Source organism: Melozone crissalis, unplaced genomic scaffold, assembly GCF_028551555.1.
Source record: "Melozone crissalis strain CALT ecotype California unplaced genomic scaffold, PUWL_Pcris_2 ptg000023l_1, whole genome shotgun sequence".
In the NCBI taxonomy this organism is placed as follows: domain Eukaryota; kingdom Metazoa; phylum Chordata; class Aves; order Passeriformes; family Passerellidae; genus Melozone; species Melozone crissalis.
Window position 1 is genome coordinate 27,730,528 of NW_026535801.1, and position 72,089 is coordinate 27,802,616.

The window sequence follows — 72,089 nt, forward strand, 5'->3', positions numbered from 1 at the left end:
CTCCCTTTTCAATGTGTTCATTGGCCCTTGACAAATTTACATGAATGTTTTTTTGTTTTCTTGTTTTTGGTTCTGTTTGTGCTGTGTTTTTTTGAGTCAAAGTAGCTGAAGTGAATGGTATTGAAGTGAAGGGACCTGTGTTAATTTATACAAGCTGCTTGTGGGCTGAGGCAAACCTCTGGACACAAATAAGAAAACAAAGCTTTTACAAGGACATCTTGCCTGGACTTTGCTTGTCAGTGTGCAGGTGCAGAGAATTTCATGGAGAGGTTTTCTGCGCTCTATGGTGATAAAATATTTGTGAGAGCCACAGCTTGATCTTCACAGTGAGTGACTGCCATCAATTCCTGCTGCTTTCTGACTCAGCTGTCAGAAGAGATTTCTCTTAGATTTTGTTGTAGCTGAGTTTGAACAACCAGAGATAAAGGGGGCTGAGTTAATTCAGCCTGTCTTTGTGGCCATGCTGCTCTTGAATACAGGGATATAGCTGTGTTTACACAGTGAGGTGCTAGGCAGGCAGTATGAATTCACTTTTCACCATTCCCAAGGTACCAGGGAAAACTCATTGCTTTCCCAGGTCTATGTTTGTGTGTTCACTCACCAATACAGAATTTCAAGATCATAGGTTGCTCTGGTTTTACCACACCTGCTCCCATTGCTCCTACAAGTTATAGACTCTGCCCAGCATCTGTGGCCTCTTTCTGCTATTGCCAAAGTTAATGCAAAGTCCATTTTTGCTGTTTCAGCTGCAGGTAATAAGACCCTCTGGAAAGCATTTTGTCAGTAGCTGATGGCCCTCACAAGTTGGTGGCAGATGTTGGTGTGGGGGTTACTGATACCAGACACATGATATATCGGAGCTCCTTGTGATAGAGATGGGATGAAGCAGCTGCTCTGTTACAGAGCTTCTCGTTCTCAAATGATCCAAAATTAGGGCATACACACCTGGGGTTGTATTAATTCCCTGGTAATAAAAATTAAAATAAATGGTAAAAATAATGGTAAAAATAATTCTCTGATGTTGTTCAGAATGGTGTTACTGGGTAAAGTGCAGCAAAGCTTAATTTTCTCTATTTGGGTTTAGCATTAGACCTGAAGAATGGACATGTGTATATTCTGCATCCCAGCAGCTGGAGGAGAAGGCTCTGTGTCTTTGGAGGGACTATCTTATTTTAGCCCCATCAGGAATTTTGCCAACCAATTTTTCCATTCTGCTGTTAGGAAAAACCTCCAAAACTAACAAAGAAACAAGCCAAAAACCCCAATACCTCCCCCTCTTTACTGAAATCCAGGATAAACCAAGGCACATGCAGAGGCATTCCTCATGGGACTAATGGAGTTTCTCATTCCTGTTTTCCCAATTCATTGTAGACTCTGCTTCTTTTTGGCTGGGCATTACAACTTGAGAGAGATACATGCTAAATATACAATTTTGGGAAACTGTATAGAATTTTCTCAGCAGCTTAATTTGCCATAACAATATCAATAAAATGAAAAAGAGCACTTAGAAGGTGGGAACTTTTGCCTGGACTTGGAGCCACACAGTGAATGATTACATATATTTTCCCATCTCCACCTTAAATACAATTCATAGAGAGAGAAAGGGCAAGACCCTGGAAGACACTGCACAAAAAAAAATGTTTATTAGCTAAAATGACACAAGCACATTTCATGAATGTTCCTGCAGAGGGAAGATGAAACCAAATATTAGTTTCTTTGTGCAGTCTTAACAAATTTTACTGTACAACACAGAACTGCTGGAAAAGAAATTGTTTTAGTGAATAATGACCTCTATTCATCTGGTTGATTAAAAATGCTTTTTCTTCAGACTGATTATTTATTTACTCTTTATTTCAGAGAAAAGACAATTATGAGGAGTTCTGAGATTTTATTTTTTTTTTCAGAAACAATTCAACTTTGGCCAAGAACTTAGTTTATAGGAAAGATATTGTTCGATCCATGTCAGAAAAATATTCTGGTACTGTTTTCTTTTAAATCTTCAATGCCCCTATGCCTAGGGGAGGCAGTTGATCTTTGGGAATATGACCTTCACTCACAACTATTCCATTATGTTCCTTACCAAAAAGCCTGATGAACTAGAGTTTAACAAAACAATATTTTCAAGTTTTAAGTTTTTTTGTATGGGAAAAACCCCCACCACAGCCAATACAACAACACTGTCTTCTCTCCCCTGAAGATTGCATCCATGAAAAGTTCAGCCAGAGTCTAATAAGAAAAATCCTAATCCTACAGCAGGAGAGGATGAAAACAGGACTTGAGGGCTGGAACAAAATGAAAAAACGAGGACAGGTTTTCAAAGCTCATGTGACTTATACCTGTGAGTAAGGCTAGGAGTGAGCTGACTTGGTGGGTCTGATAAGGTTTGAAGTAATCTGATCCTGAACTATTTGCTCTTATCCTTGTGCCTGTAATCCATTTTTCATTGCAGTCAGAGAAGCTGCAGAGATCTGGTTAAAGTTAAGCACAGCTGCCAGATGTTTCTTTGCAGGGAAGGAGGTGAGAGAAGTATTCAACGAGAAGAAAAAGAGAAATAATTCTGTGGGGGCTTTTGGCAAGTGTTCAGCTTCTTGCTGTTCGGGGGAATGTACTTACTCCTGATTCTGTGCTGTGCCTTCCATTTTTCATTTTGCTTTCTTGCATCCTGGTGTCAGAAGCATCACTCATGTCATGCATGAAGAAAGACTGAGAGAGTCCTGAGCTCCCTTCACAGAACAAGGGTCTTTATCTCTTTAGCAGAAAACTGAGAGATGTAATAATCTCTGATTCTTAAACTTTTGTTCTGCTAGGTAAGTTGTGCTGCTGCTGAACAGAGGGAATAGAGATATTTCTGCTCTATGGAAGAAATTCTGAGCACAAGGCTCTATTTATGCAGAACATAACAGGAATATAAGAAAAGGTATGGAGAGCCCTGAGGGTCTCACATGCATTTGTGAAACAAAAAACCTATGAATGGAGCAGAAAGCAAAAAATTGACAGTAAAGAATGTCAGAAAGTGTAATTTAATTGAAATACAATATAAAATCTTATTTATGTTAAATATGAATAACAGGGGGCTTTATTAAAATCCTATTGATCATTCCATTAGGTGTTAGAATGAATAAAGGTGATTGTTTCCAGTAACTAAGAATGTGATGCTGAGTTGCATTTCATCAACATACTCATATGTCACACTGAGAAATCCTTCCAAGTGAATTTGGTAGCAATCCCTCAGGGAGATTAAACACTTTCTTTACAAGGTACTGGTAAGTGAGTGACCATTCAGGTGTTCCTGGTCATTAAGCAAACATCAGAAATTAAGAAACATCTCTGTGTAGAGTCCTAGCAAGATTAGTTGCTAAGGTGGGAAACCTTTCTTTTGAAGCTGAAATAGAAATGTTAATCAAAATATTTGCTGGGAGACAGATTTATTACTTCGAGGTCTTTCTTGATGTAGTCAAAATATCTTGTGCTGAAGCTTTAGGTTGATAGAATAGGTATGAAGCAAATCATATGTATGTGTAAGGTGATGCTATGTGATGGCACTTCATTCTGAAAGCTCTTATTTTCATGTACTGCCCTTTATCTGCTAATCTTTTCTTTATTCATCTCTGTTTCTGCTGTAAGCTTGTCAATAACTGGCCATCCATTAAAGATTCATTTGGTGTGAGCACACTTTGATAATTCCTTGGCAGTTAGCCTGTGGCCAGTGTCCATGGAATTGCCATGCAGGGCCACTGGTAACAGTAAGAGACATCACAGATTTGGGCTGCCAAATTGGAAGCACCTCCAATAACACTGGATCCTGCTGTCTGATGTGGTACCAAGCCAAGGTCCAATTTCCACAGTGTGCTGGCTGATAATGAAGGATCTGGTTTATAGTCTTCAGTAGCATTTCCTCTCTGCTTATCTTTGCTTCAGGATTAGAACATTGCTGATGAACCATTTGGCTGGTGCTGGCCTCCAGTCTACACATCAAATCCTATGGCACATTAGAGGCCCATTGGAATAGTTTCTGTACAGATATCAAAACTGAGGTGATCCACTGTCCTTCTGGACCCTCCAGGTTTGACCACTTTGAGATACCATCTTGACCCAATAACAAATTACCTAAGGAGCTTTTCTCACTGACAGGAGTGATCTTTGAAAAAGGGCTTGGCAGTGGCAAGATTGTTAATGGTTGGAAGTGATGATCCAGCAGGATCATCAGCCTTATCAATTCTATGATTCTATTCCAATACTTGTTGTACCCATCACATCCTCTCAATACTCTTAAACTGGGGATGTATTAAGATAAAAGATAAGTTGCATGGAAAGCAATGAAGAACAAAGCTGAAGTATTCACATTTGGTACCAGCTGGGTGGAAGGCAGGTCAGCCAACAGCAAATAGCCATCAGATGTTTATAATCTGCCCAGAATTTTAAAAGTGCCATGCTTTAGATCACAGAGCAGTGCACAGGTCCACACCAACATCCACAGGGTAATGTTTCTTCAAAGAGAACAATTGTTTGATTTCTCATTTGAAGGTTGACTCCTTCTTAGATCCATCAAAAGCTTCTCTGGCTTTTTAATGCAAACACCAGCAGTATATCTTTTAGGGTTTGTATGCTCTATTAAGAAAAATTCTAGCTGACTATTCCTTTTTGATCTATATTCACATGAAAGTAATGTAATTGGCAATTCTAAGTTTATGATGTTTTGAAAAAGAAGAAAAATATGAGAAGAGCCTTTTAAATGCTAAAAATTAGAACTTTAATTATAAAGTTATTAATTTCTTTTATTTTCCATTCAAAATATAGATTTACACCATCAGTGTATTAATAGCTTTGGTAAATACAAACATTATAGTCAGCTTTAACATAAAATCAGCAGTAAGCTTTGGATGCTCTTTTTTTCCATTCTTTTCATAGCAATGCTGCAATCCAAATAGACTTAGTATAACATATCAGCTATTTTCCATTACACATACAGTTTGAAACAACAGAAAAGGTGTAAAGGCAAGAAGTTGTGCTGAAAGATCAGCACTTATAAAGATTGCATTTTAATTTAATGTGTTTCTTTCTGACCTGTGTGGAAATACAATTTTTTTGCAGGGAGGATAAATGTCATGAATAAAATGCTTGTCCCACTGAATGCAGTGGGATTCTGTCCCAAGGGAATGGGCATGTAGCATAAAGATTCCTTATTATAAGTCGCTTACAATACTACTGTCCTTAATTAGAGAAGAACCTCTATTACAACAAATATCTAACTTCTTTATAATATGGTTGGAATTTTTTCTCACCATCTATGTTTTATTTTGATATTGTTATCTTCCTTTATATACCCAAATTTCCAGACATCAGATGTGAGTCCATTGCTTGTTCAAGTATTTAGTACTCTGTCCTGAATGACCTGCTGCTGTGAGGCTTCTGCACTTTCTAAACATACAAAGCTTTCTTATGAGAAGAACGAGAGATTTTAGAAAATGCAATAAACAGCTTATAATACATTTAATGTGAGTGTCCTGTTGGTGTGTATGTACCATCATTTTTGATTGGATTTGCACACACAAGGAATCCAAACATCTCATTTAATTCAAAGAAAGCATCTCATAAAATTCAAAGAAATTTGTTGTAAGCAGTTACAGTCAGCAAATACACTGATTTATCCAAACAGCAATATCTATTTTATTTGAAGAAAACTTCTCTCCATCCCTATTGACATCAGATTACCTTCTCTTGCTCTGCACCTCTTTACTGATTTCCTCAGCATCTTGTCTCATTGTTTCCTCTGTTCTGTAAGGAATTTGTGCAGGCTTTAAGTAGTGCAGTCGTTTTCTGCTTATCCTGGGACTATAAATGTTTCAGCACTTAGTCTGCATTCCTTGTTGAAAGAAAATAGTCATTTTTATTTCCATGTACTGGTGTACCCCCGTGATCCCCAGACTTGATTTAAGAGAAAACTTGATGTTCTGAGAAATCCCATAGTCCTATTTTTAATAGTAACCCAAAGTGATTTGGTCATGGTATTCTAAAAAGAAAAAAAATTACACATCTGTATATCTCTGTATGTCTTGTTTCCTTGACAAGCGTCTGACTAAATTCTCCTCAGGTCTGTATTAATGTGCAGTGGCATATGGGAACTGGGGAAAACCTGGAACAGCAGAGGCCAAGCCCCAGAAAAATGCACATCAGGTCCATGGTCTGGCTGGCCAGACACACAACTGGGACTGAATTCTTTTGGACAGAATTACTCTGCTGAGCTGTAATGATGCTTCAGAGGCTGAGATGGGCAAGCATTTATGTTTGTGCAGGGGGGGACTGTCAGTTATGCTCATAAAGTCATTGAAGAAATTGAGCTCAAGATGTTGAGATGGAATGTCAGAATATTGAATCTGTGAAAACTTTTTTCAAACACTGACAAAAAGTAATGGTTTAAAGGAGATAAATTTCCCTTTGCAAGGGATTATTTTTATCAGTGAAAGAATTTGAAAGCTTCATGAACCCGCTCTTAAAGCTCACTAATGTCACCAGAAATACTATGTTTAATTTTTGTAATTTCCATGTATCTTAAAAAAAATATCATGTGTTCCTACAGGATCATATTTATTTTCTGCCTGCCAACTTCAGCAAATATTGGTCATTTTGGTGCACTGCTTTCCCATACATCATTGAAAAATGATTTACTTATACTTGCAAATGTGGACCTGTGACTTCCCATGCAAAGTGGGATTCAACAAGTTTTCACAGGGCATTAAGGCATGAGGACAAAATCAACTGGCTTGAGGGATCATCATAATGATGCCTTGTTTGGGGAGAAACATTGGAGATGATCACTGCAGATTAATAGCACTATATTTAACAACTACAGAACTTACAATGCTATTTTTAGACCTGTTGTCTGTCAAAATGTGGCATCTGTGATCACTCTGTAAATCTGTCTCAGGTCAGATTAGTCATGTTTGCTCAAATTTGATGTAGAATTGGCAATCCAAACCTAAAACCTTTCTGAAAATTTTTATTGGGTAGCACAGAGGGGCAGAGCAACTTCATAGATAAAAACAGGTAAATAACTACATAAGTAAATAGCTAATCCTTTGCCATAGAGAAGGCAGTAGAGATCCAGATGGGAGCTGAGGGAGCGCAAGCAAGAACAGCAGCCACAGCTGAGAAAATGAGACACCAAAGAGCTGCAGGACAACAGGCCACAGCATTAGAGAGACCCCACATGTGGCGGAAGGAGAATCTGTTTCATTAATTATTCTATTCAGGAAGCAAACTGTAAAAATCATTTAACCATCAGTGATGAAAAGCTACGGCTGCCAACTGAGATGTGTCAGCGCTGTACACAACGTTTGTTTTAGCACAGCATGCTGCTTGCAGAGGGATGTTTTGCTAATTAGTTGTTAAAGTTATAGGAAGTTTGTAATGCACTCTTTTTACAACTAAATTGAATGACTCAAGACAGTAGAGTTATTATATGAGTAAAAAACAGCAGGATGAGGCCATTAGAATGTGCCAGTCGCCTGATATCATGAGGTTTCTTCATTACAAAGCTAAGTTTTTCCTGCAGAAAACAAAGAAACAGAAAATCTCCACAAACTATTTCTTCTCTCTGTTGAGTGTGCTTGAGTAATTTCTAAATACACAAGGCCCTGAAACCCAGAAGGACACAGTAAAGAAATAAATTCACTAAAACCACAGCTCATGACAGAAGTGCTGCTGCACAGCTATTCAAAGTGGCTTGTTACCAACAGGGAATATGTTCCTGAATGCTTGGACTGTTTGTCAGCCTAGATAAATAGGGAAAATGGGATAAAGATTGTTAACTAAGCTACAAAGGAGGGATATAGTCAGAGACCAGAAGCTGCATTCAGTTGAGATTTAAGGGAAGCAATGACACCAAGTCTGAAGTTGACTGAACTGGTAAGAATTGCCTGAGCTCCACTGAGCTCATGCTATACCAACAGAAAATCTGGCTTCTACAATTCCAGTGTGGCATTTTGTCTAAATCATAATTTAAAAGCTCACACCCACACCAAAAGAAACACCAAGTCAGGTTCCCATGTGCAACAGGTACTACACGTGTCTAATTAAAATCTGCAAACTCAACTTGCAAAAGCCAGAATTTCATGACTGAGGAGAGAGGCAGGAATTTATTCCTTATGTCCATCATACCTTTATGTAAAGTCAATTTTCTTTAACAGTTATGATAATGTTACATGTTCTGAATGTATGAAAGGGGACAAAAGGCTGGTCGTCCTCTACAGGTCCTTCTCGGGCTGGAGGAAAATTCTTTGGTGATCCCACACTTTTTGTGGGAGATGCAGCAGAGCTCAAGTCACCCCAGTTATGGTTTTCCCAAAGGAAATATTTACATTTTATTGAACTGGAGGATCAGAGGTCTTCAGTTTTAGAAACTCAGTCTTACAGTTAAGATCAGTGATTTTTTTCTAACATTTGTCCTAGAGAAATAAAATAGTTCCTATTTCAGAAGTAAAACGATTTAAAAATTATTAAAATTTTAAAATTATTAAAATATTAAGGGTCTAAGAAGGAGACAGGTACATAATATAAAATATTTCAGCTCTGTGTTTTCTGCATTTTATACTGCACTAGCCACAGAATACAATGTGGTTCTGCAATGGTATGTTACAGAAAGTATCTTAAGCATTTAATAAATTTGGCACAAGTTTCACATTCTTTGGTTAAAATGCTAACATGTGGATTAAACATTCAAAATTAAAGGTATTGGGATTTCTAAAAATAATTCAGAGTCCATCTTCTTCAAGTACTGACCAAAAACTGAGACTGTGATTGAAAGACAAAAATATCTTGTTTCTTCAGTTTGGTCCTCAGAGTCTTACCTTGCTCAGATCTCTTACAGCATTTTTGAGGGCAATGTCAGTAATGAACACCACAGTCCAGAATCTTTCCAGAGCTCTGGTGCCAAGAATGAGCACAAGTGATCAGCAACAGTGTCTTGAAAGCACAGCTGTAGATGACTTTATATATAATGTACACACATATATAGATCAAAGCATAGGAAAAAATATATCAGCTTGAGCAGAGCTCATCAGTATCTTGTTTGTTATCTTGCATTTCTCCACCTCTATTTTCAGTAGTCCAGGGCACCACGACAGCTGTGGATGAGCAGGTGCAGAGAACAATTATCCTATTTCTGGAGGTAATTGTGGGCTTCAATTAGGAAGCCAACTTACTGGGGTAAATAAACGCATCACCATTGATTCTTAGGTGAGCAATAAGATCTTTTCATGGGACCCACCATGAATAATCTATTTATTTATTTATTTATTTATAATAAAGCACTGGTGTCAGTGCAATTCTCTGGTCTAGCACACTGCAAAGGATACACAGAAGCCACAGAGTGAGAAATAAAGCCAGTGGGAGGCAGATGAACAAACTTCTTTATAGTGACAGTCATAAAGTTGCATTTGTGAAAGATGTACTCATATCTGCCCCAGAACTGCATTCCTCTCCCTGCAAAAATCTACAATCCTGCTGGTGGGCACTCAGAGAATTTTCTAATGCAAAATAAATAAATAAATAAATATTCAGGCAAAAATATCTTACATGGAAAAAATATAGCTGAGCTCCATTGTTTCAAAGGGCCTGCTCAAACCAGGATGCTTTACCTTTTAATATCTATCTATTTATGCATGTGTGCAGAAAACCTACAGACTAATTGGAATCATATTTGTACATCTACTGACTATTGTATACTATAGTGTAAATTCCAACATCTCGCAGTTCTCAAGCTGCCATGCAGAGAAAGTCAGTAATAAATCCTTCACTCTTACCTTTACCACGTTTTCCAAGGTTTTATTTCTTTGAAGTGTCTTTGATTTTTATATATGTATAAAATTCAAATATTAAAAAAAGAAATCCCAGTGTAAATCCTCCCAAAAACCAACATAAACTCCCCTGTGCCAATAAAAATGCACATTTAAGGGGATGGGAGGGGCTATCTGGGCTATAGATTTATTTTTTTCAAGCTAGATCACCATTATCTAGTTTAATGTTTGTTCTGTTACCATTTGAAATTCAATTTCAGGTAGTTCTTCATCATATCAGAATAGGATGCATCATTAACTCTAAGAGGATGTTTTCATTTGGCATCTGCTATTTTCACCAAATGTCAAGGCTTGACATTTGCTATTTTTATTTGGTTTTGGTGTATCACTCATACTGAGATTTTGTTTCTTCTTATCTGATATTGATTTCAACTGTGACCAGCTGTGTTGCTAATAAAATCAACAGGCAAGTATCTGGCATTTAGTTCTTCACTGCTAGAGGAAAAGAAACAACCCAGTGACAAAAAAAAAAGTAGAGAGATACTTTTCAATTAGGATGCTCGCCTGTATCCTCGTATTATCCACCTCTTAGTACTTCTATTGACGTTACATTTCTGATTGATTCCCCCAGGGAAGTCTCCATGGAAATCCTTGCCTCTCAGATGAAATATTCCTTCTTGCTCTCATCCACTGCCTCCTGGAGAGCGGGGTCGTTCTTCAGAGCGGCGTCGGCGCTCTCGGCGAACTCGGTTCCCTTGGCCTCGTTGGTGTGGTAGGTGCCTTTGTGCCTGTACAAGTAGCGCACCATCACCACCAGCAGGCAGATGAGGACGAACACCACGGCAGCAATCACACCTAGGGCAAAGAAACCACTTAAATCTATCACCAGTGGTAAAATATGAGAAGTGTCTCGCAGCCAGACATCATGACCTGAGTTGCTGGGTAGGGAAAAGCCCATGTGTCGTAAGGGGTTTGCTTGTTGCAGAGTCAGAACATGCTACAAAAACCAAGGTGGGATATAGATACTACAGGAATACCACAAAAATTCTCACTAGCTTTATTTTAAACCAATGGCTTGATTTGATTGAACATATTGGAGCTAAAAGTTCATTTCAAAATGAGGAGAAATCAAAGAACATAAAGGGAAAACAATGGGGTTTTTTCATCCTTCTGGTAACATACACCCGGGGTGGGGGGGTGCTGCAGACAACCCAACACTGCCTTCTCAAGTGTTCTCAATTTCAGGAAATGATCAGGACACTGAGCATTTCATAGGGAACATTAAACAAATAGCAAGAGCTGTGGAACTGCTCTGTATTTGCAAGCTGCCATTTCATTCTGTGCTCTAATTAAGAAAGTTTGATTGTAATGAATGTGAAAGTGCCACCTGGCAGAAGAAAGAGTTCTAGGTAGATCTTTCTTGTCTCTTGAACTAATTTCCAACTATGTGTTGACTGGAGAAAAATTTCTATAGATGACCTAAATGTGTGTAGGACTAAATGTTGAATGGAAACAATCCTAGTGAAAAAAAGTAAATTAATGATCCTTTTCCACTGTGAAAGGTAGAAGTCCCTTAAAAGAGACAAGTTCATGACAAGTCCATTCTTAAAAGACCTACAAACTCTATCCCCTTCCTCCCAGATCAAATTATGGACTTAAAAATTCTGAAAAAAATTAAGTATTTTGAAGTTTATTAAACTTGTGTGTCTTTTCTAATTTTTTAAACATTATTTTTTTCATGGATCCAGAATGTGCTTATAAACATTTTTGCTGTGATTCTGTATGAGTACATGATACTGAGCTGATTCTATATTCATATGAATCCAGGGATAAGCCAAATATTAAAGAAATACACAGTAAAAAGAACTTGAACAGAACATTCCTAGGGCTTCCCCTGCTGTCAGTGTGTGTGTGGGGTCATTTCTTCTAGAAGTGAATTTTATGTTTTGTAAGAAGAATTGCTCCCTGGAAATGCCTATTTTCTGCAGAGACAACGACAGGAAGGTGGGGTACCATTTTTCTGCATCTTATATTCAAGATAAGTGGCAAGAGTGGGTATCTCCAAAGCTTTAGGTTTATCAGCACCAGTAAACTGAGTGTTGATACCCTACTGGCATAAAACCATAGGAATAGACAGAATATTAGCAGGGCAAATAAAGATTATAACTCTGTCTTTAAAGATATAATATATATAATGCCTTAACATTATCCCCCAGATTTCATGGTGCTTGGTTCTGGAGGGTAAAGTTACTGCTAGCAGAAATGAAATCACTTATACAAAGAACTTCGAGTTGAAAATAATATCATGGTTGCAGCGTGGGCTTCATCAATTTTTAGGACCTCAGTGGTATCCCTTGACACAAGAGGCTCTAATAGGCTTTAGATGTAGCACAATATTAATAAGCCTAGGGGACTAAGTACAAATCAATTTACCTGCTTCTTGTTCATAGAAAGCTGAAATTAAAGTTACAGGAGATGGGACCTGAGGGAAATATAGCAGAACCTCACCAATTTGCACTAATGATTGGTATAGCCCCTTGTGAATGACTGAAATTAGTGTGTTAGCATGGAAATGAACAAACACAATAAAAATAAAAAGACAGGTTCACTCCGTGAACGTAGCTCTGCTCATTTATTCTGACAACTGTATTTAGTTTAAATGCATGAGAGAGCTTTAATGGAACACCAGGAAATAGAGTGTGGTGAATTCTGCAACAGTAAAGGGTCAGCTGGTATGAGCTAACATCGCTCAAATCAAAGGTGCTGCACCAGTTCTGTGCTAAAGGACAAGCTTGATCCAGTGAATACTGAGGGAAATCAGAGACTGACTTTTCTGCTGGACTGCTTGGTATTTTGTCCTAAAATGGGGAATGGATGAGGGTGGTACTGCTCAGTGCATGATTTGTGCTCATTATCTCATCTTGTTATCTTGCCAATAGCCCCTCTGGGAGCAGATTTCCCACTGGCCTAATTAACTCTAATTGTGCCACTCCTGTTGTCTTGTCAGCGAAGCAGGGGTTTTGCAAAATGCAAGAAATCAACGAACCTGCTGGTTTAGTTCTCATGGCGCTGCTTAGTATGGTCTGCTACTCACCTCCAATAACAGCCACATCTGCTCCAGCTGTGGGGCTCTCCACTTCTCCATCTATAAATAGATTAGAACATAAAAAAGTTAATTGTAAAAAAGAAATTGAAGGAGCAGCAACTATACTGGCAGTTTTGTATTATTTTAACCTGTGAAACTTGGAACTTAATCAATAGATCTTGTTAGCAAAAGACATTTATGAAAATTCACATTAGAGTTAGCCTTACTGTAACAGGTTTCTGCCATCACAGCACTGGAAAAGAAATAGCTAGCACATTATGCAAACTATCATGGCCCCCAGGGAAACACCTACTGTGTATTATGAGCACTTACCTGTAACATCCTCCAGTGAATGCTTAAATTAAGAGCATTTAGGTACTGTGATTACTCTCAGAAAGGTAGTTTTGGGAAAAAAAAGGTTGATGTCTATTTATTTTCCCATTTATGGCTCTTCAGAGCATGGTCTGGATCTTGATTTGGGGCAAATTAATCTATGTGTATTGATTTCAGTTAGTATTTATTTATCTGCAATGTCCTCTTTTTAATCTTTGCATTTGTTTTCTTTTCAGCTTACATTTGAAATCACAGCAAGCCTCTCATGTGTGTGGTATAAAACACAGTCTCCACGCAGAGTAAGTCTGAATTCAGTGCTGATAAATCAAACAACATAATTGCATTATAGTTTATTTAAAATTTTATTTAAAATTTCCCTTTGGTAAATGGAGTACATACAAAATATCTCTGGAAAAGGTGAAAATGTAACTCCAAATCCTTCCCTAAAATGACACTATAGTTGACACCTGAGCTGCCTTTTGCTATATCTGTATATATGATTCAAGGACAAAACACTATCAGCAGAACTCTCCTTGCTCATGTCCAGTCTCTTAGCATCAGTTTGCAGCAAACTGAGAAGAGCTGAGATTCAAAGCATCCCCCTCTTCTCAAACATGGAAGGTGCGATTTTTTTTTAGAAAGTAAGAGCGCTTTTCTCTCCCCCAGAGATCCTTCCCACATTTTCTTCCATCTATATACCGATGGAAAGATTGAGCACATTTTCTGTAATTTAAAAACTCTTATTATGTCTATGTCTGTTCAAAACCCACGTGCTCAGAAGAGATTAATTGCCTCAAGGTCAAAATGCTCTGTATTTCTTCACACACCAAATACATGCTGCACGCCAAAAAAGCAGCAAACACTTGAAGGTGTGAATTCCAAAGTGCTTCCCAAGCCAGCTTGCTGCCAAACATTAATTCCAGATCAAATTATTATCCCCTTAATTAAAAAAAGGTTCAGGAGTAACTCTCTGCTCATACCTGGCATTCTTAGGCGCCTCTCAGATTCAGATAACAAGCCTTATCTCTAGGACTTGCCATCACAGTGCTTTTTGATAATGGATCATCACTTGGCAGAAAAGTCTTCATTTCCATCTTTCTAAGTTTGCAGCAGAATGCAGGGCTCACCTTGAGCTATGGTACAGTTGGCACAGATCTGCTAATCTGGCAGAGCTGTGCCCTTCAGCTGACACCGTGAGGAGCCTTCTCCCACCACAGCTCCCATTTTACTGCAATAACCAGGGCCTGACTACTCCTTTGTGTGTTTCCTTTTGGCCACAGAACAGGCTTGCTGTCCTCCCAGACCTCCTTTGGCTGCATCAGTTGGAATGACAGAACATTGCAGATAACACCAATGACCAGACAGTCAAGGTCTGCTCCCCAGATCAGTTTTGGAGCAATGTTGATGTAGAGCACAGAGACACCTCTTAATCCCTGTTTCACTGTCTCTGAAATATCACTTTGTCCAAAAATAGCTATGTGATTCATGGCAGTGTTACAGTACTGCTAGGCAGGTGTGAAAGTATCGGCGTTGTTCGAGGTTCAAGCAGTGTCGTCCTTCCTGAAATATGGCTGAGGAGCACGCAAGGCATGTGGGATGGAATGGGACCATCTTCCCTGAGCAGGAGTGACACAGTGGCTGCTGTCCAGAAGGGAATCCTCGCTTGGCCAGGAACTTCAGCATGGCCTCTCCAAACTCCGACTGTGTGAGAAATACAGTGCATCACTGCACTACTGAAGACTGAACCTTCACTTTCTGAGGCAAAAAAGACATGCAGCTTCCTGAAGGAACTTTTAGCTCAGCAATGGCTTTGGCCTTCTTGTACCTTCTTTATTCTGCTCCTCTTCACATGCAGAGTGCTCAGAGGTCTGTGCTTCAAAGCTGCTGTTGAACCTGTTTTGTTTCAAGGACACCTTTTGTGTTATCTGTTGCTATATTGTCATGGCAAAACTTCCTCTCCCTTTTATATTGGCTCTTGTCCAGCTACAATCTGGTTCAGAAAGTGCTTGAACATTTTTGTTATTTACTGCCACTGGTTACCATAACACACAGAAATCAAAAGAGTGTGGGGAAACATGTTTTTCATAAAATTTCTGGCCATCAGAATGAGTTGACCAAATCAAGAACAGAACACACAAATCAAATTGTCTGTTGCTAGAGAGTATGTTTCTAAAAGCCAGAATGATAAGAAAGAAATGCTTTTGTGTCATGACCTGACATTCATCAAATTCCAGTTTTGCTCATAAACTTACAGATAAGGAATTTTTGCAATAGAATGACAATTGCTACCTGTCTCATTCTCATCAATCACATCCTGCTGAGAAGGCAGTAGCTTGTGAAAGTCCCAGAAATATTCCTAACTTAAATACCGCAGGCAGATCTCTGGCTTTGTGCTTCAAGGTGGCACAGCAGTTCAACTGACTTGTATGTTCACATAGCCAGTGGTGACTAATTCCTGCTAAATTTGTTGGTAAATTTGTTAAACTACCTCCTTCAGGTGCAATTTTCCAATAAAAATTGATTTTTATGAATTTTAGTAGTTCTCCCCCTCCCCCTAGCTTTAATCTATACCCTTCCATTTTGGCTAAGGAACACTTGTTTGAAGCGGGCACGTCCAGCAGTGAAAATCTTTGCTTGAGGTTCAGCACTCACCTATTCTCATGATGCACTTTTCTGACAGTTGTAATGATTTCTTTTGTTCTATAAATTGCAAATCTGAACCACTAAAAGCCATAAATCACTTCCTGCCCCAAAATTATGACACTGACTTTAAAACAAATTTTTTGTTAAAATTTACACTTTGTTTATATCTGAACTTCATTCAACTAAATCTTTCCAGTTCTTTACAATGCCAAGGACTAAATGTGCATTGTAGATGGAAAGTGAGGTTTTGGCATGATTTTGTGACACCAGAGAACAGGTCTTTAAGGAAAATACAAAGTATAATGGCAGTCCTGATAAAGATGCAAGACTTATCAGTGAGCTTCTACTTTAGAAGCCTGACCATGTTAAGACATTCCAACTGACAAGCTGTTCAACTTATATGGTAGTGGGAAAGGGCATATTCATCTCCCAAATACTTTCTTCCATTTAGCATAGAAAGCTCAGAGTTTAGATCTTGCTCCTTGCAGGAAACAAAACTTTTAAGTGATTCTGTGGTTATTATTTGTGACACATAGAATAAACTTGTAGAAAGCTTCAAGCTTTCTATTTTTCAGGCATCATTTTTGCCTGCTAAATTAGTTTCCAGAAAAAAAAAAATCCAGTATGGATGGTTCTGCATTCAGGACCTTAATCAACAATTTCAGCACCTACATGTTTGATTGCTATGGATTTACACATGGGAAAAGCATGGAAGGAAAACCATACCTGCAAGGGGATCCCCATTTGGCACATTTGACAGGGATGCACGGGAATGACCCTACAGGATAGCTCCAATCTACTGGTGTGAACTGCCAAATCTCTACTGTGCAATCCACAAGGGCAATTTGATGGTGTAACTGTAGACCTTATCCCAGACTTCTCGAGGCCTCTCCAATTTCCTAAAATAAAGTTCCAGGCTGAAGCTGGCAGTGTTGAGTAGAGAATGAAAAGCCCGAGATTACAACTCACATTGTCATGGTTCCCATGCAGCTGTGGGTGATCCTGCATCTGGGAGTTTGTCAGGCTGAGTGAATATACAGATATCTGTGTGTGATAAGCAGCTCTGACAACACAGGTTTCAAAGCCACTCGACAGCAGTCAGGCAGCACTGCCCCTGCTCCTGCTCCTGTCTTTCAGGATCTTCCTACCCACAAGCTTGTGCTTTTGATTCTTAACAATCCTGGCATCTCTTATCACGATGCTCCATTCGGTTACAATCTCAGACAAAGCCTTGGCTGCTAAATTACACTCAAGTAGGTCTTTAAGTGCTTTCTTTCGAAGCCCATTCTCTCTCTTGATGTTCCTGTTCACTGCATGAGAAGTGGTTGAAATTTATTCAATCCATGTGAATGATGGGTTGAAATCCTTAAGGCAGTCATTTCCTTCTCAGGGCTTTCCTAGGCATGCAGGCTAGGAAACACACAGGAAGATTTCATCTTGAACCAGCTCACCTAATCACTTTATGAAAATCTGCTGCTAATGGGACTTTCCAGATGAGGAACAAGCCACCCTTACCTCAGTGTACCCAGGGATCTGCTTTGCAGAACCACCCCAAATACTGACTGAGTTGTTGCAGGCAGTGGTGTGTAAGCAGTCTCTGTCTGTAGGCTGAAATGTGTCTTTATAATTTGGCTATTAAATATTTAATGGTTTTGTCTTAAACATTCTTACTATCTATCCATGCATGTCCAGTAAACAAGGGAGATGTTCAAATTGAATGATAGTTCATGAATCCAGTTAATGGTTCATGCCAGATAGAGATGGAATTCAGAGGAGGGTTTTACCTCAGTATTGACTGTTCTTTGCTTCTTCCATACATTTGAAAAATAACTTTGGTTACAACAAGACAAATGAAATACAGTTTACTCAGTAGTACAGAGTCTAGTAAATTTTTGTCTATTTTCTTGGCTTGTATCAATTGACCTAGCACAACACACCATAATAACCTTGCCTCATTTTTAAAAAGTTGTAATTTAAAAAGAGAACTGCCTTTTTATGTAAAGAATTTAGGTGAGGTTCTAATTGCCTCCACTCAAGATGATACTCAGGTATTTGATTGGGTTCAGTAAACATTATGAACTTCTGAAAGCACTGAGGAGTATATGCAGTCCACCAGGCAGCTTTTGTAGTTGTTAAAAACCTTTTCTGTAACTACTGCAATTTAATTTTTTTAAATATTCTTTATATAGAAATGTATTTATCATAACTGTTCCTTTCCAAGGGGCTCCTTTTGTTCTTTGTATGCTCTTCTGCAGCCATGGTTCCTCTTGACTGGAAAAGCAGGTCCTAATGTGTCCCTGTTTCCTTATCACACACTTAGTATAGAAAAACTAATGAAGTCTTAACACCTCCATTGTTTATGCAACTATGGTATGTCCTCCTTGCCCTTTGGTTTATATTTGTGCCTTGCCAACACACTGCATTCATGAGAAAATCATTAATCTATTAACCTCAGCACACCAATTTAATTTACAAGCTATAGTTAGAACTGGTTCACTGCAGCTGCGTCTGTAAAAATGAGTCAAACCAACTTCTGAAAACTTCATGTTAGAAATATGTTAATTGCTCAAGCTGCTCTCTGGCCTGTTACAATATCAGATGCATCACACTGAGGCCATTCTGAGTGAAAAAAAGGTCATTACCTATTTTAATATTTGCCAGTAAGTGTGCAGTGCCCTGCCAGAGCTGGCATCTCTTGTCCCTAAGGGTCATCAGCCTGAACCCATCAATTTGACATATTCGGCTGAAAAAGTCATCACCATCTCCCACTAGACTATGAAACACATTAAGGCTGCTCTTTCAAAATTAAGGAACAGTTTCTCATCTGTCAATCTGGAAAAGAGACAGAATAATTTGGCTGCCACTTGTATACTAAATTATTATAAGGAAAATAATGGTGTCATATAACAACAACAATCACATGATCTTTTGGACAAGTAAATGGATTGTGTTGAAAATGAAAGTTACATCATGCAGATTAAAAATACCTACGAAATTAAGGGGTTTTTTTGTACTGGATCCAATTCTTTGTTACCCCAGCTAACAAGTATTTTGTCATTAATTCTAAACAGACTAAGTATAGTTTCATTCAAATAAAGGTCTGTTCAAGATTTTTGACACTTCATAACACACAAAGGATAAAAAGCAATTATCAAATCAGTTTAATAAGATTGTCACATAATTTTAATCTCATTTGATTCTAGTATACATTGTTAGCAAAATAGTTTTTCACCATTCTAGAATGGTATGAAGTAAATAAGAGAAAATCTGTTTTACAATGTTTGTGGAAGTAATGGTTTCATTCACACAGTTTCTCCTTATTTTGTGAGGCTGAGTTGCCATTGGGTCTTGGGCAAAAGCAGAGATGGAAAGATACACTAAAAGTCATCTTGTCAAAAAAATACTCATATCCCTTAGTGATAAGAGGGAAAAGGAGACAATATTAATGAAATTTGGGAAACTATTTTAGGTTAAAAATAATAAGGATATTTTAAAAGGTTCAGATATTCTATATTTTGAAATAAAAAAAACACATATCAAATTTAAAAAGAGGAAAATTATATTAACTTAGTTTATATAATCCTTATAAATTAAGGATTATATAAACTAAAAAAATACAGATTTTTTTAAACTAAGTTTTCCATTTATCCCCCAAAAGAACTGAAAAAGAACTGACAGTGCCCTCAAATTCCACTTTCACAGTTTGAACCATGTACTGGTTTCTTTTTTTTTTTTTGGTTTGAAGTTACTGGAGACTAACTTCATTGCTCAGGGTCACTGAACCCTGAGAATTGCCACCAATTCTGATGGCAATTAAATCCATCTGGCAAGTGTATTTAAATGGTCAATGCCTCCTTAGAAGTAATATAAATGTTGCAGTGACAAGTGCTTGCTGTGCTCCTATGGGAAAGCTGCTCAGTGTCTGAAGACCAAATGTTGCCTTTTTATCATACAAAGGTGCATGAAGTGTGAGAACCTGGAAGAAGGTCCAATCTATTGAAAAAAATGCTTCATGTGGCTATCTGGAAGTTGTGTCCTGTTTTGTCTGTTTCATATGTATAGTTACATCACCGCAAAATTTCCTTACTCTTCCATGAAAATAAGTTGATGTAACCAGGCCATCATTTACATTTTTCCTCTAGAGCTGTCACAGCCAGCTCATATACAACATCTTCCTGGGGAAGATAAATTGATCTGGAATTGCTTCATTGAGGAAGGAGTGACAAATGGAGTATGAATCAATCTGTCACATACAGTCCATGATCAGGACATTTTCCTGCCTTTGCCTCTCCTCCTCCCACCTTTTCCCTATTCATTAGGGCAGAGGCTTTATAATTCAGAGGGTTTTGAAAGAAACACTAAATATCCAGTAAATTGGATGATTCTTGCTAATTTCTGCCTGACTTTTCCCCAAAGTCAACAATTTTAAGTTCTACTCATTTTTGTTGAACCAAAATGGGAACAAACCAGCCATGTGCTCCTTCACTGAGGTCAAAGCTGAAAAGACAGGAGTTGCTGGCTTAACTGATTAATCATTGCAAATTTGCAGATGACCATAGGTAATCCAAGCAGCTGACCACAGACATAGTGAAAGCCCATCTCATGACCAGCAGCTGATAATTATCTTATAATTCTCAATAAACAGTTCATGAAAACAGCATACCTAACTGATCTAAACTTTTCAAGTTAAAAACATAAGCATAAAAATTTGAGTCAGAACCTTTTAGTGAACAGTCAGAGGCCAAGAGATCTTGGAGTAGGTGATTATTCCTTCCTAGTCCCTTGTGTAAGTGGTTACATGAAGCAGTAAGACAACTTAACTGCTAAACTGCTTGTAATTATTTACCAAGACAAGCTTTTAATTTGTACCTAACAGGTCTAGCAGCCTCAGACCAGACTCTCAAGCCTTTTGATTGTTTTTTAAGAGGATAAGGTGATCTCTGTTTCTTAATGTTGTTGTGCTTGATTTTATGATCAAAATAACTTCTAAAGATTAGGTTTTGGTTTACATTTGAAACATATCCTCTTTTATGGACATGGCACTAAGCATTTATGGATTTGGCATGAACACAAACATTAGTTAAAATTAGTCCCCATAACTAAGACAGTCAGAACTACTTGCTAGAATTAGAAACATTTTCATCAAATACATTCAACAGCATTTTTGCACTGATTTTCTCTGTTTCTGCTATCTGCCTGTCCTTTTATCCTTCACAAATTTTGACTCCATTATTCAACTCCAACTGTTTTTAAAGGAAAAGCAGGCAAAGATAAGGACTGCTTCAATTTTCACGAAAACTGCAGACTGGAGAGAAAAGGGAGACCAGAGTGGCCCGGCACTAAAGGAAAGGCAGCGAGGACTCAGCATTTTTAAGCTCTGTTTAGCAGCAGTCAGTAGTGCAGTAACCCATGGGGAGCTGCTGAGGGAGGGAGCCTCTGTATGCTGGGGGTGGGATTTAGGGGGCATAGATCCAAAAGCAAGAGAGCTCCACTGACTCTGTTGCTGGCAGAAAACTGATTTTAATAAACACAGACATGCTGAGATAGAAACACGGCCATTATTGCATTGAGGCTGATAAATGCCTATTTCTCATTGAGATGAAAAAGCTTGACCTTGTGCTTAAACTAGAGGTGATATGATCAAACTACACATAATGTCACCTGGAAACTGGTGAAAGCCTGATAATACTGTGAGAGTTCAAAGAATGTAGTACCAGGCTCCTATCCTTAGAAAAGTATAATAATTTTCCCAACATGGGCAGGTTTCTTCATTTATGCTCATTCCCACTGTCAATATTTTGTAGCAAAGCAGTCCAACAGGTGATAATGCTTGGAAATGGGAGTTCTCTGTGCTCTGTCCCCTGGCTTATTTGATATGAATTGTATTCAGCTCCATCCAGCTCATACACCAGTGCTTGCCTAAGGCTGTCTAGTATGCATTGCAAGTGGAAATGTCAGGTTGTTTAGCATATGTTCTTCAGGGACACAGAGATCTTTCCTGGAGCACAGATGAGATTAATATTATTAATGGAGATATCTGTAGTGGAAACAATCTTCCAATTGCTTTGAATATTGAGCATATTAAACAAAGAAAATAAAACATATTGAAACACCTTAGAAACTTGCAAGGCAAATAGTAGCTCACGGCAACAATATTTCTTATTGCCCAAGGTTTCTTCAATGAATATGGAGATTTCTTCTGCGTATTTGCTCTAAAGACAAAGGCCACATTATTATCTGAAAAGCATTTACGTTATCAGTTCAAGCTGTCTGAACAGAGTTGAGGAATTTTAGCAAAACTTCTTTACCATCCATCATTCATCTGAGCTATTCTAGACAAATTGTGCAATAATTGTTGGGGAAAAAAGAAAATAGGATAATTTGTGTATTATTTTTGGACAACTGTCTGGAATTATTTGGAAAATAGGAAAATAGCATATTGAACAGATTAACAGAGCTAAGCATGAAAAGACCTGCACTGAAGCCATACACTGAGTGTTGCTCAGCACAGATTTACATTGTGAAGTTCATTAACAGTTTATTGCTAACGTCAAGGACCATGTAGGTGGGAGGCTAACAACCATCCTGATGAGATGTTTGACTGCTGGAAGGAGTCTGTGTGAGCTCAGCTGTCTCCACAGGTGCTGCAGAAGGACACTGATAGGCAGCTGGTCGAGATGATAGCTGTGTGTCTCTTCCAGCTGGAGCTATTCTGTCCCGTCCTGTTCTGACATGCCTTCTTGCAAGATCTATTCAGCCTCCACACTGTGTGGTGAATCCTGGAGTGTGGTGTGGGAATTTCCTTCCCATCAACCAATAAGCAAACTTAGAATAGCTTAAAGAAGGCTGGATTTCTAGAGTCTGTAATTAGGGAAAATAAATCCCAAACATTATTGTTAACACCTCTTAACCATCCCTCTCCAAAGCTTGTGCTGAGGGCTTAACCTTGCTATGAGGTAGTGAGGCCCATGTTTTTTGCAGAGCTTTCAAGATGCCCTGGTGAGAAGGGCCTGATATCTCCTGTAGGTGCTTAAATGGGGTCTCACCCTCTGTGTTTTGCCTGTTAAGTCAGAGTCATGTTTATGGAAGGAAACTAATCATGCCAAAACCTGATGCTGCTACATTCTTAAGTAGAAAAGAACTTCATTTAGTTTAATCCCCCAATAAGGAGTGCTTTTTACTGTTCACTTGAATGGCTCTCTGTAGACAGTGTTGACTTTCATGCAACATGGAAAATTACATTAATTTCCAAGGCTCTTGTTTCTCTCTCAAATCTGGTTGAGACTGGTCAGTGGACCCAAAAGTTCCTGATGAGAACTGGCAGATGGATGAGCAGATGATTAGGCAGACAGATAGACAGCAGGAACAGATAAGACTCATTTCATTAGGAAACTGGACTGAAAACAGAAGTAGCAGTGGGTACTTGGATAATATTCATATTCTGGTCACCAATTTAACAAATGCCATGTTTTTGAAATCATTTCAAAGCTTGTAGATGGCATCCTTAGTAGTTTAAACAGCAAAGGGAAAAACAAAGGAACATTGCTGAGACTTTCTTCCAGCTCCTTTTTTTTTTTTTTTGGTCAGAATGCTACATTTTTTATAGTTTGGACTGCATTTTAAGCCTTTAAAGCCAAATTCAGCTTTGGACAGCCCTGGAAATTTCAATAGAGGATTAATGTGTGTCATTAAGCAAAGAAATATGGTCTAGTAGTTTTCAATAGCAACAAATGCTTGCTATGGTACTTCTGTGATCAACATATTTTTCATTTACTGTAAAGCCTTTGGGCTGCTCCAAGTGTATGAAATATCCATGGAGGAAAGCTGACAGTGGATTGTGATTTGAGCTGGCCACTACATTTCTGCAGCAAAGGTCATTCTTGTTCCTAAACGTTTTCCTTCCAAGCAGAAAACCAGCTCATCAAAAGGAAAGCCCCTTCCCCATTTAATATTATTTATTCATATTTATTGTTTATTTAGAAGGTTATTGGCTTATTGGCAAATTGACCCAAGTCAATCTGTAGTCTGACTGTCGTTAACAGGGAGAGGTTTGCTAGGTGCAGACAGAGAGGGCAAAAAGCAGGAACGCTCTTTTGAGTGCTTGAAGTACATCATAAATCTACCTGCAGGAAAAACAAGTTCCCCAGAAGAAAAGCATAAAGAGAAAAGCAGCTGGTTAAAGCTGGAGACTTCTTTTCTAGAGTGCTCTGAGCAGAGCAGAGAACTCTGGACATTCAGAGTCCAGCGACTCCTTTGAGCTGCAGCAGCTCTAGAAGGCCATGGAAAGAGTTTGGCTTGGTATTTCCTGTGTAAGATGATATTGGAATGCACTAAGAAGGCAGGACCCTCTCTCAGGTGTCAGATGGGGACCCCAGGGCAGAGCTGTCACCCTGTGCCACCCTCCCTGCAGAGTTGCAGAGGTGCTGCTCCTCCTCAGCTGCACCAGCAGCCGTGGGGCTCCGTGGCCACGCAGCAGCAGCAGCAGCACCCACTGCTGGCCCAAAGCAGGGCACGTTCCCAGCACACCAAGGGAAACACCGAGTGGTTCACACCCACGGTGGGATTTGCAAGAGCTCTCGCTGCTAAACTGCTTCTGCTTCCTCTGAAATCCGTTCTCTCACACATTCCACCTGCTCAGTTGGGCCGACGGTGAAAGTTTTGAAAACTCCATTTTACAAGTGTGAGAAACATGTTAGAATCAAGCCAGAAACATAATATATAGCCTCTGTACACCTTCTCTGCTTTCCAACTTCCTAGTTTAATTCACCAGTTGATGCTGCCTAACAGGTTGCAGAAGTCTGCCTTCTCAAGCAGTCATGAGACAGCCTGAAAATTTCTCAAAGCTCTTTTATAATATATCAAAACTATTTACCACTGCCTCCAGAGAAGTATGCTTTGGAACAGTCTCATAAGGTCAAGTTATCCCACTGAAACACCTATTACTATAAAGAGAATGAAAAGAAAAAAATAAAGAAAAATGAACAAGCCAACAGCAGCAGCACAGCCCTGGAAAATATGAAGTCATAAGTAGAGTTCAGCCAGAGCAGACTCCCATTAAATTTTGTTTAAGAGCCAAGTTCCACCCTGAGATATGTGTGAGCTGCAATTTATTTCAGGGGGAGCTGTGCTGTACTTCATGCCATGGCAGGGCTTGGACACAAGTATGTATCTGTTACAACAGAGGAGTAAAGCCCACTTCCTTTTTGCATTTTTTTGGTTCTGTCTGCATAGATCAAATAGAAAATTTAAAGGAGTGGATAAAACAGGCCTCAGGCCCCAGCTTTACAGGGCCTCTCTGTTAATTTTGATTCCTTCTTCCACAAGACCCGAATGTCTGCCTCTCTAAAGCACTCAGCTCCTTTCGTGGGATGTGGTAGTCTTTCCCTCTTCCCCTGCTACACCCACAAGTGTTAAACACACAAGCAGGAGCTCTAAGGATTGTCCTTCCAGCTTCTTTGCTCTTGAGAGTCCCTTTAGGAGACAGCCAGCAGGAAGGGCTCCCTAGGAGATGCACATGCTTTATAAAGAAGGGTCATACACAGCAGCCTGGCTTTAACTCTTTAAGACCTCACACTGGATATTTTTGCCTGAGAAGGAGGAGGCCTGATTAATGAGGAGGGAAGAAGGGGTGGCAGAGATGTTCCCTACCCTGGCTGCATTCCAAGACAGGGTCTCGGCTTACCACCAACCTCTCTGTGCTGTGCTGGGTGCACAGCTGGCTTCAGACAAAAGCCTTTATCATTGCTGGGGCGGGCAGCTGCTGCACAGATGGAGGGGACAAAATGATAAAGTCATGGTCACACAGCCCTGCAGGCACTGGAGTTGCCTGGGAGAACTGGACAGAGGAGTTCCCTGCTCCCTGCCACCAGCTGTGCATTCAGTAATGCTGAGCTTCAAAGGTTGAACTCTTTCAAGTCCAAGTTGAAAGATCTCGTTCAAGAAGAGCGGCAGACAAGGCTCAGTCCCGCCAAGCGCCAAGCCTGGATGTGAGCAGGAGGTTAAAGTACTTCATATGAGAAACTCTGGTAAATGCAAAAGCTTTTATACCCCAAGGCACTCATTTAAACACTGAATTACTAATTCTGGCTCAAAACTTTCCCATTCCTCAGATCCCTTGATGGTTGGCCTGTGCTTTAACTCTCCATTAAACATCTGCTACTGGCTCTAGTGGGTAAGACAGCCCATCAGCTCCATGCAACACTTCCATGGGCAGAGATTAAAAGGATTTTAAGTCCTGGTTAGTCAAGAAAACCCAGCACCACCAGGATCAAACTCACATTTGCCATCACTTGTCATGGACTCTGTAGCAGATGGGAAGAGTTGTTCCCATTGTCCCTGGGAAAGGAAGTCTCATTTCCTTAATGCTGGTGTAACCTAGCAGCTGGTGAGGGCTAAGGGAGACACAGGCAGCAGCTCTGGTAATGCCACAGCATCACTTCATTGTGCAGTGGCAGTGAAACAAAGGACAGGGGAAATTGGTACCAAATCCCATTAGCTAGAAGATGGATTGGGAATATCCCAGCAAGGATGGGGAATGGAAAAGACAGATGTGTGTGGCCCTGGGAGTCTGGAGAGACATATAACCCTCGGCCACAGCTGACATGCCATGGCTTTGTGCCTGTTAAGGGACAGAGTTTGCATTTCTTGCTACATCTCCTCTCACCAAGGATGTTTTCAGTGGAGGGAAGAGTGGGAGGAAATTATCCTCTAAGGGATATGGATGCTCATGTCCACAGACATCAAGCTGGTGCCCTGAAGTGCCAAGTAGTGGAAAACAAAATCAATTGCAAACCTGAACACGCACATTTATCCCTATTTCCCTGGCAAACTTCCCTTGGCCATCCACAAGTGCTGGGCCTTGCTCTGTGCTGCAGCTTCTTCTCAGGTGTGAGCTGTGAGGGAAATCACTTGGTTAAAAAAGGGCATGTACTACTTGTTACGGTTTCCAAGTCTCTTTTTCTTGTTCAATGAGGAAAATCTACCCTTCTCTCCTGGAATAAATCACAGACACAATCTTCAATTACAGAACACGTGCTTTTCCCCCTCCCACATCTCCCCCCAATGACTGCTGCAGTTTCATATCTGACAAAAACAGCCATCCAGACCTCCAAAGGGAGGAGCTTCTATTTCTCCCTGTGGCCATCTTCAGCAGCTGGCAGCTCTGCAAGGCCCTGGGGCTGCACCACGACTGAGGTGGGGGAAGATTCAGCCAGAGATTTGGTACTCAGGTCACTTAAAAACAGCACAGTAACACAGCAGCAGCATGGAAGTCACACTGCTGTCTGTTCTGCGACTGGGCTCTGGGGAAAACAGGACACGGGATGTGCTTCCTGTCTGGGGAAGGCTTGTGGCAGCCTGGGAAAGAAGGCATGACCTTTTCCTTAAAGGAAATGCAATTTGTGGAGAGGGAGGAAAAGTCCAGGCTGCATTTTTTTCATAAAAACAGTGTCATGCAGCTGTACCTCATCTCACTTTCTCCCCTGTGTTTAAAGCTGATCTTTATTTCTTAAGCAGTGCCACATTTTAAAGAGTTTCACACCTCTCTGCCAGCCCATTGTTGCTCCAGTCAGTCATGAACCTTCTGACAGAAATCAGAGGCTGTCACAATGAAAGGTTTCATTCACTGCAAGCAAAGGAAGCCAGAGGAGGTACCTCGAGAGCAGAAGGGCTCAGCTCATGCTCTGCCTCCAGCTCACAAATGGTTATGTCCCCAGGATGCTGAGATTAAGCATCTCACACAGAACGTGGGAGGAGGAAGAAGAGTCTTTGTCTGAGATTCACAGATTTTAATGGATTCCAGAAGGGAAATCCTTTACCCAGGAGCAACAGCAAAGTTCAGAGAAATGTAAAAGCATTTATCTCCCCAGTTGTGTTCCTGCCTGCCAAAAGCAGGAGGGGTGATTTACTCCTCCTTGGTACAAAGAATCCCTTATGGATCATTAATCCACAGGGGGAATGAGCTCAGGAGTTGCAGACATCTTTTCTTAATGTGCAAGAACCTTGAATCAGCGGGAAGTTTTCTTTGGGAGCATACAGGATCAGTTTATCTTTATTTGTTCCCCACTACCCCCAGTCTTCAATAGTGTTTCCTACAAGAGCTCTAGTTACCATTCATAAATCACTTTGCCTTCAATAAAATCTGTGGTGATAGTAGACGAGGCTGCTGTGAGCTAAACCAAGGCATTTGAAGCAGAGTAGTATTAAAAAATTAGGATCTGAAATCAGCAAATTCTGATAAAAAGTCCAATAAAATTAATATAAGCAATCTCAAATTCCAGGGTATCTCAGCAACAGATTTCAGCACTGCAATGGCAGCTTGCAGTAAGTAAGGCATTCCCGAGAAACTGCAGAAACTGGAAGGACACAGAAATAGTTGGGTATTTGTTTACAGGCCAGGACATCAGGTGATCTCAGGTGATGAAGTTTTCAAGTTACAGCTAGAGCTGTACAGAAAACATGCACAAAAACCTATGGTAGGAAAGGGGTTAGATCCAGTGGACACCACTTGTTAATATTTTCTCATTTCTTTAGGGGTAATGAAAAGAAAAATAGTCTCTTTTTGTCTCAATTTGTGAAAGCACCTGAAAATATTTATATAATGTCTCAGTTGCTAACATTATAGACTGTGTTTCTCTCTATACATTCACAATATGAAGACATTTACAATATGCCACTGTTCTATGGTGGATGGCACTTTATATTTTTTACCTCAGCAAAAAAGAAGTGCAGCAGGGGATTACATTTCTGTATTCAAATCCCTCAAGAAGCACTCCATACTTAGATTTGCCAGGTTCCACATAAGTCTGGTAAATGCACATCCTTGTTACTTTAAATTACTTACAAGATCAGAAATGTGGCTGAAAGGGAAAACCCAAAGCTGGCTGGTGTCCTTGGGTTTTATGCTCTCGTGTGTGTCTGCATGTGCACACAGCATCCTTTATTTTGGCTCTATGTCACACAGTTAGGCTTTGACAAATTGAAAAGTATTAAGATTAGAACAATCATGTTTACAGGTATTACCACCTGCTACTTCATTTCTTCCATGGTGCTTAAATGTTCAGGCATGTGGCTTTGAAACACGGTACTTTTAATGCACTTAAAAACCCTGCTGGATTTCTGCTCTCTTTGATCTCCACAGTCTAGAGACTATCTCAGAGAATACAAATAAATGTGTTTAGGGGAAAAATATTTTCAAGGAGAAACCCCTAAATCCTTCCAGCTTGATATGCATTACCAGTTGATGTCATACCTAAGGTTGTTTTTTGCATTTTATCTTCATGCTTCAGGAGGCTGAAATCTCTACCCAGAATCAGCAACTTGATGAGGTAACTTGGGAAGACAGATGTGGTCAGCACCACACGAGCACCAAAACGTCAAATAATTATTTGGTGATTCTTGTTTAGAAAGGAGATGGAGGGAGAGATCATTCTGCCCTGAGAAATTTACAAGCTGCACAAAGTGAAAAGAATACACTTTTGCAATGAAGAATATTGTATTTTATCAAGAGGAAATGGGAAGGATGTGAGTGGAAAGCTTGCTATTAATCATGAGTAGGAAGAAGACATTAATTGGAGAGCTGGAGACAGAGGAAAGACTCAGATAACCAATGGTATGAAAAAACCAGCTTATTTTGGGGGCTGCACAATACCAGCTTTTTCATCTCTCACCATGCCAAGTCACCATGTGGTAATAGCTGGGATTTGTAGTAATTTCAAATTGTCCCCTGTACAGCAAGTACAAATCAGATCTGGGTTCTTGGGTCAGGATGTGGGATGGTTGACTTGGGAAGAGGTATTGTGAGGAACCAGATCCATTCAATTATAGAAAAGGTAAGATAGAAGGGTATTTTTCCCTTTTAAAAGGGTATTCATGGGTCCAGTCACTACCTATTGCCTGAGCTGTACGTGTGATGAGTAGACAGCTCATAGTGGGAGACGGTAAAGTGTCAAAGCAATCAACAATGTGTCAAAAGAATTAATTTCTTCACATTAGGTGGAAACAACCTCCACTAGAAGGAGCCAAGCAGCCTTTGAATCATAACATAATGGAATGGGTTGGGTTGGAAGGGCCCTTAAAGAGCATCTGTTTCTAACCACACCCCCATGGTCAGCTTCATCTTGCTCAGAATCCCAGCCAGCCTGGCCCTCTTCTCCCTGACCTGGCTTTGGTGATGTTAGCAGAAGCTGTCCACTTCATGACTGGAGCGGGGATAGGTTGAGTAACAGGAAAAGTGACAGTGTTCACAGCACACTGAGTGGTTTTGCAAAAGAGTGAAAAACCCTTTTTTTCCCAGCAATTCAAAGCAAAGAGGAAGCTGGGACTTGGTTCCCAACTGCAGATTTGTTTCCTGGTGTACTGAACACGTCATGCAGGGTTTTCTGTAGAGAGAGATACAGCCCAATTTTGTGTAAAGCCCCTCTTTCCACCAAGGGCTTAATTGCCATTAGTAACTGGTAGCATAGCTTCTTTAAACCAAAAAAAAAGGTCCCTACGAGTTCAGTGTGGGGAAAACTGGATTTTTATACACTAGAGTCCAAACATCAAAGGCCATTGACGTAATTATGGAAATTCAAGAGAGACAGACAATAATAATCTCTCCCAATCGTGCGATTCAGAATGTAAAAAGCATGTCCTAGTTGTAAATAAAAATTGCTATGTGATGACAGGAAAGATCTGGAGAGGGGAAGTGTTGTTTCATAGCAAGCTGTGAAGATGAGAGAGCAAAGAGAAATCAACAGAGAAGAGAGTGGAAGAAAAGGCAACTCCCAAAGGAAACAAAGCCTCAGCCCAGATGGTGACAGGGGAAGATCTATGTTTTCCTGACCTGTTCTTTTCTTCCTTCCCACTGGCAGCACTGTGGAAGGTCCTTGAGAGAAGGGAGGAAATGGCATTGAACAGCTGGGACCTGTGTCTCTGGTATGTTCAGAGATGGCCATTTACTTGTGGGCTAAGAAAGGGACAGACAGGTAGGATTAGGAGGTGCAGAGGGTATGTGAACTAGACAACATGAGAGAGTAGGTGTGAGAGAGCCACACATACATCAAGGATTTAATTTCCTGCCTGCTTTGTTGGATGGGACTGGGAATGTGCTCATTACACTGGCATGAACCATTGACAGAAGAGCAACCTCAGCTAGCTCATGAGTGCTGGTTTTAAAGTTTCAGGAAATAAAAGACTAGACTATTTAATAATAAATTGGTAAATTTCTAGCCCTAATACATGCTGGGAAAATCCTGACAGCAGAATTCAACAATTTATTCTAGAAGACAGAAATAAAATTTAAAAATCCAGCATGTCATTTTAAACATCAGAATTTTCAAAAATGTATACAAGTTTCCTGAACTCTAGGATGACTACACCATCCACTAGAAATATTCATCTTCACCATCCACTAGAAATATTTTTTTCCTTTACTCATTCAGACAGATAACTCTTTAATCACTTGTGTTTAAGTGATTTGCGGTCTATTTGTCTCACCTAAGTATTATTTGGTTAATCCAAAGTCAGCCATGAAGACCTGCTTTTTCATCCCTTCTTAAGTGACTGAAATTTTTGAAACATCCAATTAGCAGACAAGAAGCATCTTACTTTTGTCTTGGTAAGAACACTTTTCAAAGAAAATGAGATGAACCACAGAGAAGTTTGCCTACAAAAAAAAAGTTAAACTGGAATAACAATTCTGTAAAATCTCTTCCAGCATAAATTAATCTTCTCAAATGTTTGAGAAGAATTTCATAGAATTATGAAATTCTATATGTTTAATAGAATTATGTAATAGGATTGAATTGATTCTTGAATAAGTATTTTGTTTCTGAAGGAGGGTAGTTTTTAAAAGGAATAACTTTAATTTTGGTATGAATATACTAATATGATCACCATTTCTAGAAAACTGTCCCAAGGATGCAACTACCAAATTCTCCCAGCACAGATGAGCTAGAAGAGGAATATAAACCTGAACAAAAAAAGCCATATAAGTAGTGGAAAGGATGGTGGGTATAAATACATGCTTTTGTATATGTATGCATACAGATATAAGGTATATTGTATATACACACACTCTGTGTGAACAGAATTCAAACTGGTTTTCTAGGTCTGGTGTTACTGAAAGAGTCTCTGCTCACAACTTTAAACACCTGCACATATGTAGGGATTTGATGTCTGATCTTGTATGGCTGTGAACTAGTCACACATGTCCTGTATGATGTGGACTGTCTCATAAAACTAGGTATTTTAAACGTTCAGTCCCCAATAAAATAGGCATTTATCACTCACAATAACAAAGAACTGTCTCAGGGTGTGTTCAAATGCCCCCCTGCAACTTACTGATAAAAAGCCTAACTCAGTTCCAGGGCTTATCTGGAGAAAAAAGAGGTAGAGACCCTCATGAAATAACTGAATTCTTTTTTCCCTCTTAAGATGAAAAAGAGAGGCAGAGGAAAGGAAAGAAAAAATCACTTTAAAACTCTAATGCAGCAGAACAAGTTTAACCCATTGAGATTTTTAGTGAAGTTTTCTGCTTCATCAGGAAGAACCCTGTGGTGAAACATATGTCAGAAGAGAAGAAGATATGAGAAACTGGCATCCTTTGCATATGAGATGATTAATTAAGAGGAAAATCACTCAGCCAGCTGTCTCATTGGTGAAGCTACACGTACAAGGTACATCTGCAATAAGGGATCAGTTTAGCACAGGCAGTGCATTTGATTTCCATGCAACATAGCAGAGATAGGAATCTGGTGTGAATTAGATTGTGCTGACTCTTCAAGAAACAGAGGAGTCCAGATCTTATTTCAGCATGAAATTATGAGCTGCATGTCTGTTGTTGTAGCATTGCAGTGTTGGTACTTGATGCAGTTATCAGTTACAAATAAATTACCCAGAGAAGAGAGGTTTTTCCTCCATTTGTGTTCACAAATTATTGGCAAACAAGGCCTGATTTCTCCAAGTGACACTTTTCTCCATTCTCCAAGTAGTTTATCAGAATGCTTAGCAACTGGTGAATTTTTCATCTACTCATTATTGGGGTAATGCTGTCAAATTCATCTGACTTAGAAAATTAAGGAAGTAAAACACAATTGTCCGCTGCCCGAATACTTGCCCTCCTATGGTGTTTCTATATTCTTGTCACATTTGGGTTTTTCATGCATTTTCTACCACAACTTGTATGTGAAGCAAAAAATTGTAAACAAACTTCCTACTCATGTCAAATGCTGTTTTGGAAGTTTTTTGATCTTTCTGTGGGAAACAAGCAGGCCAATTGCTAAATAACTTGTGAGCTATGTTTTTTTTTCCTGAGCATGCATTACAGAATTAAGCAGTGGGAAGCAAAGAGCTGTTGCACCAGTGATTCTGCTGGACCCAAACCAACTCCTTCCTCCCCAGCTCTTCCCAGCTAAAAGCTGCCTCACCAGCAGGGTCCATGGAGAGCAGTCATTTCTCTCCCACCTGTAATCTCTCCTCTTCACCAGCCTTTTGAAGAAGAGGTGCCTGTACAGCACCTAGCACAACCAGATCCCTCTGCTGGCTTGGATTTCTCTACGCTATAGGAATACTGATCCCTCCCCAACAATAGAGGCAGGCACTGCACAGAGCACACACACAAACAGACTTTCATTAGACAATGCAGTTCTGAAAGCCTGTTTTACAAAAGACTTTGCTGATTGGACTCAGTCATTTGAACAGCTATGCATACAGGGTATATTACACAAGAGCCCAGAAAGAAAGGTGCAGCAGTAGCAGCAATGAGATGCAGACACTGCATAATTCTATAATATTAACAGGCTTAAGCACACAACTAGCCACAACCTGAATCTTTAACATCTACTTTAACATCTACTGTGGTTTTTTTTTTTTTAATTATGCCCAGCAATGCTGAAGTTGTGTATTTTAAACCAGCAGACTCCTATTTGGGTCAACATCTTCCCTATTCTCTCCAGCTCAGCGGTTTGCCAACATTTCTGCTGTTAAGTACTGAAATTTTAGGTGCATTCTGAGCCTTTCAATTCCCAGACTTTCACATAAATATGTCACACAATGAGGGTGTCAGGAGAGCCCTAGGGTATAAAGCCAAATTTTACAATTCATATGCACAGTGGTGGGAAACAAACATACAAGCAGAGGCATTCAATTTACATCAGTGCTGGTCGGATATGTTTTGAGATTTCTGTGCTAAAAATGAGAGGTTACTATAATCTGTAGGTTTCCTTGTGTATAAATGCTCAGAGGTTTACCAGTGAAGACCAGATTTTCATAATCAATAGCCTCTGTTTTTGTTTATCACTTACTGTCACAGGCAAGCACTTCTGTTGATTAAGGGCAATGAAATCACATATATTGCCAAGGTGTGAATAACACAATTAAAAACCTGAAGGGTTCATTCAAGGCTTTTCACAAGCCCTGTGTGAAAGGCAAGAGGTATTGCTCCAGGAACATACAAAAGAACCAGTTTGCAGCCCCAAAATAGATCTCATTATAGGCTGAAGATGTGGCAAGGCTGTTCTCAGAACCACACTCCCCATTCACATCATGAAGTCTCTCTGCCTTTATCTGAGGCCACCTTTGCAAGGTCTCAGCCTCTCTGAGGGGACAGATACATACACGACTCACTTTGCCAGAAGCTCTGACTGTCATTGGGGCAGGTGGAGAAGCTTGGGCTGATGGAGCCAAGACCTCCTGCTTGTGGAACAGAGGCAGCACCAGACTCTGCTCCCCTGAGCAGGGCAGTGCCTGGGTTACTGCTGGAGGACAGCTGGCAATGCAGAGGGAGTGCATACAGCTCAAGGAGACTTTGCTTCACGCTCTTCCTCACCTTCTTCCTCCCTCTGCTGCTGGGGCATGGCCTGAAGACCAGCCTTGCTTCTTGGTTTCCTTTTGGGCCAATTCTTCTGCAGTGCACGCATCACACTGCTTCCTATCCCCCCAGGAAGAGGAACTTATCTGTTGATGGGTGATGAGGAAGAAAAGCCTCCACAAACTGTTCTCCTAAACCACTATCTCCTTTGACAGCTGGCATTTGGAATATAAGAGAGCCCAGACAAACATTCCCAGCCTGCTGGGTACAGACGAAATCCTGTAAATTGCAGAACACCTTCTCCAAAGGGGTGAACACCTCTGACCCATAAAGATGGCTTTGCACAGATCACTGCCTGCCCAGGTTGAACCTTTGACTTGGTGACGTTTATTGTCCTAATCCTTCACCTCATCTGAGCTGTCCCACTGCCTCAAAATAGGGTCACTGCAGTCTAACAGGAAAAGGGCAAAAGCTGCCAGCTGAACTGAAACTGCCAAACCTGTGGAGTTCCTCAGGTTTCATAGTTTAGTCAGGCAGCTACTGCCTGTACATATGAGCAGGAAGCAAATGCATCACAGAGTTACTGTCTCCCTCACCTCTGGTATGGGTACAGAGCCCACTCAGATATCTGGGGGATATTTGAGCTGGGCATGGGAAGTGCCCAAGGTGAGATGTGGGGCATCCCCATATAGGGGCAGAATACATTTACAGACCCCACAGAGCTGAATATTTAAAATCTGAAACAGTGCATGCTCCCCCCTGGATTGACAGGATCATATGCATTTATAGCATGAATAAAATTCCTTATCAGCCATGGGTGAACACAAGGAGATGAGCAAAGAACATGAGCAATTAGGTAACTTAACACTGTTCAGTTTTCGTCACTTGGCAGCTGCTCTGTGGTCTCACCTGCAGGTATTCAGCGAAGAATTCATATGTTCAGAATATGTATCAAAAAGTTTTTGATTATTATTTTATGCATTTTCACACCCATCTCAAAGATTTTCACTGTGGCTATGAAGCAGATTTGTTTTCCCAATTATTCTGCTTCTCTGGCAAACATCTGCTGTCCATGCTGCGCAGTGCCTGTCAATACACTGAACTTTCAATTGTTTGTCTTGTTTCTTGCAAAATTAGCAGGAATTTCACTAGGAAATAAGACCCTTTTCCAAAAGACCTTCCCCCAAAACTTCAACTGTTATCAATGCACCAAACATGCATTATACAGAAATATGGTACTATCAGACTTCCCTTTAACTTTTGTTCCTAATCTATAAATTTTATCCATATAATTAAAGAAAACAAAACCAAAACAACAAAACAAAACCAAAACACCCAATCAAAGACAATACATTATGACTATTTTTCAGCCAGAATACTCCTAGCTGGATTGCAAGCAATTTATTTTCATGGAGAGGGAATCGTATGATCTTAAAATAGTTCAAGTTGAGAATTCCTGTCCACATTTTGGAAAAAACCCAGGAGAACCTGATGCATCTGTGTTTTTTCATTATGAGCAGACAAAAGGCCCCAGGGGGCAGGGACTCCTCATCCGGTGTCCCCCAGGGCCTTCTGTGGGGTCTGAACCTGGGTCTGCCAGAGAGGCTGTTTGTAATGTATTCAGAACTGTGGAGCAGGTCCTGGATGTGTCACTTGGCCAAGCCTGTCACTAAAATACAACATTGCATCTGGACCCTTGCTGATATTTCACAATACACAAGAAGAACCTCGGTGAGTCATGACCACCCTCCTGGACATGCTTGGAGAGCACCAATAGCAGTAATTTACACGAGCTGTGCCAAACCCCAGCTCTCAGAATGCTGAATTAGCCTGCCTGTATCTTTCCTAGCTATAACAGAAAACAAACTGCAATAGAAAACAAGCTGTAATATTCTAAACTGCAGAATGAAGTAGAATAAAATATAAAGGTAACATCTAATATTTCTTGTTGGTTAGAATCTGCAAAAAGGACTAAAGGGTAACTAGAAATTGCTGGTTGGGATTCCAGAGATTCTGCTTGCTGTGTCTTTTCTGCTGGATCAGCCTGCCTCATTCAAAGCTTGGGAAACACTGTCAGTGTCTACAGCCATACAGAACAAATATCCTTACAGCAGTATCTGGATCAAACCCTGAATTGCAGGCTGATCCCAGCAGAGCTGTCTGTGCTTTCTGCCTTCGTTATTGATGCCATGGTATGATAAACAATTCTGCTATCGGCAGTTTATTTATTAAAAATAAAACAAACGTACTTTCTTGAATTAAAACAAGAAAGATCATACTACAACCATAAGGGAAAAAAAATTGCAGCACCAAAAACTCAAGAGTTTTTCACAGCTTATCAAATCATAGTCCATCCCTTCCTTCACCTTTCTTTTTGATACTGTCCCAAAATGAACACTACCATAGTGCAGCAGAGCCTCTGTGCTGCCTTGACTGTTCGGGCCAAATCCTCTCTTTTAAAATTTACTAAAATATGCAGAGTTACACAAACACAGGACTTGCCGTCCTGTACCCTCTCTTGCTGAAAAACCAATTTGCTTGTCCCTAAGCCCATGTTTCTAAATTTCCAGAAGCAGAAACACATTGTGGCTTTAAATATAGACTGTCAGTTTGTGGCTTGGGTCTCATGTTACACACAGACAGCTTGAGACTCCAAACGCAGGCTGGGCAGCACCATTACTATCTTAGAAAAGCGTCAGCACGCTTTCAAAATGCTCTATAACTTCATTCCTGAAGGCGGGGGGAGGGAAAAACATTCAAATGAAACTTTTCTAAGCTGGGGTTTAGGCGGAAACGTTGCTAACTTTGCTGGGTCCTGTTCAGGAGCCAGAGTTTGCAGAGCCTGTTCCAGTCCTTCCCTCACACACGCGCGCACACAAACACAAAGAATTAAGAAAGAAAACAGCTTCTTCACAACTTTTTCCTTCAGGATTAGTCTCAGGCATTCCTTATTTTTTTTTTTTTTACCCCATATGAAATGCATTAGGCAATCTGTTCTTTAAGCAGCAGGCTGATAAATCCACTCTTATAGTAAGGGGGGAGGGGGGTAAGGGTACTCACGTGGTTGAGATGTCGCATTGTTTGGGGAACTCATAATTTACGCCTTTGAAAAATGCCTTATTTGTGTTGACAGCCTCTCTTCCCTGCTCAGAACTGACGGCGGGATTGAACAGAACAGCTGGAAGAACCCAGGAAAATGCTCCTCTTGTTCGGGCTCTCCTTGCCTGGCTCCTGACCCCTTTGCAACTGGAAAAGGAAACAGCACATGTGTCATTCTCTTTTGCCTGTGTAGCTCACATGAGCGGGGAGGGGCACCCATTTGCAGATAGCAGTAACTGTATTCAAGTTTTGCAAGTTGGATGTATTCCACCCCTCTGCTTTTATTAGCCAGCAACCAGTGGAAAGAAAATGCTCTTTTCATTCTTAGCCAAATCTAGACATACCTATTAAATCCACTTCCCAAACCCCTATCCAGTGCTGTTGATGTTATTTCTTTTAAGTGCAAAACTTGCTGCTGACTCCTTTTCCTAAAATGTCTACCATTAGTGGATAAGATTGAAAGTAGGACTTTAAATTTTTGTTGCTCATCATCCCTCTTAACCCTCACAGTCTGACTGATTCTGCCCTTTTAACAGGTGAAAATTGAGGATGGCATTTACTGGGTCCAAGTAGCTATATGAGCATGTACCATGAATTTATACTGTGCTCAAAACAAGCAGGAACCTGTGGCTACAGCACAGGCTGAAGCACAAGTGACTCCAGTCATGGCTCTGACACAGGCTTCCTATAGCACCTTTGGCAAAATATTTAATTTCTGCTCCAGTTTGCCATTGGTAGAATAAAGATGAGACACCTGGTTTCTCCCTAGTCTTGGTATTTTTATTTTAATGTACAGGCAGGTGTTATTTGTAAATAAGATGCATTTATTGGGCTGCGGAGGTTAATTTGCATACTCCACTGTGAGTTTTTCAGCCTGGACTAGGGTGCCAGCTGCCTTGTTTATATAGCTGCCATTTAAAGCTATCTGTTTGGCTGGCTGCAAGCTGTGCTGCAGTCAGTGGCATGTAGTCAGTGTAAGTGTGCATACACAGCCTGTCTGTAGCTGACATGGACTAGGACTTCTAGGTTATACCAGAATGCAAGCAATTTTTCATGCATATGCCTTAAACACTAAGGAGAGGGGGCAAAGTTTCCATTTTCCTGGTGTCTTTTATGGAGTCAGGATGAATTAACAGCCTGCCTGTGACAGCAGAAACACAGTCACCACCAGGATGGAAGTGGAAAAAAACAGAGTAATGAAATTCAGGCTGGGACCATTCTGTTTTGCAAAATTGTCACAGGATATTTCTGCAAAATCATCTCAGTGACCTCCTAAAAGAAACCAGTCGTGAACTTGGCTCAAAGTGTTTATATAACAGCTATAGGATGGAAAGAACAGTGACTTATTTACATGCCAACAGCAACTAACAGCTTGTTTGTGCACACGGATGCAGTAAATGACTTGAGTCAGCATTTCCACTCTCTGGGCTTGTGGTAGAGATTTCTGGAACATTTAGTGATAGAGCAAAGCAAGGCACAAAACAAAGACAGGGAAATAATAGGAAAAACTCCTGACGTTGCTGCACTGGCTTCAGCTCCACAGCGTGACATTCATTTACACTTGATAGATTCTCCATGAAAATACTGATGGGTATGTTTTTGATTACTGCTTCTTCTGTGTAAGAAATACAAAATGCACAGGTAAAATAGGGGCTTTCTGATCTGAGGCATGAGAATTTTGTCATGTGAAGTTTTTACATTTAAATCTTTCATCATGATCAAGGACAAGTTGAGTGGCCTTGGAGCAACCTGGTCTAGTGTAAGATATCAGGAGGGTTGTAACTAGGTGATCTAATCCAAACCATTGTATGATTCTGTGATTGTGTGATCCCTAAGGAATTTCAGATCTTCTATTGAGAAAAGATTCCCTAACTGCTGATGATGATGTGAAGGATGATGGTCATGATGGCTTTATGTTACAGCCAGTGGTCTGGACTGTCTCAGGAATTTTGTGGCAAACTACTCAAAATGGCATGCACTGTTAGATCCTGGTGCTCAACCCCTCTGCATCTGTGCAACACTTCTGCATCTGTCTGTGTTCTCATTAATGCTGCTCTCCTCCCACCAAAATCACTGGAAGAGTTATACCCAAGTCATGTAGGAGGATTCTGGCAGATCCAAACTCACATGGGAAAGTCCCCTTTAAGATGTTGTTATCGTCACTTTTCTTGGGACTTCTGTCTTTGCTTATTGAATAGACTGGAGTTCCCAGAAATCAGAGAGCCATTTCCCAAGGCTGTTTGCTCTCAAAAAGGCCATTACAGAGACCTGCCTGACCTTTTCCACTCGTCATTAATGGGAAATATGTGATGTTGTCAAGGGAAGCACCGTGCAGCCCAGCATGCTTCCAGGGGAGCCTTGAGACTGGGCACTGAACAAAAAGCATCTCAGTGCTCTCAGCCAGCTGATCACGTGGGACAGGAGGAACAAAGGAACCCAGAGCAAAAGATAGGAGTAGAGTGCTGGTGGGAAAAATGTGTGATTAATTTTCAATTTGACTGAATTCTCTCCTAATCTTTAAATAGCAGTTGCTTCTGGCAAAAAAAATGAAAGCTCCCCTAAAGGGTTAAAAGGAGAAGATAACAGAAGAGTATCTGAAAGTAATTTTTATCTAAGGATTGTGGCATTCATACAGGATTCACCAGGTCTGTGGGATAACACAGGTATGTTAGGAGATCTGTGTCAGCTCTGTGGTTTTCATCAGCCAATTACTTGATCTTGAGGCCGTAGTGTTCCCATTAACCTACAGAAGAAGTATTGCTTTCCTGCCCTGGTGAATACTTTTGCATCTCCAGCCTTTGAAAGAGTCTTTTTCTGAATAAGGAAATGAAAATTCCCTTTTTTTCTCAGTGGTGCTTTCAGATTTGACAGCACTTTCAGGTCCAAGAGTGTTAGCTCAGAAGTGGGACCTCTTTTGCCTCCAATACTGCAATTTATCCTGCTCCTCCTAAGCACAGCTATGTAGTGAATGCATGGTCAGGCCCACACAGTTGTTCTCTTTGATGCTATCTTGCTCCAAGATAAATGACATTTCACAGTCATCCAGGCTTGGCAAGCTGATGCTGCATGCTGCAGCTGTTGTTCCCAACAGGAAGGGAGGGTTTAGGCTGCACTCGGAGGAAAATTAATAAATAAAACAAAGGAAGGAGGCTCTCTCCAGGAAGTTATGCTTTGCAACAACAGGACATCACACTAGAAATCCCTCTCTCTGATGGATTTTCATGGCAAAACATAATGCAAAATCTGTAATCTCCTCCTGTAAAGGCAAGATTGAAAAGGGCTGAGTGGAAAGTTATTAATAATGTCCTCCACTGCCCACCCTGCACAGCCTGCAAGCTTCAGAGAAGGTGCTTGGATCCATCACTTGGACATTTGAGGAGAGGATGCAGCAGCAGTTGTGCCTGGCTGTGAGTTCAGGATGGGCAGCACTGGTGGGCACATTCAATGAACCATGGCTCAGTGTACAGCTGGGCTGCGTGCCCCGGTCACCTGGCCAGCTGGCAGGAGAGGTGCTGTTGGCTTCCTCCTCCCCTTTCCTGGCTACACACTTCAGGCTGCCTTAAACATGCCAGGCTGCTGAGCTGGGTGAGGTTGGGTGGAATCCCAGATTTTGAAGACTTTTTGCAGGTCAAGCACAAGCAGAGATTTAACTGCTATGCTGGATGTTGAAGGAGAGGTTCTTCATAGAAAAGCATTTGGCTCTGGGCATCCCATGAAATACTGTTTTCTACTGATTATCTTCCTGTCCATCTCTGTAAGGAATAATAGTTTATTTATTTGTTACCTTGTGTGTGGGGTTCTCCCCCCACCTTGTTTCCTTTCTGTTTCCCATTTCTTTTTGTGCTGAAAGGGCAAGGAATATTTGCCATAGGGTGTGTGGACCCTCTCAGATCTGGTGTAAAGTCATGGAGAATGAAACCTTTGTGATGCCAAAAGGGATCAATAGAGACTTATTACCCAGGATGGTCTGTGATGTTTTATGTGGTGCCTATGCAGCCTGTGACTTTAAGTGCAACAATATTGTGGAATCCTTGGAACACACAGGAGGAATTTTCTGTCTGCATTCATAACACTGAAGTAGTTCTTGACCCTCATACAAGGCCAGAAGAGAAGAGTTTACCCTAGAGATAAGAGATCAACTCTCCTTCCTACTTTGCATCCCAAGCATTTCTCTTTATTTTTACCACTCCCCTGACTTCTGCTTGAACCTTTGGAATATATTCTTATCCCTGAAACATGTATATCCCCTGCTTTACCTTATTGCACAATTATTTGCAGATAAAGGATGTAGTCTGCCTGTTTGTGTTTAAGGTTCCCATTTAATCTGTTAGTTTGTTTGGGCCAAACTCTTTTCCATTTGTGTCTGTACTCAGGGGAGCCTCCAGTGTCACTACAATGCAAATACTTCTCCAAATGTGCCATCTCTCTGTGAAATGGAAATATAAGGAGGCTCTACATCTTCCTGTAGCCTGGCGCTTGGCTTTCCATGAACTGTGGTTCATTTAATGACACCATAGAGGGAAGATGTGGAAGGTCAGGAGTTCAGCAGAGTCTGAACAGTGGTGCAGAGTCTCTGTAACTCTATAGTGTCATCATGTCCAAAGGGCACACAGGATGTCTTAGAGCCACTGTCTCCTCTCCAATCTAATTTCCAACACCACTGGAAAGCACATCTGCTCACACTCTAGACCAGTCAACAGGATGTTGACATGCAGTTTGATGGTGCATATTTGGAACAGTGGTAATGTCATCTGGGTAGATGTGGAGAGAGTGAATCATACTATCAGCTCTTGCTGAGTTAAGAAATCGGAGCAGGCTTTGGCACATGGATTTATCATAACAAAAGAACAGAATGATAAATAAAGTGAATCATTCTGCAGTTTAAAACAAAAGGGAAGACTTGCTCACACAAGGAAGATTTAAACACTGAAAGTCGTAATTCCTGGAGGATCTGGTATAGCTGGACCTTCAGTTTGACTGAAAATCTTTACTCTTCCTTGCATAGCTGGGACTGTTACTGTAGCATAATTTCAATAAGTTGGATTTTTAGTGGCTGCATATTGGAGAGCATTCACAGGAGGGCAGCCAGGATGGGGAAGAGCCTCGAGGGGAAGCCAAGTGAAGAGTGGCCAAGATCACTTGGTCTGTTCAGCCTGGAGAAGAGGAGACTGCAGGGAGACCTCACTGCAGTTACAGCTTCTAGTGAGGGGAAGAGGAGAGGCAGGCACTGATCACTCTGCAGTGACCTGTGACAGAACCCAAGGCAATGGCCTGAAGTTGTGTCAGAGGAGGGTTAGGTTGAATATTAGAGAAAGGTTCTCCACCCAGAAGGTGGCTGGGCACTGAACAGGCTCCCTAGGAAGAGGCCACAGCACCAAGCCTGACAGAGCTGAGGAAATGCTTGGACAATGCTCTCAGGCACGTGGTGTGACTCTTGGGGATGCTGCTTAGCAGGGTCAGGAGTTGGTCTTCATGATCCTTCCAACTCAGCAAAATCTGTGATTCTGTGATAACTCCGAAGGCCAGAAAGTTGAAAGTCAGAGTTCTGATTATTGTGGAACCTGCTGTGATTTGTTACCTATGTGTTAAATTTTGCTTTTGTGGATATTTAAGTATAGGTGAAAATACTCTCAAAAGTTGCTAGTACAGCACCTGGCCTGTCCTCATGTAACATAAGGATGGGCTTGTCTCAGCCTGAGCTCTCTGGGAGATTGGATCTCCTGTATTTTAGCAAGGGCTTCAGCCTCTTTTCTACCCTTTTCCAGCCTGGATGTATCATGCACAGAGGTGACACATCCAAAGCAGAGATCTTTCTAGTCACAGTGCGAACTGGGTTACATCCAACAAAGGTGTTGGATAAGGGTGTGGGCTTAAAATCCATTTCTGAGTCTGCTTCCCCCCTTGCAGCAACACTTAGCCAAACAGAATCAGCTGGATTGGCTGATGGTATTTCCTAAAGCATAATAACACTGAGGCATTTGCTCCTTTAGCCTGCATGTACTATTCTCTCCAGAGAAAAAAGGCATCAGTTTAAGATTACTTTCTTCTATAAGTGCAAGAGCAAAAATCCTGTGCTTCTCTTCAGAGATACTTCAGTGAAGTTTACTTTATCAACCCTCTGTCTGGGCAAAAAGCTGGCATGTGATAAAGTCACAGTTACACTGAAAGAAACTAGGGCTCAACGAGGATGTGTGTGATGACCCCAAGACCCTGTTGCTTAGCACTGCTCCTATCACTGCTTTAAAAATAACTCTGCAAAATTATTAGCCCAAGGGAGGCTCGAACTTCATTTTTCTCATAAATAATGTGACTTGAGTTGGTTTTATTTTAAAAGAACGTTAAACTTCAATAATTTTTTCTTTACTTCTGCAACTTGTTTGTGTTTGCTGACCTAGGTTGCTTCCTTTGTTAAGTGATTAGTTAAAGAACTAGAAGATGCAGTCAGCAATCCTAATGGAGTTCATTAGAGTCCCACAAATAACTTGGCCCTGTAAGGGGAGGGGGGGAAGAAAGGGCTTACAAGAGATTAGAACAGACCTTAGTCCTCCCAAGGTCCCTCAGGGTGTTTTCTCCTCTACTTCCTGACTGTAACACTTGCAAATCCTTAGGCTTTTGGAGATAATTCCCAAAGTGGCAAGTGGTTATCATATCCTGCATGCAGAGCATCAATACTTTTATGTTGGTAGTGTTGGTTTGGCTTTTTTTTATTAGTTTGTTTTTGCTGGTGTTTTTGTCTGTTTGTTTTGCTCGTAAAATGCCATTGGTATAGGATCCACGTAGCCCTGGGGTAAACTTACAGCTACAGTAGAAATAATTTTTTGCTTTCTGCTTACCCCTGCTAAATGGGTGGTTGTAGTTCTCTCAAATAATAAAATATTAATCTCACTGAAGTGAGATTCCTAAGCCACAGATAAGAAATTTGTTTTATTGGTCTTATACAGGGTGTGGGAGAGAAAGAGCTCCCCAAGTGCAACTAAATGCCCTGGACATGGCTATCCTTGAGGTCCACTCTCCAGTGAGTCCAGCTGAAAATAGGATATGGTTTTAAAGCCAGCTAATCTGCTGTTCCTTTTATTTGTGCTGAATGAGTTTTTATACAAAAATGGATATAGCTGTCTGCTGTGATGGAAGTTAAAGTTTAGAATGGTCTGTTCTAATAATAAATTGCATGCTGATAATTTTTCTTACTGCAGTAAAGGCAATTCAGCTGTATCTGATTGGCACTAGTTCAAGATTTTTGATGTTCAGCAGGAGAATATACAGCTGCAAGAAACAAAACAACGCTAAAAAATCTCAAGCTGCACATGCTGGGATGGCAGCAAGCCCAACTGCAACAGCTCACGCTGACAGTGGCTCGGGCACTGGGACACACAATGAATGCTTTTGCTGGCAAAATTGCACAATGAGTTTTGTTTTCGTTTAATGCAGAGCTCAAATGGGCACAATGGTTTCCCTCTGGGCACAGTGTCATGGACTTCCTTGAACCTTATTTAAATGGCATGTGCAAACGTGGTTGAAGATTTCAGCTGTCAATTCAGCAACGCTCACACAGATCTACTTTTTATTGTCCTTGTGTTTCTGTTAGACATGGTAAGCATTAAACTGCAAGGGAAAGATGAGATGCTGAAAGACAATGTATAGACATTACTCCTTTTTTGAAGTGAGCTACAAGCAAACTCAACTGAGATAAATATATATAGTTCACTATGAAATATGCAATGCTTTATTTGGAAATAGTTTTCTTCCTTATTAAATCAAAGAGCTGTCCAGGAAGTTATAATTCAGAACAATAAACATAACTACAGGGAAAATATCTGAATAATCTAAACATATCTTTTCTCTATGAGGGAGATAAATATGAATTCTCTCTTGTGAAGTCAGGCTGAAAAAAGTGTTACAGGGAGAGTCCAGGAATGGAATTGGTTTATATCAAGCAGTCTTGAGAAAAAACTTAGTTCAGAAATCTTTAGGATCCCTGGATCTTGTCAGCTTTTGCAAACACTGAAATAAGAGCTAGAGCAATGCTGTTTAGCACAGTGCTACACGACTGATTCGTCTCTGGGAGCTCAAAGTTTATTGGGGAAGCACTGAAGAATGCCCTTATGGCTAGCAAGATTTAGGAAAACACAAAGATTCCTCTAAGTTTTAAGCACATGATTAGGTCTTGTTACAAGCTGAAAGCATGCTGAAAGATTTTTCTGATTACCAAAGGCTTCCTATAAATATTCATATATGGGCTCTTCCTCTACAACATCACCCAAATTAAATTTCCTAATTAGACTCTACGATGAGTCAGTCTATTGAAGAAACTTTCTAAAGATAAGGGGGTTGTGTCATTTTATGTAAATTTTGTGTTTGAAATATTAGTCACATAATCTATCCTAGTCTTCTGCATGCCCTCTGGAGTCAAAGGAGGAGATAGTGGTTTCCAGAAGATTATTCATTCTCTGGCTAAAATTGGGTGCAATGGATTATATCACATTCAAAATTTTATCTCCCCCCTAAGAAAAAGCCAACATCCTTCTTTGCTGAGATCCAGACATAAAGGATGTTGTAGCATTTCTACGAATATTTAAATTTGCTGTTTCTATTCTGGTACTGTTTTGTGCTCCTCCCAGAGGCCATTCTGCTTGTACTTAGCAAATACAAATGGACAGAATCCCTGTCTTTACGATGTGAAAGTGCTGGTATGCGTGGAGCAGTGGGCAATCAAATCCTCATTTAGTGAGTGTAACTGATTACATGCACTGTGTAGCACAAATAAACACTCTGTGTTAATTAACACTCTCTATCAATATTCCACCATTTGAATTTTCACCTGCCACAATCTTCTGCTTTTAACTTCAAAAACTGATTCTCAGATGTCCTCTGAAATGTTCTGCTCTGGTGGGTTAGCCCTGGATGGACTCCAGGTGCCCAGCAAACCTGATCCAGCCCTCCCTCCCCAGCTGGTCAGAGAAGAGAAAATATATTGGAAGGTTTGTGCATCGAGATAAGGGCAGGGAAGGGTCACTCACCAGTTACTGTCCTGGGCAAAACCGACCTCCCTTAGGAGACAAAAAAAAAAATTCTTGCCAATCAAATCAGAGTAGGATATTAAGAAATAAATCCAAATCTTAAACCACCTTCTGCCCACACCGCTTTTTTTCTCAGGGCACAGCTTCACTTCTACTTTTTCTTCTCCCCCAGCAGTGGCACAGGCGGACAGGGAATGGTGTCAGTCCATCACTGCTATCACTGCTGCTCCTTCCTCCTCAGGGGGAGAGCTCCTCACTCCTGCTCCAGTGTGGGGTCAGAGCTGAGGCTGCAGGAGCTCGGCCTGTTTAGCCTGGAGGAGAGGAGACCTCATCAATGCATATAAATATCTCAAAACTGGGTGCAAGAGAATGGTGCCAGACTCTTTTCAATGGTGACCAGTGACAGAGCAATGACCATGAACTAAAACACAAGCAAGCAAGTTCCACCTCTGCATGAGGAAGAACTTCCTTTCATTGCAGGTGGAAAAGCCCTGGAACAGGCTGCCCAGGGAGGCTGTGAAGCCTCCCTCTCTGGAGACATTCAAAACCCACCTGGATGAGGTCCTGTCTGATCTGCTCTAGGTGACCCTTGCCTTGGCAGGGAGCTTGGACTGGATGATCTCCAGAGGTCTCTTCCAACCCCAGATATTCTGTGATTCTGTGATTATGTGTTTCTAACAATTCTCTGTACTCTGCCAGTGTGCTGATATTGCAAAATTGCCATTTTCTGGCAGAGACCTATTATTTGGATCCCTTAGAGGAACAAAACATCATCTAAAACGTACTGCCAGAAAAGGTTGGAAATGCTGAGTTTTTTGATCACTGGGGAAAAAAAAGATTTAGAAACATCTTGCACTGCAAATATTACCTATAAAGAGAAATACACCTACAATATTGAACTATAAAGGGCTTTTCTCCATTTAGAAGTCACATTAGTTTGACATAAATAAAGTAAAAAAAAATATGCCAGAATAAAAATTTTACCAACATGATCTGTCTCCTTGTAGATATGCACAAGTACAATGAGAATTAAGGTCATGTCCACTTTACTCTTCATTGATGTCTTTGCCACAGATAGATATTGATAACTCTCTGCTGAGAAGTTAACCTTCCACTGGGGTCATGGCATAGTGCTGTGGTTAGAGCTCATTCTTCGTTGATTTTTCCACTATCAGGCATCTGTTTTGAATTGTGCATTAATCATTGTGAAGGTAGAATGTTTGCTGCACAGGATTTCCTTGGATTCATATTTGGAGTTTCCCTGAGCCCCACTGTTTCCAGGCTGGGAGGTCCATGTGGGAACCCACGGCGTGTCAGAGGGTCTGATCACCCCATGGAGAAACAGAGGTTAAGGAGAGCACAGGAATATGTCTCTTAGGCTCATTAACTTGCCTTTTGGTGTCATTTAATTTTCCTCTGTTGCCTGTACAGGGACTTTAGCTCCCTTTCATATACTGGCTGAAATTCCTGGCTAGGCCATTTGACTCTCTGAAACTGAAAGTGCCTTTCCGCTCCTACAAAAATGTCTCATCAGCTGCAGTTCTTTGTAAAAAGTCTGTGATGGACAACCCATGGCTGACTTCACTTATTCTGGAAACTGGTGGCTTGAGCTAACTTCTGTGATCTTGTCTGCATTTGAAGAACAAGATGCAACAGCATGGAAGACCTCACTCTTTTCCATCTTTAAAGCATGGAAGATAAATGTCTTAAGGTATATTGGGCTCATGATTCATGCAAGGCCTTGCTGCAGAAATGTCTCTGTTTACCTTATCAGAAAGAAGCAATATGTTTATTGCTCACAAGGATACCAGTGAGAAGCAAAAATCAGGTACTAAAAGAGGTTTTTAATCTAGTGGAGTAAATTTTAATGAGTGTTAGCAATTGTGCAATTACTCTGTAACAATGCAAGTGATAAGAAAGAGACAATTTTTAGCAATCAAGATTTGGAAGAAAGCACTGAGAAAAAGGGTGAATTTTTCTATTTCTTGAAATCTTACAGACACCTTCCTGAAAGATTTATGAGTCAAACATAAGTTATTAGTTCAATATCATTCTGTGGCCGGAGTGGCCTTGAAGATATTAATCTGTGAATCAGCCAGTGAAAATCTATGGCCTGTAAAGGGCAGAGTATCCAACAACACAATCATGATGTCTCCTCTTCCCTACAGGCCCCAGGCAGGTGAAACCATCTGTGTTGGCTCACTACAGAGCTCACTGCTCAAGAATCTCACTGTAAACCACCCTCTTTGTTCTGCTTTTTGTGCATATAAGTAGATTTGAGACCTACACATTCAGTCATGAGCACAGAGGGTGCGGGGTGTCACCAAGCAAGCTATCATTGTGACATTTTCAAGCTGCTGGCTGACTGCAAAGTGATATGTAAGCATATACATGAAGCATATGGGAGGCAGGAGACATATATCAGACAGCAGCTGGCATATCAGGTCCAGGGCAGCTTCTACTGGGAAAGGAAAATAGATTGCAATTCCAGGCAGAGTGCCTTAACTCTTCTCTCCTTGCCTTTGAAAATTTTAATTTCTTATATTTGTATAATTCAAATAATTTATGTCCAAAGTTGGTCATTTTGCAGTATTTTTCATCTGTTCTTAATGCACCAAAGCTCAGCTTATTTTCTGTTATCTCCCTGTAAAAGTGGGACAGACCTGTTGGATTTGCACTCAGTACTCTAAGCTTGAGTAGAGTAACTTCAGATTTATCACTGTGCAACCAAGAGTGATATTAGGTGTTATATTTAATATCACCCATCCCTGTGTGAAAGAGAGGGCCAAATTCTCTGCTAATGTGAAACAATGGGGACTCATTTGCAAATAAAAGAGATTCTGACCTGATATTCAGAATACTTAGAAACTACCCAGAGAGAACAATTGAGCAGGAAGATATATTGTTTTCTACTTTATTCCATGATTTCAGTACAGCTGCTTTTCTCAGCTGGAGCCCAAGCCATCAGAGTTTCTCACTGCAGAGTTGTTCACTACAGGCTCTTTCTGCTACCCTGCTGTGGACGATGCCATGAGCTCTCTTTGCACCTGCAGCTACAGCTCCTAGACAGGCTGGTGTCCCCTGGAAATCATGAAATATTTGTCCTTGCAGTGCAACCTCTTCTTCCCTGGTGTGACGAAATGTGCTCTACCGAAAATAACCTGCTTGTTGTTCCTTTCCCAAAACGCTCTCGGAAGGATGTGGTGTTACCAGCAGAGGTTATATTGACAAAACATGTGGCAAACAATGGGGTCAGCGATGGTTTGGTGCCTGAAAGTGAGAAGTAGGAGATTTAGTGGAAGGTAACAAGATAAAAAATAGTAGTAGTTGAAGTATTTTAGCATGTGATATTGTTGTAAACTGATTTGGAGAATGCAAATGGGAAGAAAAAGGAGTGGAGAAGAAATTCTCCTTTTAGAAACAGTCAAAGGAGGAAAAGAGAGAGATTATTTCCATTCTGCTCAGTGTAGGAGTGTTCTAAAGCTACCTCTGAATGAGATGATCTGTCTCTGTCCTTCAGCATTCAGGAACCAGGGCAGGTGTGCCAATACCATGGGGAGTTCTGGAAAGGAAAGCAGCTCTGGCAGAGCTCTGCACTCCTATTGCTGCTGGATGTAGCTCTACTCAATAAATGAGCTTTTCATGACATGTCCTCCCCACACAAAGCAAGCCTCTTCTGTGTGCGCTGTGAAGGGTCCACCAGGAGGTTCAGTGTGGTCATCCTCCTGAGCAGAGTTCAAGGACATGAACCACAAAGGCATTCATCCTCTTGTTTAATGTAATCAGAAAGCCAGTTTTGTGTGGGAGCCAAATTTATGGATAGTCATGCACTGAGCCAACTCCCCACTGCCTCAAATGCTTCTCAGCAGTGAGAACTGGAGTCCTTCTTCCCTGGTCTGACTCCAAGGAATGCAAAATATACTTCTTTTTTCCCCTCCTCCTTCTTATTTATAACTTCATAATATGTGTGGTTCATATTCTGTGTCTGGTCTGTCTTGAAAATTGTTGTCACCTCAATTTTCAACACTGTCAGAAATGTTTATCTCATTAGAAGAGCTGGAAAAGCAGTGCAATAAAGTAAAATTAAATCACTATAGTAGCTTGGATATTAGTAACAATGTAGGAAAATGAAGCAACAAGAATGACTGAGGAGGTTTTACAGCTTCCCAATTCTTAACACTATAGCAGCTCTTCAAAACAACTCTTATTTCTTTTTCATGTTTGCTTTTAATATCTACTCTTTTCTTGACACCAGGTTTCTCCAAACAATGTAATAATGTTTCTTCCTTTTATGCTTTATGAAGTCCTCTGGAGTCGCTGGGTTTTCTAACATCTGAATGCTATTTATGAGGCATCTGTTTCCAAATCTGAGGGTACCTGTCCCTAAATTTCCTCAGTTTGAATTACGTGATGTGCAATTCCACTGAAGTTTCTGGAAGGAGCTTGTATCAAAGTGGGTCTGTATGCCTTGGGATGGGGCTGCAGACTCTGGAAACAAATGGTTCCCCCTGGGAAAAATCCTTGTATCATAGTGCAGATGATGATTTGCCAGTAGACTTCAAAGGTCTGTGTGCATTCCTTCAGGAAGGGAATATATCCTTGGGAGACAATGAAGAAAAAAATGGAGACCAGTGCTGATGAACTGTCACTGAAAGCCCTTTGACAGAAAGGAGGGCTCCAAACCAGCAATCCCAATGATGAATCTTACTATTCATTCTCAAGACTAGTGCTGGTGGGTGTTTTCACTAGAAAAAGGCTGCTTTGTGGATGTCTGGGCAGGTATTTTGTTATTCCTTTATGCAGAGGTACCTGCTATAGTTTTTCATATATAGACATGCCATTGCTTATCTAAGTGTAGCAGTAAAAACTGTCTTGACAAAAATCTTGAATCATAATTTGCGTTTTGAGATGTCTTTTATTACTCCTTTTGCTGTGACGAATATTTTTCATAATTTTAAAACTCTTATGTCTAGATAATTCTCTACCAATCGTGGAAATTCCTGTAATTCCTGTCTGTGTAGAAATATCTGAAGGCAAAAGAAATATATAACAAGATCCCAAATGACTGAAAACTTTGAGGGGAAGGTTATGGCAGAAATTAATCATTTTATCTGTGAGGTTTGCTGATACACTAGTCAATTAGTGGAAACAAAGTGAGTGTAGTTACACACTTATTGCATGTAAAAAATAATGGCATTTGCACACCAGCCAGCCAACTATCCCTCCTACTTCTCAGCATGTGTGGGTCCAACACACCCCATTCACAGTGGGACCAAGTCCCAGCTCTGGGGCACTTGTTCTCTCTGGTGGTGTCACAATCCAAGGCCAGAAGAGAAGCCAGCCCCTCTCAGCATGTTTCACACAGCTCAACCCCTCCAGGTGCTGGGGACTGATGGAATCTGCCCGCTTGTGTCTTGTGACTGATGCAAAGTGGTCGTGTCTTCAGTCACACATTTGCACTGTGCTGGCTGAGGCCATGCTAGCAGCCATTAAAGTTTACAGAGGCTGAAGAGTCTGTGCCCCTCAACACTGCAGAATATGCAGCCACTTCATACAGAACAATGTTAAATGTCCAGGCAGAAAGGAAATGTTTCTAAACAATACATCCCAAAATGACAGGAGTTTCTTTTATGCTTCTTCTGGTCTCTCTGATCTGCTGTCCACTTGGTGAAGCAGGCTGAGTGCTTGCTGCCTGCTTTCACGTTGTCCTCACTGTTTTTTCCTGTTTAAAAACAGCAGATCTTTCCTTCCTGTTCTATTTTTGGAGCTGATCCATGAAAGGCAGGACCAGTGTTTAAGGGGATTCTCAGAGGCAAACCAGCTGGGTCACTCTAAAGAGCTGCACTTTCTCTTAGGGTGTCTGAAATGGTAGTGAAATCACCTAGCAGTTTTCTTCCCTATATTCAGCAAATTTATTCTCCTGTGCTTTTTGTGGCCTCTCCTCATTTCAGAGGCTGTTCACCCTCCATCCTTTCATCTACCAGGGGCTGTTAGTTACAGACGCCTGGCTCTGTGCTGGACACTGTTAAAAGTTCTGGATGTCTCTAACACAAAAATACTGAGTAACATACACAGATTTAGTTATTGTATTGCTCGTTCAGAGCCCCACCAGTTCCTTTAAAAGAAATCGAGGGTTTCTGCTTAATTGAGGGTTTGTTTTTCAGCTTTCTGTAAACTTGGAAATCTGTCACCTCATCAGTTTGTTGTTCCCCAGCTAGCAAATATGATTTGCAATTTTATGATATTTTGTTTCAACTAGTACAATTAAGGTTTGACTGCTCCAAACTGAGGGTCTGACCCTGTGTATCCTGACCAAATCTCATTTTTTCCAGAGCTACCATTTATTGTACCAATCCAGAACCAAGCCCAAGAAAAGCATGGATAAATAACAACAGACCCTTCCTGTCTTTAGGTTTTCATGCTGTGTTTATCAGCAATGATTTCTGTTTCCTGGCAATGCCTAAATGTTACATCTTTGGACTTCTTCATACCAAGTTCCTAGCTCTTTTCTCTGCCTTCACTGTTCTCATTCTCCACCTGCCCATGCACAACAATGTATTAAATCCTGCTGAAAACTGTGTAAGTCACATCCACTACCCTGAATTTCCAAGGATGCTGTATTATGCCTTCAAAGACATGCTTTATGATATTTTCAAGTGATTTACTCTTCCTTGCCTGATAAATGTCTTCACTTTCCTGGTAAAACATTGCTCCAGCTTAAGTGAGCAACTCAGAAGGCTGCCTCTTACAGTAAAGTTAGCCAAATGAACTTGTAATTAATTTTTTGTCCTCTGTGACCCAGTTTTGAAAGTCAGAGTTATCTGACATTATCCAGCTGACATTTAGCATGAAGGGAAGGGGCTTGAGCACTTAATGCAGCCTCCAGGGAATGGTGACGCTTCCAGGGGTGTGTTTATGCCCATGAGGTCAGCAAAGAAAAGGAGGACATAGATTTTACTTGGACCCTGAGTTCAGTTTTGGGCCCCTCTCCACAGGGAGGACACTCAGGTGTTGGAGCAGGTCCAAAGGAGGGCAGTGAGGCTGAGGAAGGGTCGGGATATTGATGTATGTACCAATCATGTTGATTCATTTTATGACTAAGGGAAAGCAAGAGGTGTTTGCAAGCCATGATTCATCTAGTCCTTCTGAAACATGTAATTTAGGCTGTGACAAAACACCACTGAGAAATTCCTATTTCTGTCTACTGTCTCTAAGTGGAGTCTAGCAAACCTCAGCCATGGATGCAAACCCTGAAGAATTTACAAGTTAAGATGCTGTGCAAGTTAGATCATCTGTGATGAGACTGTTATCACCTGTGTTTATATTGCTGGTTGTTTTTTGGCAATAGATGTAATAATGTGGACTGAATCTGCATTAGTGCTGCAGTACATGGTCTAAATGTGGTCTGTAAATGTTAACTAGGACTTGCAAGTATATATTCACAAAATATATCAGTCACAATAAAACCACAGTGAATGGCACTCAACAATAAAAAAGGGATTTTACTGCATTAGTGCCTTTGAACAGCCTAGACTTCAGTTCTTTATTCTGCTCAATTTTTCTAATAAATCTGGACTAGATATTTGGTTTGTTCCCCCCCTCAAGTAGCATGTCCCTATAATCTCTGAATAATGAGACAGGGGGAGTCTGGAATGGCTGGACAAATTATTTTGTACATCCAGGAAGAAGGAAATGACTGGGTTCATCATTGGTGGGACAATACTAGGAAACTATTTATGTTCTTTAATAAGAAAATGCATTTTACCAGGCCCCAGGAAAAAAATGAGATGCTGCTTTGTTGTACACTTTGTATCAGCTTAGCAGCAAAGCAAAGAAGCAGGAGAAATGGGGTCCAGCAGACTCTCAGAAGGCAGTGAGAAACACTGAACAGTCAAACCTCACAGGGCATTTTCCTGTTCCTATCCTCTGTCCTCAGTTGTGAAATAAAGCATGAGAGAGAGAAAGGGACACACAGGGACTTTGTGAGATAGCAAAAGAAAATGAAGGGAGAGAGGGAGGCTTCTGTGATGAAATTGATATCCAGTGGATATCAAGGGAGAGAAATGTAGTGATTCAGTGATTCCATCTTCAAAAAGAATAACATTTTGTCTGTAATTCTGCAGGCGTATCACCCAGATCTTTTAACATTTTCATGAATAACCTTCCTGGTGCAATAACATCAATGTTTATTAAAACTGTAGAGGCATTTGCAAAGATACCAGAGAAGAAGGTAAGAATTCAAACTAATTCTGGTATGTTGGTGACATGGTTGGGAAAAATCTCTAATGACTCAACATAGAAAGAGAAAGAATGAGATGCCAGAATGAGAAAGCAAAAATCAAGAGCACAAAGACAAGGTATAGAATTAGTAATAGGTTCTTCAGACAGATGAAGAGTTATAACGATTGAACAAATCATGGCGTATTCATGATGTCATGGGAAAAGCAAACATATAAGCAGAGGTATCACCCATAAAATGCAGAGTTATGTGAGCCTTGACAAGGCTTCACGTGAACTGCAATCCAGAGCTTTCTATACTACACTACAGAAAAGATGTGGAGCAACTGAAAACTGCAGGGGAGATGGGGTGAATGATCATTACTCTAGTAAACATGACCTGCAATAAAATGTTGGTAGAAAAACATTGGTGGTTTAGGCCCTTGGCCTAAAGAAAAGACAGAGTGCAGAAATTATCCCAAATATACAAATTTATATAAGAATGTTATTTTTCATGATTGCAGAGCCAAGACAAGAAGGAACAGAAGCAAAATGCTGTCAAGGTAGTCTTATATCAGTCAGTGTTAATGGAGAAGAAAAGGGCTCCTTAGTTCACTGCTTCCATACTTGCTTTCCCACCTAGGTTGTGTTCTAAACATTTTATTGCCTTGGCTTACTTTGGGCCAAAGCAATAAAAATAATGTTTATATTCTACCCCAGCATCTGGAATGGTAGAGAGAAAAAGATAATAATAGGAAAAATTACAACATGAGGAAGAAACCTAAGTTTTCTTAGATCAATACAGAGAAAACATTATTTTCAGCATGCATATTTTTAAATTTTGTGTTTGTTTAAAAGAAATAATTTCTCTCAGCTGCCCATTTGAAGGTTTAAAAAACAACTCCAAACACTTATTCTCAAACTTGGTAGTATCAAAAGGAATTAATTAATTCCCCTTGGTTAATTAATTTGGTTTAATGGACTTCAGCATTGCAAGGCAGTGTGGCATATTAGATTAGATTCTCCAGCTATGTTTCAAGTCATATAATCACAATAATACAAATCCTCTGTTTCATTTGGAGTACTCATAGACAGTAATTTTAAAGCCTTAATTTAAAGTGGGTGTTTGTCTTTCCAGACTGTAGCTTGGATTAATTTCTTCTGGAGTTTGAGGGGGTGAAACTGGGAACACTCACAAACTCTGTTCAATATTAAAGCCTGTCTCTGGGAAGTGAGTAACATCATATTAGCATTTGTTTTGAAGAATCTCTTGATGTCAGCAGGAGCTCTGGGGTTTTTTATTTGCATTGAGCAGAAAACACAATGCAATTGAAGTAGAAAGTTTTTTTTCCTTGGGAAAAACTCTGGTTAACTTCGGCCTTGGTGTTTAAAAGCACACCAGAAAAATTTCATGACCTTTTTTCCATCATCAGCTGCCTTATCTCTGAAAAATTCTGCAATATAACATATTCCAAATTATTAGTATTATTGTTATTATTATTGTTGTTGTTGTTAGTATTGCTAGTATTGCTCTCTTCACCTTTTCTTCTTTGTTCTTGAAGACCTAATTTTTATCATGGTGAGGTCCAACCACAAAGACCCTGAAGCTGAAGCACATAACCAGCAGCTGTAATCATTTCCATGGGAAAGGAAAGGAAGGGGTCAGGATGAAGTCCTGGGATCCCTAACACTTGCACTGTCTTCCTGGTCTCAGATTCCACTCAGAGGGGCTTTGTAGCCACTGAGGCAGGAAGGAAACTTTGGCAGCCACTGCTTTGCTCCTGAGGAAGAGCAAGAGGAAGGATAGAGCAATGCTGGGTAACCAGCAAGGTAACAGGCAGCCAAAAATGTCCTTACCATTTTGCCATCCCAATTTCTTCCCTATGCAGCTCTGGAACCCCAGCCTGTATGAGAGCCAAAACCCCAGAAGATGGGCAGTCATCCTCCCTTGCTAGGGATGCCCTGTGCATCCTGCACAGCTGGATCCCTGTCCATATAGGCCAACAGCCCACTGACTCAGATAAACATCTATTCATCTCCACAACTCCCAGATGCTGCTCAAACAGTTTCCTTTATGGATTAAAGATAAGACACTATCTGTAAGCAGCTGTAAAACAAGAGTTCTGGTCACCAGCAAGGGAAAAGGGATTGCTCAGACCCTCAGCTTCTGTGGCAAAGATGTCTCGTGGGTCAGAGGTGCGCTGGGAGAAGCACGGCCCTCTGGTAGCATAAGATACCCTCACAGCCAAAGGGCCAGAAATAGAAAATAAACTTGTCCTTCTATTACATGAGAAACTTTCAGGCAGCCTGGGATGCACATCTGAGTAGGTGGGTGGCTCAGCACGAAGTCTTGTGAGGGGAGATTTCAGTTCTTATTGTCCACAGAGCTGAGTCAGCCCTGCATAAACACAACGGAGGAGGAGTTCTGGTCTCCAGGAAAGAAAATACATTCCAGCAAAAACTTGGTTCTGACACCCTCCTTTTTCTCCTTGCCTTGCTTCTGCCACAGCTATTGAATGGCAAAGCACTCTGCTGTCAGTAGCCCTGAGTGGGAGGGAAGGATATCCCGAGTGCCAGGGGTGGATATTCGTGCTGCTGCACCAAAGTGCTGCAAATCCATGCTTTGGGATGCACTGTGTTGGGGCTAAAAGAACCTTCAAAGATGCAGAAAAAGGAAGTCCAAGGAGGAATGTTGGTATGAATGCCCCACTGGGGGACTAAAGGAGAGGTCCTGCATGCCATTCATCTGATTTCTGTTTTCTTTGCGTTCTTCTGAAATAAAAAATGAAGAAAAGGGAGAAAGAAAAAAAAAGGAAAAAAGTGATTCTTGAGGAGGAAACTCTACCAAGTGACCAGGACACATGGGTAGGATGAGGAAAATGTTCTTCTGAGAGCAGAGAGAGGTACATAAAGTGGGGTTTTTTGTGGCATGAAACTTGACAGTGAAATTTCAACATTGAATTCCCTCTTCAAAAGGTTTAGGCTGTTTACTTTCATGTAAGGTTGCCTCTCTTATTAGTGTCAGAGGTCAAATCCTGAGCAGTTAAAAGAAGAATGTTACTTTAAAGCCTTTTATATATCTGGGCAGGCTTGTAAGGCAGGACTGGCTTGCCCATGGAGGAGTCAGTGAAGTGCAGGCTCTGTCACATCTAGGAAATGAGTTGGGTTGGGAAGGAATGAAGAACTGCCAGTGCCTGGCAGCTGATGGCTAGTCTCTGTGCAGTGACCTCCTTGCTCTGACTGCTCTGTGGGTGAATTAAAGTTGGCAGTTTCAGCCAGCAGGAGGAACAAAGAGGTCAGGGTGGCTGAGTTGTGCTGTCTGTGCCTCTGGATCTCTGACACTTCCCTGAGCAATTGGCCCCTGGTCCCAGTGTTGTGTGCTGCTGTTCCCCTGCTCAAAAGACACAGCACAGGCATCATAAGAGCAGACAGCAGCCACTGCCAGCAAGAATCCTAGCCTCATTTTTGCTTTACTAAACAAGCACAAATCCTTTAACCCCTATTTGAACATTCTGTGCTTCAGGTCGCTGTTCTGGCAGCCACAGGTGGCTTGGTTTTAGCTACCACTTCATGAAATATAATTTCTGATATATGATAGTAAAATGCTTAGATTTTGAAGGCAAGCCTCACCCATGGAAGGCATTTTACAAAGTTATCACATAATTTCACCCCCTGGGCTCAGCTGGAGTATTAGCTGAGAATGGATTCACTTTATACTGAGTCAATCTGCAAATTCTCTGAGCAAACAAATCTGCTGCAGCATTTATATTGTATGTGTGTTTTTCTACAAGATATTCAGGACTTTCAGATACAAGAAGGAATGACCAGAACCTAATGTTTCTCCTTTAAACTGTGAAGGTCCTTTTGTTCTCAATTCATTTTTTGTGAATTAAATTAAAGGCAATTTATTTCACCAGCTCACTTGTGAAACCATTTATTCAGGACAAAACAATAACGCAAAGCACTGAGTAAAAGGGAACTGAAATTATTGTCACACTGCCTCCCTAGTGGCAAGTATATTGGCTTCTGAAACCCATTCCAAACTTGAGTACCTTGCAGACAGTACTAACATTCTGGCTTTTGTGATCCAGAAGTGATTTTTTAAAAGATTTTTATTAATTTTTCTCTGAGTTTTTCTGTTTTAAAACCATGATGAATCAGACTACTTCAGAACATTTTTTTAGCATGTTTGTTTAAATCAATGTTGACTCTTAGATTCCTGTTTGAGTGCACAAGTCATGATTTGTTTGACCTTTTTAACCAATATGCTACTTTGTTCATTATTGCCCTCTTTTCCAAAATAAGTGCCAAGTCATCCTGTGAACTTTTTACTTGAGCATGTGTTTGTTCATTTAGAGATGAAGGAAGTGGAAAAAGCGAAAACAGTCTCACAGCCTTCCCTGCTAACATCCACTCTCAAATATTTGTTTTGCTGAAAAGTAAATCAAGCATGAAAGGACCAAATTGTTTAAAATTAGTAGCAAAACCCTCAAAAGTCTTAAAAAAATATTTAAAACCCAGATACTTTCCACTGGAAACTGCAAAAACAGGAAAGTGTCCAGCAGCGTGTCGCACTCTAGAGCAGTCGTTGAGCCCATGAAATGAAAACAAAGCAAACCCTTCATCAGCAGCAAGCCAGACTGCAGAAAATTCCTGCTCCACAGAGTTATGTTAGTCTTTCTTTTGGCACTGTGGATGCCCTGAGAGAAATTATTCAGTGAATTAATATTTGAGGATGCAAGGAAAACGGCAAGAGAGACTAAAACAAGACAATAACCTGCACAAGCAAACAAAATGTACCTTAATCGGAAAACAAATGTTATTTGAATGACTAAATTTGTCTTCTGTGTGAGGTGGCAACTCTGGGCTCTTGGTGACTTCAGAACTCAGATGTTACCTTGTGCCATGGGAAGCAGATGCTCTGCCTCTGGAGCTATCCAGGATCTTGTGGCTGTCCCAGAGGTGCACATCCAGCCACCTCACACTGCAGGGCTCTGACCCTTCACAGAAGAGCTGCTGTTGGGAAAAGTCAAGGGAAAAAATCCTTCAGAAGTGAAAGCCCAATTCTGGCAAATCTGATTCCTTTCAAGGTGCTGCAACACCTTCTACCTTCTCATTCTGAGCAATTTTTAATGAAGATCTGCCCCCTATTCCTGTTACTGCTGCTACTGACCAGAGCCCTTCTGTAGAACAGGAACCACTGGCAACAGAGAAATACTAATGAGATAGGGATACTAAAGACATATTTCAAGAAATAAGAGAAGGACTTTGAATCCTTTTATCAGGAGTAGCCTGTACTTCCATCTGAGGCAGATATGCTTGCTCCTGATAACAATTTTCTGACCAGCTTTACCTCATGCTTGTAGAGGAAGGGAAAAACATAGAAAGCCACCACCTCTTGAAATTATCACTTCAGGGATAATTAAGTTCCCAAATCAAAGATACATATTCTGACTGAGGCCTGTTCAGAGAACATGCTATGATGCCTGACAAAATCCAAGGAGGAACAGGATTACTAAATCAGAAGTGGTAGAAAATGATAACCACCATAGAAACCTATCACCAAGACCCATTTTCATGGACTCCCAGTGGAAATATTCTGATAGATTTTGATAGAACTGGATTGTTAATATTTATGAAGCCAGGCAAGACCTCCAGATGGAAGCTGCTCCATAAGCAGAAAGCTCTGCTATTAATATTTATTATTCTCAAAGTGCTTATTTAGTTTTTAGGCAATTTTTCCTCCATCCTTTCCTAAGCAAACTAACATTAAATCTGTGGGATCTGTGAGTTCTTAGCTTCCCACTGCTGTCTGTGATGTAAATTGCACTTCAAAGAAAACTTTAAAGAAATACAGAAAAAGTTCATGAAGTCACAATGTGAAGGCTCAAGAGCTGTTTGTAGAGAGAATTTCTGGCAAGTACCAGACGTCTGGACACCACATTGAGCAACAGAAACAAAGTTTTCAAACCTCATCCTGTGGCCTCTATGAAGTACAAAGTCACAGGGAGAGGCTTGTGCCCACAGGAGCGTCCTCACAAGGATATTTTGGGCATGTTTATGCTGACAGGTGTTCCCAGGTGGTGTTTCAGGGTGCCAAAGGTGAACATCACCTTCCTGTCTGAGTGATGTGGGGATGCTTCAGTGGTGCTGGGACTCAGGGCAGTAATGGGGAGACCACAGCTATGTCTACAGTGGACAGGAATGTTTGTCCCCTGGTTCTGTCTGTGCCCATGTTGGGATGTCCTTCTAGAGGAATCCAGGGAATTAAACACTGAATTTTGTCTCTGTGTGCAGCAGGGGAGAGAGCTAAGGGGTGCATCCAGCAGCCAGGACTTCAGAACTGTCACAGCCAGCGGTGCTCAGTTCCCTTATTCAAAGGTCTCAATTGTGGTACTAAGTTAAAACAAACCAAACTCATAAAAACCTTTTGTGTTCAACAGAAGGATGAAAAGAACCAAAATCTGGGTAGGCTAGTTAAAGTTTCCTCTTCACTCATCAGACCTAAACCTGATGAATAGAAGGAATCAGTGAAATGTGCTGCCCATAATCTCACTGATTTGAAAGAAATCACCATTAAGTGCAACTCACAGAAAGCTCTTTTTAAAATAAAGTTAAACAAGGGGAGACAGAAACTGTACTCTCATAAAAATGTTGTTTTGTAAATGGCCATCCTGATTTTAGCCAATGTGTTCAGATCAATTTTTTTGTTTTTGTGAAAATGAAACAGAATATTGTTAGTTCCCTTTTAATCTGTCAATCATACATCTCTTAATAAAATACAAGTCCTCTGGAAAAAAATTTACATGATTTTAGGGAAAAGTAAGCTGATAGTTTATTTCTCCACTGGCATGAATATGCTTGTTATGTACCAACATTTTCAATAATTGACCTTGCTTATTCTAGAATCAAGATTCTGAATTTTTGCTAATACAGTTAAAATTGAATTCTCCCATGAAAACAAAATAAAACAAAACAAAACAAGCATATTTTCCCTTAAATGAAACATTCATAATAAAGTAAATAATTTTCAAAGCAAAACAGAACAAGGAAAAATCCCATCATGCACTGTCTCCAAGTTAGCACAGTATTGTCAGAGACATGAAGAAGCCACCAGCAATTTCCAGCTCTTGACATATAACCCTTTGAACCACATAATCAAAAAATGGCTTGGGTTGGAAGAGACCTTACAGTTCATCTCATTCCAACCCCCCTGCCATGGGCAGGGACACTTTCCACCAGGCCAGGTTGCTCAGAGCCCCATCCAGCCTGGCCTTGGACACTGCCAGGGATGGGGCAGCCACAGCTTCTCTGGGCACCCTGTGCCAGGGCCTCATCACTCTCACAGTAAAGAAAAACTTCCTAACATCTGAACTAAATCTGCCTCCAGTATGACATTACCTGCTGATCTGTTCTTCATTCCATCATCCAGGTTCTTCATAACTCAGGCTGTGATACTCCTGGGGAACCTCACACAGTATATTCTTCCCTTCAAAAAAAATATATTGGTACTTACTTTTTGGTATAGTTTTATCACATTCCAATTTATTTCAAAGTAGAAAATTTTCTAAAATTTTAATGACAATTTATTGAGAGGATTACTAATGTAAAATCGTATTAGACATGCCACTTCTCTCCTATTTGATCTAATACTTCTCTCCTGTTTGTCTTGCATGGACATCCCAATACCTGTATTCTTTTAATAAGTTATTGAACCTAGTCTTACCAGGTGAGTAATTAATGTTGGAGTTCAATAACTCTCTTACTAAACTGCAAATTTTTCTGTTCATTCAACAATGTAGTGTACTTATTGTTATGCTTAGCAGCTTTTGAGATTATGACAGTCTTCAGTGAATAAAATGGGTTTCAAATTATGAATTTTCCAACTTCAGTTATCCAGGGAGCTAGAAGAATAATGACTCTTCTCTACTTCTTTATCACCTTTGATTCTTAGATCCTTCTGTTCTTACTATCTGCTTTGTCACCTCCTCCAAGGGCTTTTCCTCATGGGTGTATGTTCTCTTAGGATAAAAAAAAATCCTTAAAATGACCCTGTCAAGTGCAAGTTCTAGTTCAAAATGAAAAAGCATCTCTCACTTTTCACTAGGATAGTGTATGTGCCCCATAGCAAAGATCCTTACACTTCAGCCCCTGCCTATCTCTTTAATCTCCACTTGTATCTTCCTCAGATACTTTCCTTCTAGCCATGATTATCCCCTGAGCAAGTTTCTTGATTTTTTTCAATTTTTTATGAGGCATCTCCCAGAGCATACCATACTCTTGCAGAGAATTTGAGCCTCAGGCATCTCTGTCCCCCTTGCATGTGCCTTGGTCCTTGTTATCTAAGGCTTTCAAGGTGGGAACTGCTCATTCTGATTTCCAGAAAATGTATTTCATTGTCCTGATGATGCTATTTGGGGAAAAATATGAAATTAACTCAGTGATGATGACAAATTTATTCCATTATACTCCTTAGATGTTGGGAATAGAGACCTTGGGACCACTAAAGGAGATCTTCCATCTAATATAATTATGTCTAAGGATTTTGTGTGTTCTGAAGTAGTTTGGTTTTCTACTTATTTAAAGAAATTAAAGAGAAAAGGCACCTGAGAGAGCAGAGGGACCCCCAGACTGCTTTCAGCTTATGGTCAACTGGTACAGTCCATCTGGTAGCATAAAATATTTATATTCATGTAGAAAATCAATGAAGTCAGAAAATAAACTTTCACTCATTATTCTTCACACATGCCAACCCATACAGATTTGCTCACTGCAAAAAGCCTTTGCCACATGGTGGATGGTCTGTCACATACATCGTGGGGAAGCAGCTTCAGCTCAGATGGCATTACTGTTAGGGTGTTGCATTTTTAAATATTTTATTTTTCTTTACGATGAGTTCTGTTATCCATTCCATGCGCCTGTAGGGGGATAGAGTGTAAGAAAATAAAGATAGTGTAGAAAGTAATCTTACCCCTAAGGAGTTGCAGCTGGGCCAATTATCAAAGATTAGGAGCAGGCCTGACTAACAGGCCGCAGCTGTAAGCAGTGAGAAGAAGAGTGCTATAAAAGAGTGGGGTGGCTGAGTAAGGAGGGGATTGGAGTCAGTTGGCTACTTTTAGAAGAGGACTTAGTGTTCTGAAGAGCTGTCCATGAGAAACCATCAATAAGGTATAGAACTTTTGTGGTAAGGAGAAAACAGGCTGGAACCCCTGCAATAAGATGGTGACCCATACCCCTTGCCTGCACCCAGTTTCCTTTCTTACTTTCCCCTGCATTTGTTTTCAGGGTTTCACAGCTTGTGCTGATCTAGTAATTTTGGGAGGTACTGCCTCAATAAAACAAGACTCAGAGCCTGTGGAGGGATTGAAAGGAGCTGTGCAGTTACTGGTGTGGAACACAGGTCACTTCTGCAGGATTATTCCCACAGACACCACAGGGGCAGCTGTGTGAACTATTGGAATGAGACAGCTGTGTCTCACAGAAAATATGGTTCAGGCCCTGACAATAAGGATTTTTTTCCCCGCAGAAAATGCAAAGAGATTGCATCAAACTTTGTCTGGATTATGTGTAAGAAGAGCTGTTTCACAGGACATATGGCTTTGCTTGTGAATCCTTAGTTACATTTTCTGGTGCTTTTTTATTGCTTCATGTGGTAGACATGCTTTGACTGCTTCCATTCTCCCCCAGCTTATCTCACGCCTACTCTGTGTAGCTGCAAATCTCTATTCAGACACAGGCTTAAGCATATCTTAGGCTGAGCCAGCATTGAGGTAAGAGTATGAACACAGAAGCAAAACCTCTGTGTTTTCTTTTTGCACTGTGCCTACCACCATTTAGCTCATTTGTTTTTGCAATGTGTGAATATTGACAATGTTAAGTGGGGTACTTTCCAGACAGAACTCCCTAGAATATGCCATAAGGGCATCAATTGGTTAGCACAGGACACCTGAAATTTAAACTGCTTTGCATACAGGCAGGATGCACTGCCTTGTGCATTGTGTGCAGAGGAGGTTGCACGAGGTGGGATGTCACCCAAGGTGACATCTGTGCCTGGGCACTGATTTTGTTGTATGGGAAGGATAAATCAGTTTTCCAAGTATGGATACTCTTTCCAGTACATAATTCCCTTTCCCATGCTTGGGGTGTTCACCTCTGGAGTCAGGGTTCAGGTCTCTCATTTAACTGAAGTCTGCTGGGAGATCCCCCTGTGTCTGAGGGAAAGTGAGAATTGTTATCACCACTACTCACACCCACGCTGCAACTCATGGGACCCTTTGGTTTGCCTTGTCATACTCTGCCTTGTGTGCTACATGAATCTTCCTGCAAAGTTCTTGGAAGTTTCATGACCTTATATATGGCTACAGAATATAATGGACTAGCTTTTACTGAAGTTACAGAAATGAATAAAATTCTATTTCAGGAAACAAATGTTCATATCTCAATTATTCTGACAGGCAGCTCTTTCACAGGTATAGACCTTTAAAGACAAGGAGAGATGCACTTTTCTCTACTCTTACATCCATTTATTTTTTCCAGTAGCAGAGAAACATTTCTTTAAAAGAAGCTGGTTTCAATTATTGAAGCTTTTATAACAATGGATCTTTAACATCTGCTAAGCCAGGTCAGTTCCACAGCACAATATCCTGTTCTGTTTTTTAAAAAAGTGTCCTTGTATTCTCAGTGAGTATGGAAAGTCTGCATATGAAAAAGTCACAGGCCTGTAGGAGAGATTATTATGTAGTATGACCTCTGCAATAACACAGATCATTGAATTGCCTGGGATTAAGTCATTGTTTAGATGAACAACATTTTAGAAAGGTGAGTTATAGCAGATTTGCCCTAGTCATTGATGAGGTGCTGCAAGGGTCAGTTGCTCTCAGGAAGATCTCCAATTTACCAAAAAAAGCACATTGTAGTTCCCAGCCTATTCTCATTATTATTACTAAAATACATGTTAGTGTCCTGGACTGGTATCAGTATCTATGTGACCTTAAGTTTTGAATTTAATGATTAGACTGGTTGGCTTCTGAAGGGCTGGAGCACTGTTTAAATAAAAGAGGTGTCTCTGATGAAAGGGTCCTGGAAATTGTCCTATTTTGAGATAGCTTTTCAAAGTCTTGCACAGATATCATAAAGTAGGTACAGAGTTTGTGGTGATTGGTATGGGGCTGTGGCAGAGCCTCATCCCCAATGGGCTACAGCTGTGAGCAGCATTAAAGGTAATGAGCCATGGAGTGCCCAGGGGCACTGACCAACCACCAAAGGGAACAGAGGGCACACAGGTGCAATGCATGAACATGAGGGGATAAAAGTTTGGGCTAAAGAACTAGGGCGGATGTTTGCAGCTTTCTGGTGAGGTAGGGTGTTACTCTGTATGGGTTGGAGCCTTCTGATGTTGTATGCTGACACTCTGTGTGTTGTGGCTGTCTCATTTGTGACATATGCTGTGACATCATAACAAACATTATTTTTGTTTTTTAAATTCTTCTTTCTCATCTCAGGCTTAGTGACTTTTTGTTTCCTCCAACAACCTTGTTAAGCAGTGCTGTAAATGCAAAAAAACTTGCATGAGTTTAGGACTGAATGAGAGTTTGGAAGAGGTAATCTTTGGGGAAGTAGACCTATGGTGTGGGGTCAGAAAAATTTCAAAACAAAATAATTTGGGATGGGGGAAGTATGAGGAAGGAAGTGTTGCATTTTCTTGCCCTTTTTTTCTTGTCCAGAGTCCACATGAGTTCATTGGTTGATTCTGGTTAGAGAAATGCTTATGCTAAATCAGTAAGGCACTTCTTATCTTTTCCTGTGGTGGGTTCTGATCCTAGGGATGGAGAATCTCTTGTAGGTTTGGTTTTTTTTTTTTTTTTTGGAGGATGTACTACTACGTTCACTTGCTAGGATGGCCATTTTCTGTTGCATCTAGTACATTAAACTTTCTGCTTTCATCTGTGGTTCAGCACCTAGCAAATGTGAGTTTTTAGTAAACTTGTGTGAAAATAGCAAAGTAAGTGGAACTGGGAAGTCAATGGTAGAAATATAGCTGCTGTGTTACCTGGACTAAAATCACTTACCAAAAAGTATTCCCCAATTTGGACAGAATTCAGATTTTCACCTGATTTCAGTCTAATGTCTCTGGACAAGCACAGTTCTACCTTCTTATATGATCACTTCAGTAAGTCACTTAACAGTTGAATGTTTTTGATTCACCAGATTTGCATTAGACAAAGTCCCTCTGACAAAATCCCTTAAGACTGAGTCCCTCTGACAAAGGTTTCTCTTAGTGTGACTGTTGTATTAAACAGCCTCTCTAATGTCATCCATGCAAATTATTTCACTTTCATTTCCAACAGAGCTGTAGCAGAACTGTCTGTTCATCTTGCATTCTTGTATGATTTGCTACCATTATCTTAAGTGCTGTCTTGGCATACAAAGTTATTAGAGAGTGCAGCAATGTGCGGTGGATGGTTAAAAGCTGATAGAAAATCTGTGTAGCTGGTTGGGTAGATGGAATACAAATAAAAGTACATACGATTATGTTCAGGGTGCAGGTAGGTCATTTACCTTTATCAGTATATGGCAAAAATGACTCTCACAAACAAAAATGCATTGAGAACTGGCCATTTGAAGCTGGTGTCTTCGTCAGGAAATTACTTGGATTGAGTTGAGGAAACACTGAGCACTGACAGTCCTGTGCCTTTGGAGACATGACCAAGTACAAATACTGAGCACTGGGAAGATTGCAGACTTAACTGGAAGCTTGAATTTATGCAAATTTTCTTTCTTTTTAATAAATGCACGTAATGCAGTCAAGCACAGAGACATTTAACTGTAGTGCGTTAAATATATTCAATGGCACCATCAGATCAAGAGAAGAAAGACAATAATTTTGCATTCCTATTCTAAAGAAGAGTAAACTGGCAATAACAGCTCTTTAGAATTCATTTCCTGTGGTAAATGCCTAAATTTTTTCGTAGAATTGTAGAATGGTTTGGGTTGGAAGGAACCTTAAAGGTTATCTAGTTCCAAAACCCTGCAGTGGGTAGGTATCTTAAGGCACTTTTTGAAAACACTTGTCTTTTAAGAAGTGCCTGTTTCAGAACCAAATGAAGGAACTTTGGGAAAATGTGAACCTATAATCTGCATCATTTCAGTACCAAGAAACACCAAGCCCATGGAAATGGTTTTGTATTGTGTGTTTTATCAAAAAGATGGTGAAAAATAGTCCTATGCTCAATATAGGTTTGCCCTGGATTGTTACAGCAATGGAAAATATGAATTTTCATTGCTCTGTTTTCACAGGGATAGGAGCAATAGCATAAAGAAACCATGCTATTTGCTGGGTGACAGAAGGAAACTGTGACAGAGTCAGGGTAGAAATCCAAACTGTTCAGATTGCCTCACTCTGCCTTCCCTCTAGTTCATGAAGATCTTGAGCATGTGGACAAAGCCAGGATTGAACCTTTAATTTGTAAAGTGTCATAGACCTGAGTTACCTCAGTTAAAGTACCTTATAGCAGCAGTTCTCCTATGCCACTCTGTGTCTGTGCTGTTCCTGCATTCCTTTTGTAACCTGTTTTTCCCCCCAGTTGTAAAGACAAGTTAATGACCCCTTTGTTGGGAACATGGGGCTACGGCTCGAGCTTTGACACAAACCATTGACAAGCCAGTTGGCCAAAAAGTTTTAATCATCAGAGGTTTGTCTATAGAAACATTTCAAGTTCAAGACTCAACTTTCTGATTTTGTACAGAAGTACTTTGGCGAGAAATGTTGGCCCATGTTAAAAGTTTAACTGTTAAATACCAGTTTTTATTACACATCATACCTCTTCAAGATGTATTTCTTCCTCAAAAGACTGATTGCCAAAGACCTTTAGTCAGGAGCACATGTTGTTAACATTATCTTAAGAATAAAAGTAATTTGCCTGAGAAAACAGGAAAGACTTATGAAATTCATTACTTCATAAAAATTAGATGGGCCTGTAATTTTTTAATAAACTCTGACAGAAAGGAAAACTTTAAAATCTGTCTGTATTACATCAGATATTTTGGAAAGTAATTGTGAGTCATCAAATTAAAGTGATCACTTGTTCATTTATCACATGCAAATCTTGATGAGAAAAAGCAGTTTTCTAAATTGGAATGGGAAATCCAGGACTTTGTGTCTTTGTAGATCAGGAGTTTTCCATGAAGATCTGAACTCATGTGCACTCAGTTTTATGTTTTAATTGGTGCTATAAGGGAACTGGAATTTTAATGTGTAATTCCATTTTGTGATTCAGAAATTCTATTTTGCTCCAAATAAGGTTCAGTTTGAACTTTATTTGAAGGTATTGAAGTTTCTTTGGGAGGAAAATGTTAGTTCAGGATCAACTAAGTTTTTGCAAGTCTGTTTTTAACTTGACACAACATTTTAAGTATAGTGGGTTTTGGGAGGGGTTTCACTTGGTTTTAATTTTGTTTAATTTGGTGCTTGCTTTTTTGGAAGATATTCCAGTCAACATGGATACATCTCCACCTAATGTTTTTATCTATCTGGATGAACTAACATTCCTGAAGGAAAACATATTATGCAAGATTTATTTCTTGAATGTTTGTGGTTTTGGAGCTTGTTTTGTTTCTTCCTTCATCTGTAAAAGATGAACTAATGTAGCCTGAGCATGTGTGTTGAATAAAAGGCAGCAAGTATCTACCCTATCTCAGAGAAAGAAATGGGAAAGAATTAATCTCAGCAAGTCCCTGTACCTGGTTGACACTGACACCATTTGCTGAAGTTATTTCCAGACATACAGGCCACAGTGTCATGGGATAAGTCAGTCATTCAATTGATCTCACAAGGTAAATCACATTTATAATCCCTCCCTTTAGAAAAGTGTCCACAATGTTTTTCTTTACCTCTGGCACAAAAATATCTAACATATAAAGCACTGTATTATTAAACAGTGACATGCAGTTTTCAAAAGATATTTGCCAAACACTCTCATTGAATTACTCAATTTATCTCTTCAATGTCAATAACCAAGCAGTGGTTGGAGGTAATAGTGCTGTGGTGATTCAGGAGTAATGCACTTCCATTCATTACTGCTTTCACTGGGACACAAGACCTGTGGCTTACAAAGACATCTACTGCCACTGAACCCAGCCTGTGTTATTATAGAAAGCAATGCCATTGTAATTCCCTTAAAAATTATTAGCATCTGTTTTAAAATTGTTTACCCACTGATTTTCCTAAAAGCCAATTGTACATTCTTGATAACCTAGTAAGTGGGTAGGAAAAGTCTGCTGATTTAAAAGTTTAATGTATTCAAGGCAAGCTTCTATCAATGTATTAATGGTCCCAAATTATCACTCAGTTTGAAGACCTCCTTTGTATCTTCTTTCTTTTTGGAGATTTATTTTCTCCCCATGATGTGTTTATAGGGATCAGTTCTGTAATCTCACAAATTGTCTTATATTAGTGCAAAAAGGACAAAATCTCCTATCTGTGTGTGACAAGATAAGCCTTCCATGCCCCCAGTCAACCTATTGGTGTTCTCATATGTCTCCTGTTGGATCCTGTACTCCTTGAATGCAGGTGGCCAGAACAGTCCCCAACCTTCCAAACAAACACCTCATATTGTGCAGTTCAGATTTCTCAGTTCATAATAGAATAATTGTGTGTGAGTTTTTGATGTAGTTTGAAATGTTGTCCAGGATGCCCAGTGTCTTTCTTGTTCTCTGTGATTTCCCATTCCTGGCCTCATGGCCTATAGCCTGTTAGCAGCCTCCAAGAAGGTGAGCTGGTGTTCTAATTACTTTTATCCCAGTTCTCCTAGAATTTTCAAGGTCATCCAGCTCTTCCTGTTTAGTGCTCTGATAATCTTCTATTAATGATGCTTTTCAATTTAACTTGAGCACTCCCATTTTTGTGCTGTGATTCGCAATGAAAATAAGTAATCCTGGAGGAATTCCACTACTAATGTTTCTAGAACAATAGTTCTCATTTTAAGGCAATCTGTTGTATCACTTTTGGTGAGCTACTTGCTCATATCAACTAGCTGAAAAACATCCAATTTTTTTTCTGTGCAAGCAATGTTTCCTGACAGAAACCTCTTCTAGAGGATAACAGAATGTGAGGGCAAAGAAGTACAGGGATTCTTTCTTCCAATATTTAAGGCTAAGTTTGAAAAACACAACCCACAGTCAAAGTACAACACAGAGGAGTCTTGTGGTGTTAGGGGGTTGGACCAAGCAAATAAAAATCTCTACATTTTGTGGCAATCTAAAGAAAAGTAAAAGAATTGTGATTGAATATAAATGTTGGCAGCCTCTGCAATGCAAAACATCAGTTGAAATCAATGTAACTATCGGAGAAAATAGTATTCTACTGTGTCTTGTTAGCCTGTCAAGCTAATCCATGCAAATAGTCTTTATGCATAACTGTCTTATTCAGATACTTGGATGCAATCCATCAAACACTTCTCATCCATTAAATATAATTATATGCTTTGTTGGAATAACCAGATGTTTAGTGCTAAGCTGAACAGATGTCTGCGCTTCACAGCGGAAGGTTATAAACCTATTTACACCCGCAATAAAATGCAAGTATTAAAATGATGGAGGAACTGAGTAGCTCTCACTTCATTTTGGCTAATTGCCAGCAATTCACTTTCTTTGGATCAACTTAATAAAGGTGCTAAGTTTGCTACAGGGTAAATTTGGCATAGGAGTTAGTAAAACTAGGCTGACCTTTTGTAATGTGGGCTATGATGGTTGCTTTGGGTCTCAAAATTACTTAATTAATCTTGCAGTGAGTTTGTTTTCAAAGATTTGGGTCCAGATTTTTTCATAGGGCTTAGTAAAAGGTGTGTTTTTAGAATGGACCCCTTGCACTCAACAAATATGTTTGGGGTGGGGAATGCAGTCTGTATGCTCAGGACAGTCTTTTGAAGTGTAACACTGGGTTTATGGAAATCATTCCCATTGTTCAATGCACCTCCTTCTCTTCTTCAAAACTTAAGATCCTTTTACGCAATAATCTATGTCTAAGTGATTTTCATTCTGAGACAAAAAGAAGTGATAGCCTAGAATTTCTTGTCTTTCACACAAATATATATAACTTAGCCTACTTGTTTGTA

At 40.3% G+C, this 72,089-nt stretch overlaps 1 protein-coding gene across 1 annotated transcript; it reads right to left on the reverse strand.

Annotated features, from left to right (window-relative positions):
* Nucleotides 1-10,381: 10,381 nt before the first annotated feature.
* GYPC (glycophorin C (Gerbich blood group)) lies at nucleotides 10,382-37,802 on the reverse strand. Its single transcript, XM_054277570.1, has 3 exons — nucleotides 37,706-37,802; nucleotides 12,889-12,939; nucleotides 10,382-10,649 (listed from the first exon to the last, which is right to left on the reverse strand). The coding sequence occupies exons 1-3, from the start codon at nucleotides 37,737-37,739 to the stop codon at nucleotides 10,453-10,455; spliced, it is 282 nt and encodes a 93-aa protein (XP_054133545.1). The 5' UTR covers nucleotides 37,740-37,802; the 3' UTR covers nucleotides 10,382-10,452.
* Between the last annotated feature and the right edge of the window lie 34,287 nt (nucleotides 37,803-72,089).

Excerpts from the sequence above, each read along its gene's own strand:
- GYPC (XM_054277570.1), bottom strand. The coding sequence starts at position 37,739 with ATGAGTTCCCCAAACAATGCGACATCTCAACCAC. Across the intron at positions 12,940-37,705 it reads CAATGCGACATCTCAACCAC|ATGGAGAAGTGGAGAGCCCC; the intron begins GTGAGTACCCTT and ends ATCTATTTATAG. Across the intron at positions 10,650-12,888 it reads AGATGTGGCTGTTATTGGAG|GTGTGATTGCTGCCGTGGTG; the intron begins GTGAGTAGCAGA and ends TCTTTGCCCTAG.